Below are 54,756 nucleotides of genomic sequence, written 5' to 3'. Positions count from 1 at the left end.
GCCGTCCCCTCAAAATAACTCAACACACAGCCATTAATGTCTAAACCGCTGGCAACAAAAGTGAGTACACCCCTAAGTGAAAATGTCCAAATTGGGCCCAGTTAGCCATTTTCCCTCCCCGGTGTCATGTGACTTGTTAGTGTTACAAGGTCTCAGGTGTGAATGGGGAGCAGGTGTGTTAAATTTGGTGTCATCGCTCTCACACTCCCTCATACTGGTCGCTGGAAGTTCAACATGGCACCTCATAGCAAAGAACTCTGAGGATCTGAAAAAAAAAAAAAAAAAAAAAAGAACTGTTGCTCTATATAAAGATGGCCTAGGCTATAAGAAGATTGCCAAGACCCTGACACTGAGCTGCAGCACGGTGGCCAAGACCATACAGCGGTTTAACAGGACAGGTTCCACTCAGAACACGCCTCGCCATGGTCAACCAAAGAAGTTGAGTGCATATGCTCAGCGTCATATGCAGAGGCTGTCTTTGGGAAATAGACGTATGAGTGCTGCCAGCATTGCTGCAGAGGTTGAAGGGGTGGGGGGTCAGCCTGTCAGTGCTCAGACCATACGCCGCACACTGCATCAGATTGGTCTGCATGGCTGTTGTCCCAGAAGGAAGCCTCTACTAAAGATGATGCACTAGAAAGCCCACAAACAGTTTGCTGAAGACAAACAGATTGAGGACATGGATTACTGGAACCATGTCCTGTGGTCTGATGAGACCAAGATAAACTTATTTGGTTCAGATGGTGTCAAGCGTGTGTGGTGGCAACCAGGTGAGGAGTACAAGGACAAGTGTGTCTTGCCTACAGTCAAGCATGGTGGTGGGAGTGTCATGGTCAGGGGCTGCATGAGTGCTGCAGCACTGGGGAGATACAGTTCATTGAGGGAACCATGAATGCCAACATGTCCTGTGATGTACTGAAGCAGAGCATGATGAGTATGCAGTATTCCAGCAGGATAACGACCCCAAACACACCTCCAAGACGACCATTGCCTTGCTAAAGAAGCTGAGGGTGAAGGTGATGGACTGGCCAAGCATGTCTCCAAACCTAAACCCTATTGAGCATCTGTGGGGCATCCTCAAACGGAAGGTGGAGGAGCACAAGGTCTCTAACATCCACCAGCTCCGTGATGTCGTCATGGAGGAGTGGAAGAGGACTCCAGTGGCAATCTGTGAAGCTCTGGTGAACTCCATGCCCAAGAGGGTTAAGGCAGTGCTGGAAAATTATGGTGGCCACACAAAATATTGACACTTTGGGCCCAATTTGGACATTTTCACTTAGGGGTGTACTCACTTTTGTTGCCAGCGGTTTAGACATTAATGTCTGTGTGTTGAGTTATTTTGAGGGGACGGCAAATTTACACTGTTACACAAGCTGTACACTCACTACTTTACATTGTAGCACAGTGTCATTTCTTCAGTGTCGTCACATTAAAAGATATCATCAAATATTTACAAACGTGAGGGGTGTACTCACTTTTGTGAGATACTGTATATGCAGAGCTATAGTTCAAGTCAGTAGTTATATGCAGAGCTGGCCCACAAGACCAACGTCAATCACAGAGAGTGTTAATGCATCATGGGTAAAAAGAAACACACACAGAATGGTCATCCTGCAAAGCCTTGGTTTTTTTCCTGGGACTAACTATTGCTTTTTATTTCGCTAGTGTGGAGGTTCAGCTTAAGTAGACAAACTTCTGAAAATTCAAGTACAATACAAATTTCAGCGCCTCTGCTTCCGTCCAGATATAAAACTCCTCTCGTCTTTGTTCCGTGGGTCTTTTTTATTAATAATAATAATAATAATAATAATAATAATAATAATAAACAACTCCACCTGGAACAGCACCAGAGACATGGACCTACACCTGAGAAAGGGAGGGATCAGTTCATCCATCCGTCTGTTCTGTTCGTTCTCCGAGTCTACAGAGTTCATATTCCACTCAGAGTGTGTGTGTGTGTGTGTGTGTGTGTGTGTGCGCGCACATCCACATCCGCATACACACATTAACATTTTTCCCTCCCTGTCCACAGCAATTAAGGTCTGTGTGTGTAAACATTAGCAAAACAAGGAGAGAAAGCATCCAGGCCAGGGATGTTATTAATTATATTCAATTACCAAAAAAAATAACTATAAATCAAAAACAAACCCCCCAGAAAACGGGTAAAGAGCCGTTCGTTGTTATCGGTTAAACCTGCAGTCCGTGTGTCGACCGTAATTCAGTGCGACATCGCAGTCCGGCGGCGTCCGAGTGTCATCACAGCTTCCTCTTTAGATCCCCGCTCTGACTTTGATTGACATCTGAAAAAGGAAACAGCGATCAATCCCCAAAACACAATCGAGAGGAGAGAGAGAGGGGAAGAGGAAACAACGTTCAACACCAAACATGCAACCAACACCGGACCAACACATGACAGCCACCAGGCAAGCAGGGACCGGGTGAGAGAGAGAGAGAGAGAGAGAGAGAGAGAGAGAGAGAGAGAGAGAGAGAGAGAGAGTGTGAAAGAGTGTGTGTGTGTGTGTGTGAGAGAGAGAGAGAGAGAGAGAGAGAGAGAGAGAGAGAGAGAGAAGGTGGGGGGGGGATAGAGAGAGCAGAGAGGGAGAGCAAGGGAGTGAGAGCAAGAGAGAGAGCACGCGAGAGCGATTACCTGAGAAAGCGAGCTGCAAGTGCGGAGGCAGAGCAGCACCTGACATGAGACCCTTTAACAGATCTGAGGAGACAGATGGGGAGAGAGAGAGAGAGAGAGAGAGAGAGAGAGAGAGAGAGACAGACAGACAGACAGACACAGACAGATAGAGCAGGACGACAGGAAGCAGGTTTACAGAGCGTTTAAACAGGAAAAAAAGAGGACACAGAAGGGAAGAGACATTTCAGCAGGGAAAACATGGAACATGAACACAGAAGAGTGAAGGAAGGAAAATGTAAAGGAACACACACACACACACACACACACAGTACAGGGTTCAGTACGAGAGACAATCAGAGACAGGACACGGACAATCGCATCACGCTGTCTCACACAACGCGCCCCAGGTTTACGCTCACGTGTGGATTAGTGTAACTAAAAACAATCCTGTCCTCATTATTCAACTCCACACACACACACACACACACACACACAGCTGAATTCTGAAACGTTCTCTTTAAAACTGTAACCAGGACAACGGTCTTACCAGTCCCTGCTCATATCCGCTAACTAACTAGCGTAGCGTGCTCTACAGAACGCAGTTCTCAGTAACACAGGTGGAGTAAAGATCGGGGTAACTGACGGTGACTAGAGTGTTTAGCAGGCGTGTCACGTCACGTCCTAACGAACCCCCCGAACTCACGCACGCCGTTATTTTCAGTTACACTGCAGTGCTGGAATACTAATAATGAAATACAGGCACTTTTCCCCTCCAAACGTGTTCCTGTTCAACTTCCTGTTGAGTTCACACTACTCTGCAAAATTCATCTCTCTCGACAATACATCAAATACTTCTTATGCAAAATGAGCTCCACTGGGATTATTTTCCATCTTAAGATCATCGTGATCCGAGAGAGGGAAAAGCTCTATAGTTAATAACTCCTGATCTCCAGCGATCGTCTGATACTCGGAGCTCTGGAACTAGCTTGACCCTGACCTGTGTGACAAAGCCTGCTGTGTAGTGTGTGTGTGTGTGTGTGTGTGTGTGTGTGTGTGTGTGTGTGTGTGAGGCTCACTGGGCTGTAGGCTGTATCCTGAGCTGCTCTGGTTAGCAGTGTTAGCTCCAGCGCTAGTTCCTGTCACAGTGGGCAGGTTGAGCAGGCTGGGGAAGGCGAAGGGCAGCGAGACGGGAGTGATCCCTCCCAGCATTCCGAAGTTCAGCGGTAGGTTCGGAGCGCCGGGACCCAGCAGGCTGGCGCTGGACGAGGACACCTGGGCACAGAGAAACACGGCAACGCGATCAGGAACGGGAATAATAAAGCTACCAGGTGTAAACTCTCACATTACACAGCTTTCGCCTTAATTCACAACACACGGTACCTGTGCTAGCTGAGGGGCCGTCGCTGAGGAAACAGTCAACATTGGCTTTGTCACCTGATTAGTCACACCTGCCGGCCTCTGCCGCGGCCCGTGATTGGCCGAGCCGGCTGAGGTGGTGGTGTGCTTGGTGATGGGGGTGGAAGTGCTCGTTAGGCTGCTGCTGTTCACCTGAGAGGGAGTTTTCTGCTGCCCCACGGGAGTGCTGTAACCGGCGCCGACACCGGCGAACCCTGCGTGGAAGCCTGCGGTTTTAGGAGAGAACTGATGCATGTTGGGTAACGTGGGTGCCCTGGAGAGGGAGGGTGAGGGGGAGCTGACCGGCGTCACCCGCGGCGTAAGCTTGAGGATGGGCGAGTTGGAGCTGTGGGGCGATTTGGTGAGCGTGGCCTGCATGGGCGTGACGAACGTGGACTGCTGTTGGTGCTGATGCTGCTGCGGTTTGGGCTGTGACGGAGACGGAGATGGGGAGGAGGAGATTTTGGGCTGCGTTTTGGCGTTGAGGTGCGAAGAAGCAGAGGACGAGGAAGCGGATGAAGAAAACGAAGAGGAAGATATGGGCAGCGACGTCGAGTGAGACTGAGACGACGGCGTCGTCGTGCCACCCGCGCTGATTCGACTAATGGTACTGCTATTATTGCCGGGTTTATGGAGGCCTTGGGGCGTGGCCATAGGAGAATTTAAGCTCTTGTGCGGCGGGATAAGGGGCGAGGCAGTGGGCGGCGGCCTCGGTTTAGGTGGAGACGTTGCACTGGTCTTGTTGCTGTTGCCTGCAGCAGTCGTAGCGACGGGTCGCTGCAGCGCCGCCAGACCGTGTCTCTGCACCTGAGTCAAGCCGACCACTCCAACCTTGGCTCCTCCCATTCCGTCGCTCCGGATGGAGGGAGAAACGGACACGGACGGAGTGCGAGAGATAGCCGGAGAGGGAGAAGAGCTAGAGGATGAGGCAGAGGAGACGAAAACGGGGCCAGCGGTGGCCGGGGAAGCGGACGCAGTGGTATTGATGGTGCTCTTTCTAGGAAGCACAGGGGTAGAGGAGCTGATTGAGGAGGCGGGACCGAGTGTGGTGCCCGAGTTAACAGTCTTAACAGTCTCAGGGGAGGGCGGGCTGTTGGACTGGATTAACCCCTTGGCGGCGCTGCTGAGCAGAGCCAGCGCCTGCGAAATGGCGTCCAGAGACGGGGCTCCGCCCAAATCCTCATCCAGAGAGTCCGACAGACAGATGGGCTCAGAGGGGGAGGGGGGCCGCTGAGGGAGGGGCACCAGGCTAGAGGGTGTGGTAATGGGCGTAGTCGACTGCTGGAGCCAAACGCCATCCTGAGACTAGGGAGAGAAGGAGAAATAGGAGTTAATATAAAAGTTTTATAACTTTGCTAATACGAGGCTAATCACCTACCATGCTAGTGAATTTATAAACACCAATGATTACATTAGCTAGCACATTTAGCTACTTGCTTAATAATCAGTGGAGCTTTCAGGTCGAGAGATGTTGCTAAACTGTCATTAAAACCAGTGTTTCAGTCTAAACACTACAACCAGACCAAAACGTAAAAAAGTCAAGCTAGCAGTGCGGTCACAGCATCACTGATGTGTAGGGGCGCTTAGACCATTGCTCAAATATTAAACTTACTTTTGGTTTAGCTTTGGGAGTCTTCTTCACTCTGCAACACACACACACACACACACCATTTAGCAGACAAATACACATTTCTAATGTGTGAATCAGCAGCTCAATCTCTGTTTCAAATGATTAAAAATAAATAAATAAAACTTATTTAAGGAGGACACTATCATGAACAAGGAGGTCGTCAGGGAGGTGGTCCTCATTAAGGAGGCCGCTATCATGAATGAGGAGGTCGTCAGGGAGGGGGTCCTCAATAAGGAGGCCGCTATCATGAACGAGGAGGTCGTCAGGGAGGCGGTCCTCATTAAGGAGGCCGCTATCATGAATGAGGAGGTCATCAGGGAGGCGGTCCTCATTAAGGAGGACGTTATCATGAACGATGAGGTCGTCAGGGAAGTGTTCCTCATTAACGTGAATGAGGTTTTCTTTAATGAGAACATTACTATGGAGGAGATCCTCCTTAAGGAAAACGTTTATACATACACATCTCCCACTTTTAAAAATCAGCAGCTCAATCTCTGTTTCAAATGATTAAAAAAAATAAATAAATAAAAAATTATTTAAGGAGGACACTATCATGAACAAGGAGGTGGTCAGGGAGGTGGTCCTCATTAAGGAGGCCGCTATCATGAACGAGGAGGTCGTCAGGGAGGGGGTCCTCATTAAGGAGGACGCTATCATGAACGAGGAGGTCGTCAGGGAGGTGGTCCTCATTAAGGAGGCCGCTATCATGAACGAGGAGGTCGTCAGGGAGGTGGTCCTCATTAAGGAGGATGCTATCATGAACGAGGAGGTCGTCCTTTAGGGGGTCCTCATTAAGGAGGACGCTATCATGAACGAGGAGGTCGTCGGGGAGGCGGTCCTCATTAAGGAGGATGTTATCATGAACGAGGAGGTCGTCGGGGAGGCGGTCCTCATTAAGGAGGACGTTATCATGAACGAGGAGGTCGTCAGGGAGGGGGTCCTCATTAAGGAGGCCGCTATCATGAACGAGGAGGTCGTCAGGGAGGCGGTCCTCATTAAGGAGGCCGCTATCATGAACGAGGAGGTCGTCGGGGAAGCGGTCCTCATTAAGGAGGCCGCTATCATGAACGAGGAGGTCGTCGGGGAAGCGGTCCTCATTAAGGAGGACGTTATCATGAACGAGGAGGTTGTCAGGGAAGTGTTCCTCATTAAGGAGGACGTTAACATGAACGAGGTCTTCTTTAATGAGAACATTACTATGGAGGAGATCCTCCTTAAGGAAAACGTTTATACATACACATCTCCCACATTTAAAAGTTTAATCGAAGCTCCACAAAGTTCAGTGCTCCTCAAGAATGTTTCTGGAACATTAGTTAACGCTAGTTGTGTAAAAAGCTGGAGCTGAACTCTGCACACAAACTGCTCAGGTTTTTTTTTTGTTGATATTTTATAAACCACACTATCAGCACGTTTGAGGAAAATCTAAAAGAGTCGACTCACGTGTTTCCTGTGAGGTGGCCATGTGCCACGCGGCTCTCTTTAATCAACATCCTGTAAAACACCACACAACAGGAAGTGAGTGCGCTTCACTACACCTCACTCTCTCAGGCACAGCGGGGAGCTAAATATGCACAGATACCCCCAATCCGAGACTGGATCAGACTGTGGTGGAAGAGCTCTCTCACACACACACACACACACACACACACACACACACACACACAGACACACACTGACCTGGCCTGCATCCAGCCTTTGGGCCAGAGGGGTTTCACCTCAGTCTCCATAAAGGCTTTGAGGTAGTCTTCAGGAGAGGGAGAGGTCTGACCCTCAGCCTCGTAACAGCCCAGCTTCGCTCGGACCAGATTACACAGCAGAGTCCTAACGCGCACACACACACACATTAGAAAGAGAATAATAGACAGAGAGAACACGAATCAGTGAAAGCTGAGGTTTTACCTGAGTTTATCGTCCCACACAAATTTCTTGCGGGGTCCCATCACCCGTTTCCCCGGCCTCTCCTCGTCCTCCTCCTCCGAGCCATTCTTCTCGCCCTCCTCCGACTGCTGCCTGGAGTTCACACACACACAATGGTAAAAGAACATTTTCTTTACCTCAAATGTAGTGGATCAGAAGCTGGAGTGACGAGGCTATCAGGTATCATAAACTCATCTCGAAGTCAGACACCCACCACAGATATTTACAGAAAAGGTTTTGGGAAATCGCGCACACTTCGTTTCTCTCTTCAATACGTGCTTATAAAAAAACAAATAATAAAAAGTTTTTACATCCACTGTGACTTTGGGGCGTGCTTACTTTGCCACTTTGGCCAGACAGTCCATGTTGTAGCGGGCGATCTGCTCGGGCATGGCGCTGCAGACGGCCAGCTTGAGTTTGAGCAGCGGGTTCCTCAGCCTGTCGTCCTGCACGTTCAGGCTCAGCTTCTTCAGACGCTTCAGCAGGGCCTCCTTATTACACGGCACGAAGGCCTCCAGGTGAGAGTACACGGCCGTGCGCACGTCAGCCGGCTGCTCCTGCACCTGCAGCTCGATGCTGCGCATACACACACACACAGAAAATAACAAGGGGCGAGGAAATTTAAATATATAATAATGATAACTAGACCGTGCTAATATCACTTTCTTGTTCCTGATTGGCTGACCGGTGCAGATTATTTAACATCACTGTGTGAACCGTGACGATATGTAGATTATTTTATATTTGCCGTAACCTGTTAGCTTAGCTCGAACGCCCGTCCTAGCCTTAGCGCGAACGCCCGTCCTAGCCTTAACATTACACAAGTTTGTGCTGAACGGTATAGAAACCCATTCAGCCGCTCGTCAAATTCAGTGATCGAGTTATGGCGTTATGTTCGGGTCAGTGAGTTCACCGACTGTTGCAACGGCTCTTGTATTTGTGGCAATCTATTTGAAAAAAAAAAAAAAAAACCCTGTTAGAATCTTTTCAAATCTTTACAAAACAATCAGTTTTTCAAAATCTGATCCAAACAATCTCTTCAAACCTGTTAAAATGACCGGTGTGAACCTGTTCAACCCGTTACAAGAGAGTCCGTTCTAAATGACCTGTTCAAATCTCTGTTATAAAAAAAAACTTCCGAAACGAATCTGTTCAAATCCATTTGAATCGACTGAAAGAATCAGTTCAAACGAATCTCTTCACACCTGTTAAAATAACCTGTTCTAATCTGTTCAAACCTTTGAAATTATTTATTTAAACCTTTGAGTCTATTTGAAATAATCGGATTAAATAAATCTGTGATAAAATATGCTAAAATGAATCTCGTCAAATCCATTCAAAAGAATCGGTTCAAACCTTTACAAATGAATCTGTTGGAAATGACTCAGTTCGAATCCATTACATGAACCTGCTGGGACGAACGATGGGTCGGCGAGTCGGACATCACTAGCAGAACATGAACCGGTCGATCTGTGCACCTCTCTACGTGGTGGTGTTAGACGTGTAAGATCAGACCGTGCGTGTCTCAGGTGTATGAAATGAAGAGTGAGAGCTGCGTGAGAAAGAGATGGACAGGACGTGTGATGGGTGCAAGACACAGAACAGACACACACTCACTCAAGCAGGATGTTGTTCATGTCCAGTGTGAAAAACTTCTTCCTCCCCTCCATGTCAAACTGCCGAGACGCCTGTAACACACACACACACACACACACACACACACACACCCTTAAACTCTAGCACAGATGCACTTCTGGAGATCAGCTCTACTGAAACATACAGGATGTCTTAAATAATCCTGCCATTTCAATCAGCTGTGTGTGTGTGTGTGTGTATGACAGATGCTGCATCATACTTCACCCACCTCACCACACTTCTTCCTCTACTACACTCACACTCTCTCTCTCCCTTTCTGCCTCTCTCCTTTCCTCATCCTCCAGCTCTTTTCTCTGACTCCTCCTGCATCTCTCTCTACCTCCGCCACACTCGCCTCTCTACACTCCATACTTTATTTACTCTCGCCCTCACAGTCTCTCCGCCCTCCTCCCCTGGATGCACAGAACAGTTCACAGAGGAGTTGTTCTTCCACATTTCATCCTCACCCTGAATGCAGTCCATCACTCAGTAATCAGATCAGATAGATTAGACAGAGAACGTACTTTTACACAGTCACACGTATCTTCTCTAACGCTGCGCTTTGAACCTGGTTTAATTCTGACCTCGCTGTACACCGCTACTTTTACCGTTTACGTGCTTGAACACATCAGGAAATAAACAATACGTAAATATAAACAATAATAAACAAACAATATGAAACGATCTCAAATAGAAAACATTTCATACCAGTTACATTACAGGCGTGTGTGAATACACACACATAAAATAACATCCTTCCGCATATGTTAGATAATAAAAAAAATATATTGAAAAAATAAACAAACGTGAAAAAGGGTCAATATAGAGATGAATTATTTAATATATAGATTTATAAAAAGGATTTATAAAAGATAAATAAAAGGGAAAATACAAAAAAATTATTAAAACTGAAAATGCTGATAATGAATATAAATAAATAAATAAATAAATAGATAGATAAATAAATAAATAGATAGATAGATAAATAAATAAAAGACGTTGACACTTCAGAGACATGAATAAATGAAGTGTGTGTGTGTGTGTGCGCGCACACGCACCACTCGCAGGTCCTCGATGCGTTTGGCGAGGGGGGCGGGAAGGCCGCTGGGCAGTGGAGGAGGGGGGATGAGACCGGTCCTCTGGACGCGTCCTGTTGAGGCGGCTCCTGGTCCTCTCTGCACGGCGGCGTTACCGTTCTCGCCCTGACCCTCCAGGCCCGACAGCTCAGGAGCATCCAGCAGCGAGAAGTCCAGCTCGTCCATCAGGTCCTGCAGCATGTCGTCGTTAGCCGGACCCAGCAGCGGAATGACGGCCGGGTCGTTGGTGAGGTCGGCGAGGTCGTTGCCGGAGGCGACGGAGTGCGAATTGAGGACGGTGCGGTTGGCATTCGGGGGCTTGAGACCCGTGGCGGTGCCGGTGGCAACGGCAGCGGTGGAAGTGGCAACGGCGGCGGGAGCAGCAGCGGCAACAGGGTTCTTTTTCCTCATCTCCTCTTTCTCGCGTGAGAAGCCGCGGATCATGGCCGCCAGAGCGATAGAGTCCTTCATCAGCTTCTTCCTCTTCTTCTTCTCAGGTCGGTTCAGAGCAGACACGCTGAGGGACACAAACAAAATGGCAGAAAGTCCATATATGGAAAGGAGAAGGAGGGCAGGAGAATTAGGGACGTGGGTGTGGCTTTCAGACTCAAACCTCACCCCTGCTTCGACACTCGATTCTTTCTGGGTTTCTTCTCCTCCAAGGTACCGTCTTTTTTCTTTCTTCTCTTGATCGCTCGCTCCTCTCCATCCTTCAGCTTCTGGAGGCAAAAAAATTGGACACAAACACACCCTAAAACAACAACAAACCAAAAAATACCTCAAAACTACAAACACAGAATGTCTAAAACTTAAAAACAGACGGATTCTTAAAAAAAAAAAAAAAAAAAAAAAAAAAAAAAAAAAAAAAAACACGTGTCGTTCTTTAACGAATCGTTGACAGCAATCCGTCTGGAACACGGCGTCTGCGGTACTCGAGGCGGCGTGATCCGTACGAACCTTGAAGTGGTTTCCGCCCTTGCTCCCGTCCTCGTCCTCGCTCTCGGACGCAGGTCTGAACTGCAGCGTGCCCGTGTTGATGTAGAAGCCTCCCAGTTTGGTGGTGAGGGAGGCAGGAACCAGCTCGTCGTACTGAAACACACCAATCGCCATTTCAATATCACATATACCTAAACGTGTCCAAACAACGACTGTTTACAAGCAAAGCTCTATAAATAAACTCTAATATCAGAGCACTAGGACAGAGAGAGAGAGAGAGAGAGAGAGAGAGAGAGAGAGAGAGAGAGAGAGAAAGAGAGAGAGAGACTCTCACAGCCTCGGAGTTGTCGATGAACGGATCCGTCTCATCGTAGCCGTATCCGATGTCGATGAGGTCCTGCATCCGATCTTTCTTTTTCTTCTTCGCTGTGCCGCCCTGTCCGCGATACGACCAACGATTAGTCAGAGATTAGCATCAACACCCTCGCTCTTTCGCAGAGCCAAGCGCAAACCGTTTATTCGTTGTCGTGGTTACATTCCAAGAGGATTTAAAAATAAATACATGAAAAATTTTACAAAAAGACTAGAATTAAATTTCTGATATAGGAAACTAACACACTTGTCATCCAATTAGAAGGAAGTATTTCTGAGGCCTTATACGACAGGTGAGAAATACTGACGTATAATCATGTGCTTTAAAAATAAAAATTTTAAAAAATTGTACTTTCGTTTTCTTCCTCGAAGTAAAAGAGCGACTTACATATTTACTCTCAAACTTCCTGGCCAGGGCTTCGACCTCTCGTCTCTGTCGGTCCTGATCGGCAAACGGGTCGTTTGGGTCCAGAGCCGGCGCGAGTCCTTCGGGAGCTTTCCTCACCTGCGGAGATGAAAGAAAAGGGGGGAAAAAAAGGACGACTAAGAAGAGGATGGAGGGAAAGCTTTACACATCTACTGAAGTCCCAACAGCCCCTTTTGCTCTAGTTAGAGGCAGCTGAGGTAGTGCTACGAGCCGACGGAAGATAAAGTGGATCCTTGAACCCTTTCCTCTGATGAAGATGCCGGACCTTAACATCGTTCGGCGTGACCCGGAGATCAGAAAACAGTGACGATGTACCGCTTAGAGAGAACACGTTTAGAAAGGTAGAGAGGTAACATTTATTCTCTGTCCGCGAGCACGTGCGAAAGCTTTACTCCTCACTGTACGTGGGGTCACGCCTGCGTGTCGGTCACGTCATGTTAATAAACGTCAGCAAATCGGGATTGGTTTCGAGTCTGTCGTCCTACTATTGGTGGACTTAATTGGTGGAGTGCAGCAGCAGCGCCCGGGTCACGTTCTCTCCACTCACGTCCTTTTAAAGCGATTCTCTACATCAACACGATGCTTCGTTACCAAAATCTACCGAGAGATTGTAGAGCCAGTTTTAGACTCTCTAGCTCTTCTCCACCACCACCACCACGATGGAAGGAGTATCTTCTAGAAGAACGTCGTTCGTCGTCACTTCAGTACTGCTCCAGAGACGCACGCGTCCAATAGATTCCACGCTTTTCTGAAGCTTTACTAAGACTCTTCCACACCACCTTTAATTAGTCACCCATCTGTATCCTGAAACTCAGTCACGAAATTCCTTAAAACAACTGTTTAGTGGCGTCTCAGTGGGAACAACTCTGTACGTAATATGGCCAAAAGTATGTGCACACCGTCCATCACACCCACACATTCTTGTTGAACGTCCCGCTCCAGATTTATTCCCCTCTGTTATAATGCACTCCATTCTTCTTGGAAGTCTTTCCACTGGATTTTGGGGCATGGCTGTGGGGATTTTGGAGCTTGTCTGTGGGGATTTTGGGGCGTGTCTGTGGGGATTTTGGGGCGTGTCTGTGGGGATTTTGGGGCGTGTCTGTGGGGATTTTGGGGCGTGTCTGTGGGGATTTTGGGGCGTGTCTGTGGGGATTTGTGATCATTCAGCTGCAAGAGCATTAGTGAGGATGAGCTTAGGTGCTGATGTTTGGTGAGGAGACTCCAGTTCATCCCAAAGGTGTTCAGATCAGAGATCTGTGCAGGGCACTCGAGATCTTCCACCTTCACACACACGCACACACACACCACGTCTTCATGGAGCTCGCTTTGTGTGCAGGTGCATAGTCACGCTGGAACGGTGTTTGGGTTTCCTCTTCGTTCTGGTCATGCTACAGGTAAGAGTGTGGTGATGACGCTCATGCGGGTGCGATTCTCAGGTGTCCACATACTTTTGGCCACCGAGTGGACGAATTGTTCTTTTGAATTGAACGTGCACGGGGACTGGAAGATGGAGGGACGTGATGTCAGGAGACGAATGGTTATTACAGATCACCTGGATTCACTTACATACATCATCATGAGCCTTCATGAAGGTAAAGTACCAAGCAGGCCAGAGCACCACACACACACACACAGATCAGTGACATGATGTGAGCTGAAAGTGAGTGATGGAGTCCTGGGCCTCTGTGTGTGTGTGTGTGTGTAAGAGAGAGAGAGAGGGAGAGAGAGGGAGAGAGAGAGCGAGAGAGACACTTGCCTGATGGATCAGCTCGGTGTAGCTGAACTCCGTGGATCCTTTGTCACTGGGCTCGGACAGGCACAGACTGAGCCTCACGGTGGATTTGGACTCGGCGGGATCATCCCCGGAGCTCTTCCCGTTACTGAACGGCCCTCCGTCCCTCCCGTGGTGCTGGAGACCGCCCTCGCCCTCTTCCTCCCTCCGCCGCTTCTTGGACTCCGGCACCGGCGTCGAGGAGGTGTTATAGGAAGCCAGAGTCACGAAGGGCACTTTCCTCGGGTCGGCCATTTGAGGAAAGAGAAAGAGAAGGAGAAGAAGAAGAAGAAGAAGAAGAGGAAGAAGAAGAAGGGGGGAACTTGCCGAGAAGACTAGCTTTACGCTAGCTAAAGTAACTTAACCGCCGCACGAGCTAGCTAACATTTAGCAAAAGGGGGGGAAATGTTCAGAAAGAGCTAACGTTACGAGCTAGCCGGCCAAGTAAACATGTAGCTTAGCTTAGCTTAGCTGACACGCTAGTTCGTAAAACAAACTCCAACCGACTAAAGAAATATTCCAGTATTCCTCCTCTTCCTCCGGGGGCTCTCTTTATCCTTCTCTCTTTATCTCTCTCTCTCTCTCTGTCTCTCTCAGATATCTGTGCAGAACCCGGAGTTGGAGATGTAGCTAAGGCGCTGGAGCCGCTGCTGCTGGAGCTCGAGCCTCTGTGGTGGGGGCCATTTTAAAATATCACTAAATGGATTTTTACTCTGCAGGGTCAGTGAGCATGCGCAATGGAGCGAACCGGAAATGGAGTACAGGCGCGTGCCAATGGGAAGTCAGAGCGCTTCTTTTTTGAGGCCCCGCCCACACTTGCAAACTCCCGCGAAACCGAGGCGGTGCCGTATGTGTGTGTGTGTGTTTTCCTTTTTTTTCTTTTAAATGTACTTTATTGAGAATATTTCACAATATATATTACAGTTTATCAGCAGTAAATCCATCTGCATTCACACACACACACACACACACACACAAGTTTTATATAACATTAATAGGTCTTCATACACACACTGCCTGTCAAACATTTGTGGACACTCGACTGAAATGTTTCTCATGATCTTTAAAAAGCTTTTGATCTGCAGGTGTGATGATTAAAAGTTTGAAACCGGTGTTGTAGACAAAAATATAAACACTGCTCTAGAGTTCAAATAAACAACAGTTATTATAAAATAAAATAAAAAAATTCTAATGAAGTCATATATTAAAAGTTTCCAGTGAAAAAGGTGTGAAATACCTCCACCCGTTTTGTGAAGTGTTTTTGAAACTGTAGGAAGTAAAAGCAGTTGATGGTTGTTGTTGTTTTTTTTTTAAATTAGATGTTACTAAACAACAATAACAATAATAATATTGTTTATTCGGTATATTTCATTTTGATTACAGATCTCAAATGCTTTACATAAAAGATGTAAAAAAATGACATTATCAATAAAACAATGAACAATAAGTAGAAGAAAGAAATAAAATAAAAATTTAAAAGCGAAACAAAGAATCACATTGAAGGTGGTAAAACCGTCACAGAAATTCTAATGGTTTCCACTACAAATACCATTACAGACTATCAGCTGCTAGCCATTAAAACCATTTCCAAATGGTTTCCATTATGTAGTAGGGTGTATTAAGGACGTATGTCCTTAATGGTATCCACAAGACATGCCACCAATAGAAGGCAACAAATAACCAGTAGGTTTAATTGCTTTCCATTAAAACCAATACAATTCCTATTATAAGCATTAAAACCATTACTATGGTTATAATTCTATGAGGGCTTCTATTGGGTTTTTTTTCAGCAGGTATGTTAATTACAACAGTTAACAAATGACAACATTAAAAATACCAACACAAATGTAATATCATTGTCACAGACACAAATGGTATCTTTAATAAAGGGAAATATAAATAAACCAGGAAGATTTCAAAAGCATTTTCAGAACCTGAGTTCCTGATATCCTCTGGAACACACTCCGGAGTGATATAATACACACACACACACACACACACACACACACACACACACACACACACATATATATCCAGCACTGGATGAGCCAAGACCACCCTCACCTGAATGAAATGGGAGAAGATCAGTAAGAATAAAAAAAATGAAATGAAAGTAGACAAAGATAATGGCAAAGATTGTCTAGGACGATTAAGTCTTATTGGTTGGAAATAAAGCTCCAATCACTGCCTACTTTTTCTAGAAACCATATTGTATTTGGAATTTTGTTGGATGACAAAAAAGGCTGAATTTTTCATTAATGTAATGTTGGTTCTGGTTAAACCCTTTATCCATAAATGTAAGTACATGAAGACAAAAACTTATTTCTCTGCATTTAAAAAGGATTTTGCTTGTCGCTATCTTCCATCATTCAAATGTATGGGGGGACTTTGGTTTGCGGGTGAATGAAAAGACCCCTCTTTTTTGTATATATATTTACTGTACTGCTTTATTTATTTGAATTCATGAATGCCATAATAAACGTATATTTTGTATTATGTTCAATAAAAATAAATAAATCAAAATAAATAAACTAACTGCAAAAATACCCATACTCCAGTCCTATAGGTGGCAGTAACACGTCAAAGCCTCGACTCAAATAAACTAATGAAAGCGGACACAACTAGCAGACATATTCCAATACTCCAGTCCTATAGGTGGCAGTAACACATCAGTCTCCAATCAAATAAACTAATAAAAGTAGACAAAACTAATGGGCCAGTGCGAATACGCCAGGCCTGCAGGTGGCAGTAACACATTAAAGCCGCGGATCAAATACGAAGAAGAAGAAAACCGGAAATAATTGAAGTGAGGCTTCTTGGTTTTGAATGTTATGAAATATTGAATTTTAATTCATTAATTCAACTGATATTGTTGTAAAATATCAGTAATTATTTGAAACCTCAATCTCATTGCTTTTATCGCGATTTATCCACGAACAAACACAGTAACACTCCGTGTGGTTGTTGTTGTTGTTTACACACGGACAGGAACATGGACATTCGCTTCACCAAAGGGAAGTCTTTAGTGCTGGAGCGCTCTCTGTCCCGGCCCAGGACGGAAGTGAGTCTGAGCGCCTTCGCGCTGCTCTTCTCGGAGATAGTGCAGTACTGCCAGAGCCGCGTGTACTCCGTGTCCGAGCTGCAGGGCCGCCTGGCGGACATGGGCCGGGCAGTGGGAGCGTCCCTGCTCGACCTGCTGGTGCTGCGGGAGAAGAACGGCAAGAGGGAGACCAAAGTGCTGAACATCCTCCTCTTCATCAAGGCACAGCTTCTTTAAAAAAAAATTATCACGCACTACATCACTGCCTGCATCTCAAAAAAATTAATATCGAGGAAAAATATATTTTTAATAAATGAACATACTTTTCACAAAGTCGACATTTCTGTATTATTAATTCTTTATTGTAATATTTTGAGATACTGGATTTTGATTTCCGTGAGCTGTAAGCCGTAATCATCGAGATTATAACGCAAAAATGCTTGAAATATTTCACTTTATGTGTAATGAATGTAGAATATATAAAAAGTCCACTTTTTGCATTCAATTACGATATTGGCATTTTTTTGAGATGCACCTGTATACCTCTCCAGGTATAACTTCTGTACTAAAGAGGCATTATTTCACACCCAGTGTAGAGCACCTGTTTAAGGCGGTGCTTCTAAAAACACCCAGGGATCCATGAAACGTTCCTTTATTTATTTTTGATTTTGTTCCAGTGGTGGAAATCGCAAGCCACGTTATCGAAGTGATTATATTTAGGGGTCCAAGCACCAATGTCAACTCGGACCTTTGTTCAGTCGGCTGAAATTCGAAAGAGAAAAAGCCACGTGGCTCCGACAGATATTATTTGAAGAATATAAATAATATTCGCAAAATAAATCCGTACCAAGACTACGTCCACGTTAATTCGGATAGGATCTGAAAACTGCACTTTCGAAACGTTTTCCAAAAACTGCTCGTCCACGCTGAAACGTCTCGCATCCCTATACCGCGTCTGCGTAAAACAACGTAACAAGCTTTGACCTGCGTCATTTCCGTCAGCCATTTATTGACTTTGTACAAAGTGATATTAATCTATAGCAACGCCATCGGACTGGATAACAGGTGTGCTTTCAGATTTACCCAGATTCACGTGGACTTGAGGGGGTCCGTGGAAGTTCCTTTACAGTTAAAATGGCTCCTTGGATAGAAAACGTTTGAGAACCACTGATCTAGGGAATCATTTTATAATTACAGTTACATTTATATAGCGCTTTTATAGACACTCAAAGCTCTTTCCATAGTATGGGGGGAGAATCTCCTCAACCACCACCGGTGTGTAGCATCCACTTCTCTATTAGGGAAACATTTAAGACTGGCTTTGCTAGTCATGGATTATACTCATGTAATTGAGCGATATCACACGAGCTGGAGCGCTGTTGCGCTGAATATCAGCTCGGCCGTAGTCACAGGGCCGCAGGAAATCACAGCCGTGCTGATGTTCAGTGTGGGCACATGAGTCCCAGCGTGATCTAGCTTTTATACAACTGTTCTATAAACAACAAATCAATATCTATGAGTAGCTGACATTCCAGAGTTGACAGACTTGCAGTAGATTAAAAAAAAAAAAATTAAAAGTTGTAAAAAGCTATAGCAATACTTATAAAACCTTTAAAAAAGTGACTTTTTGTAACCAATATTGGTGTTCTATATGATACGAGATATATATTGTACGTAAAGTGCACTACACAGGGTGCGAAGGCCGTGACATAACCTGTTAAATATGAAGTGTTGGATTTGTGTGTTGTTTGTAGGTGTCCGTGTGGAAGTCTCTGTTCGGTAAGGAAGCAGACAAGCTGGAGCAGGCCAACGACGACGACAAGACGTACTACATCATCGAGAAGGAGCCGCTGGTGAACGCGTTCATATCCGTGCCTAAAGAGAACAGCACGCTGAACTGCGCCGCCTTCACCGCCGGCATGGTGGAGGCCTTCCTCACTCACAGCGGCTTCCCCGCCAAAGTCACAGCGCACTGGCACAAGGGCACCACGCTCATGATCAAATTCGACGAAGCCGTCATCGCCCGGGACAAGCAGCTGGACGGGAGGTAGAGCGGCGGAGCCCGAGAGCAGCGTGCGCTGTCTGTACACGAAGTCCACTCCTACGAGAAGTGGAGAAGGTGCAAAATTTACGTTTACGCAGGTTCCTTTGCCCGAATGATAAGAAAACGCAACTTGTTTCGTCTGCTCAGAGAGCGAGTGTACACTCTGATTGATTATATAACTCATAATGCTGACCTGAATGAAAAACCTGACACCAGAGAAACCCTGTTTCCGCTTCTTGTGGTTGATTTAAAACCACGAACAGGAACTGACCCATGACGAAAGTCTTATTTATTGCTTCACTTTTCTACAGCATGAGCACTTGGAGAACAGGATATGTGTGTGTGAACGATTATTAAGTGTCGGGTCAGTTATCAGTGGATGTCTGAGTGTGTTCAGTCTTTCCTCAGCTCTGATTATGGGATTCAGTTTACTGTTCATTATTTATCCTGAGTACAGCTTCCTCCTGGCCCCGATGTGACTTCCTTTTTCTGTGTTGTAAAGAGAAATGACTTCTTCTTTGACAATAAATGCACATTGTGTACAGCAGAAAGTGTGTATTACATGGTGATGTATGTTTATAATGTATTGATAATATTATTAATGATGTATAGTTTCCATGCACATTTAAACGGCACACATACAGTATATAGTTATAAGTGTATATAATATAATATATATTAGCTCAGCGGATTTTAAAGTAGTGTTGGAGAATCCCCAGGGCTCTGTGATTTTTAGTGTTTTGTTACAGTAGTGGAAATCACAAGCCGTACATATCTACCCTTTCATCCAATCCATCCATCTTCTGTACCGCTTATACTTCAGGGTCGCAGGGAACCTGGAGCCTATCCCAGGGAGCATCGAGCACAAGGTGCAGGGTATACCCTGGACAGGGCATCACAGGGCATACTTACTTTGGACATGCCAAGGAAGTGGGAGGAAACAGGATTACCCCTGGGAAACCCCCACAGCACAGGGAGAATGTCTCCCACACACACAGGGCTGCGGCGGGAATTGAACCCTCAACCCTGCCGGTGTGAGGCGAACGTGCTGACCACTAAGCCACCGTCCAATATTAATGCCCTTTAATTATTCACCTGTAGAGAAAAAAAGAATTAATAAAAAATGAGTGTAAATAAAAAAAAGTAAATGAATAATAAATGCAAAATCATGTATATGTAGTTTAAATCCCATTAGTCCCTGAAGTTAGAGGGAAAAAATCAGGTATAGAAACCTTTATGAATCTTATTTATTTATTTATTATTTGACCAACGTAAATGATGTTCATTACAAGTCTGTGGAATTTATTTTGCAGTTAAAGGGGTCCAAAAAGCTTCCGAACCACTGTATTCGCTAACAAGACTGCCACACACACACAGAGAGAGAGAGAGAGAGAGAGAGAGAGAGAGAGAGAGAGAGAGAGAGAGAGAGAGAGAGAGAGAGAGAGAGAGAGAGAGAGAGAGAGAGAGAGAGAGAGAAAAACAGAAACAGATGTGATGATTATTTAAGAGACTTCAGTGAACTTTTCTGTGTTCTTCATCTTACAAAGGGTTTTTAGGGGAAATGAGATTTGAGTGCAATCTTACTTACCTTTATATTTATTTATTTATTATTATTTTAAATATTGCTCTGAAGGATATTCAATGACGGAATGTCTCTGCACTTAGAAATGTAAACACTAACTATAAGGAATGTCTATGTGATGCCGTGTGTGTATATATATGTATATATCATCCTATTCTTGTGACAGCTTATATCGATAGAGTGATGGTGACGTAGTGCGCGGTCACGTGACTAACCCGGAAGTGCTATTGGATATTTCGCTCTGTTGACATCTCTGTTATTATGGCAGTTCAGGTTGGACGCGTCTGATATTCGCGTGCTTTCTTCATTTCTGCAGTTCTGACGGTTGTTTTGTTGAGGATTTTTGTTTATCTCTTAATTGTTTTGAGGTTTTTAATCAGCATAAAATTCCCAGCGTGTGTGCATGGCAACCTCTCTCTCACAACCACAGCATCCGGCACGAGAGGAGGACGCGGGTTTGTTGACAAAAGCATTTCCTCTTTCTTTTCTCTTCTTCTTCTTTAATCATTTCGCAATAGCCGAGGAAATTCAGCATCTCTGACCGCGTTCATATTATTCATCTAATTGGAATTGTAGGAACTCTGCATATTTTTATTTCTCTCTTATTTCTAATATCTGCTACAGAGAAGGAGAAACTGCTGACCTCTGTGACCTTTGACCCCAGTCCCGTTGACCTCAGCGATGGAGGTCACGGAATCCGGCCCTCTCTGGACCTCCAGGGGTCGTCTCTGCAGAAAGAGGCGCAGGAGGAAGACTTGGCGGAGGAAGAGGCGCTGCGCAGGAAGCTGAAGTACTTCTTCATGAGCCCGTGCGATAAATACCACGCCAAGGGCCGCAAACCCTACAAGCTGGTGCTGCAGCTGCTGAAGATCATCATCGTCACCGTGCAGGTCTCAGCGCGCGCCTTGCTCTGACACACACCTGAGCTGTTGTCAAAATGAGCGCACACGTACTGCGTTTGGTTTCCTCGTAATAAGTGGACTAGCCTCCGCCACCATGACTAGCGTTAAATGATAGACGCTGTGGTTACGACTTGGATGGTGTTCTATCACCGCGTCACTTTTATTTAAAACACACATTGTACAAAACAAATCTTCACCTTCATAAAGCCCTTCTCAACTAGTTATATTTTAAATTCCATTTAAATCGTTTTAGTGGCTAGTGATTCAAATATATATATATATATATATATATATATATATATATATATATATATATATATATATATATATATATATATATATATATATATATATATATGCTGCTGATTCACAGATTATAAGGTGGTGTTCCATGGATGTGCTCGGCCTTGTTTTTTTTTTGTTTTGTTTTTTTTAAAGATGTTTTTTTTAGATCGTGGTGGGGTGTGCTCATGGTACTGTTTAGCTCCTTACAATTAACATTGCACCTAGTGGACAAAAACAGGAACTGCAACACTCGCTAATAGAGGCCGATTTGGGCAGGGATCAGTCTGCCCCGCGCTCACGCCGTGACCAGGTTCAGTGGAGTAAAAGAGCAGCGGACAGGACGGTTCAAGTCCCAGTGAAAAGCCTTAAAACACGCAGCGTTATTCGGTGTGTTGATGTAATTTCCACTGAAGCAGGAAGTCAGGGCGGGACATATCGTGTGGCTCCTCCCCACTTTTAAATAGCCAACAGCGTTTAGGCAAGGTGATTTGTTTAACGTCGTTGGCGGGACACTTCAGATTCTAGAGAGCGTTTGATAGGACAGAAAATCTGAGGAGAAGCTGAAGTGTCGGACGACGTCATCAGAATTGTTGATCCGTATCGGTGGTAGAGAGAGAGAGCGAGAGTACATTCTGAACACGTATATCTTCTAAATGTGAATGTTGTCATTGTTTTGGAGCAACACTGAGTTTAACAGAATTCAGTGTTTATTAAGATCTTTTTTTATAGTAATTAATCAAAATGAAACTGAAAAAAATGGTGAAATGTAATTTAGAATGATGTAGTGGGTAATCAGAAACGCGTGCACACTGCTGTGATCTTTTTAGAAATGCCGAGGGAAAGAAGAAAAATGTGGGGTTTTTCCCAGTGCCCAAATCTTTTGGGGTGGTTTCAGGTCTTTTGTGTGGTTTTTGAGATCTAGCTGGATATTTAGCTGAAACCTGGCAACCCTTTTTACTGACATCAGGTCTTCTGCGTTCGTCTCACACACTGCGATGAGAAGCTGTATGGACCACAGTTCAACAACGTCTCAAACACCTCAAAGCGAGCTGCTAGACTGTACGCCGGATGACCGTGTGATGTTGGCTCTCGACTGCCGGTTATGAGTTTACTGTAAACATTCTCTAGATCTTTCTTTAGCCTACATACATCAACTGTGATCTCCTCTCGACTTCCGTTTAGTTTGAGGCTCTGTCGTTATTAACGTTCTCCTGCTCCACAAACATCTATAGAAACCAACTGCAAATAGTTTCTTCTGAAAACATGTGAAATGCAAAATATCCCTGAGACACACACTCACTCTCTCTCTATCTCTCTCTCTCTCTCTCTCTCTCTATCTCTCTCTCTCTCTCTCTCTCTCTCCCTCTCCCCCCCTTTTCCCTGTAGTTGGTGCTGTTTGGTTTGAGTAATCAGATGGTGGTGATGTTTAAGGATGAGAACACAGACTCGTTTAGGCATCTCTTCCTGCAGGACTATCAGGACGACACAGACGGGTTCGCCGTACACACACAGAGCGACGTCCATCAGCATATCAACTACGCCATAGAGCAGGTACACGCACTCATACACACACTCACATACACAGAGCGACGTCCATCAGCACATCAACTACGCCATAGAGCAGGTACACACACTCGTACATATATGGGGCAGTGGTGGCTTAGCAGTTAAGACTCTGGGTTACTGATCGGAATTGTCGGGGGTTCAAGCCCCAGCACTGCCAGGCTGCCACTGTTGGGCCCTTGAGCAAGGCCCTTAACCCTCTCTGCTCCAGGGGGCGCTGTATCACGACTAACCCTGCGCTCTGACCCCAACTTCATGACAGGCTGGGGTATGTGAAGAGAACAATTTCACTGTGCTCTACTGTATATGTGACCAATAAAGACTCATTATCATTATTATATACACACACACACACACACACACACACACAGGCAGCAGATTTTGTCTCGTGTCTTTTTTTCCTTTTAGTGTTTTTAGCGTTATTCCATTTTAGTTAGAAATCATTTAGAAGAAGCGTGTCCAGGCAGAAACGTTAAAGACGTGAATAGAGATGACGTCATCTTGAGGAACATCTCCATCTCAGTAATTATTTCACCAGTCTGAAGGACTCTAGTATTTGGCATGGAAAGGTCTGGCAGTTACGTGCTCAGGCCTGTAGATGGCGCAGTATGCACTGCATGAAAGCTGGGAAGACGTCTTTTCTTCTGCTGTTCTCTCCTCAGGCGTGGAGCATCTGCTGAATGTGACAGTGACGCATGAGTTAGAGTGTAACACACTATCAGTCACGGGATACGGAGAAATTCTGATGAGAATGATTTAATAAACACATGTGTAGCTCTGCGGATTAAAGACACACTACGCGCTGTTTATACACTGTACAAATACAAAGTAACTTAATAAACATAATAAAATTATATTGTGTGATCTGAGAGTCTCAGACTGAGTGCTGCGGAATATACAAGGGACGTGAATATAATTACATACAACACAATGTTTCCTTTCCAGTTCTATTCAATGAGCCTCTCTGTCTTTCTCTCTCTTTCTCTATCTCTCTCTGTCCATCTCTCTGTCTGTCTCTCTGTCTCTCTCTCTATCTCTGTCTCTCTATCGCTCTCTCTGTCTCTCTATCTTTCTGTCTCTCTGTCTCTGTCTATCTCTGTCTCTCTATCTCTCTGTCTCTCTCTCTCTGTCCATCTCTCTGTCATCTCTCTATCTCTCTGTCTCTCTATCGCTCTCTCTGTCTCTCTATCTTTCTGTCTCTCTGTCTCTCTATCTCTCTGTCTCTCTGTCTCTGTCCATCTCTCTGTCTATATCTTGGTCTGTCTCTTTATTGCTCTGTCTATCTTTCTCTCGGTCTGTCTCTATCGCTCTGTCTATCTCTGTCTATCTTTCTCTCTGTCTCTCTATCTCTCTGTCCATCTCTCTGTCTGTCTGTCTGTCTGTCTGTCTGTCTCTCTCTATCTTGTGCTCTACCCCCCCCAGTATCTGACTCTTCCTCAGAACGCAGTGGGCCGCTACGCCTACGTGTTGGGTTTGGGAGTGAACGACAGCGCCCTCTCTCTGTGTCAGCACTACTATAAGAAGGGCAGCATTGACCCAGTGAACGACACCTTCATTATCGACCCTCACGTCATCAGGGGTAAACCTCCTTCCTCTCGTTTCCTCTGCTTGTGTGTGTGTGTGTGTGTGTACGCCGAGTCGAGCGAACCTACCGGTCTTATATACAGCATACATTTTTATTTATTAATTAATTTATTAAGATACAGAGCTCTCTCTCTCTCTCTCTCTCTCTCTCTCTCCCTCTCTCTCTCTCTATTTCTCTCTTTCTCTCTCTCATGCTCTTTGTCTCTCTCTCTCTGTCTCTCTCTCTCTCTCTCTCTTTCTCTTTCCCAGACTGTATAGGTGTGGATCCTCCCACAGACCCTTCAGCTCCTCTCCCAGAACACTACAAGAACTTCACCCTCCAATTCCACAAGTAGGACTCGGTGAAAATCATTGTGATTTTAAATAAAGTATAAAACACTCGTCATGCTGTCACGGGAAAACAATCAAGGACGGAGTGGTGTGAAGAAGCGGCGTTACCCCCCTTACCCCCCTGAAGTTGATTACTTTCTTATAACAGCACGTCCTGAAGCGTTTCCTCCTCTCACACCACAGTCATTTCCCAGCAGTTCCAATTTCATATTAGATGGTGACGTGTTGTACTTTTTATCCGTTTATAGACACGTTTAATGTTTGCGGAACGTCCCTGAAACGAGTTAGTTCCTGTTTGCGCTTGCATTACAGCAGCGATAAACAGTCGCTCCTTCACCGCTTCGCCTCTCTTCTTTTCTCTTCAAGTTAATAAGGAAACAAAAACAACAACAACAGTGCAGCCGAGAAACCGCAAAGAAGAGTAAAGCGCTGACTCCGGAGATTCCTTCCGTTAACGTTAATATACGCGTCCTTCCAGAAAACGCCACCACGTCAGCGATTCATCACGTTTTAACGTCTGTTTATGTGGAGCGATTACCGTACAAGTCCTTGTGTGTGAGCTGTTACTATAATCCGAACGTACAGGATTTCGCCGAGGTTTGTTTTCCAGCTTTTATCGGAATTTGTTGACTTGTTTTCGTGCTTTATTTGCAGGAAAATATTTCGGGGAAATTGCAACCGCACGAAATACTTCCGTGCGCTCTTTCACAGTGATGTTTGTTGGTAAACGAGACCTTTTAGCTGCACTCGTGTTCAACGCACGAAGAGGGCTCTGGCTGAACGCGCGTTGTGTGGGAAATCTGCGGAAATTCTGAAAAATTGCACGCCCCTCCGAATATCGCTGCGTTTCTTTGATTTTTGCTTCCGTTTCTGCGCTTCCAAAATGGCCGAATCCTGGAGGGACTGAATAGAAAGCATGTTGGAACGAGTGCATTAATATAAACCTGTACTACTGTCAGAGCTGCTGCTTATAGAAAAAATGAACTAACACCTTCTGACCAATCAGAATCGAGTATTAATCAGCGCTGTGATTAAATATCAATAATACATTTCCACTTACTGTATATGAGTGAATGCACAACATTCTCTCTCTCTCTCCTTTCCTCTTCCTGTAGGCTGATCAATGTGACCATCGAGTTCAAACTAAAGGCCATAAATATCCAGACGATCATCAACAATGAGCTTCCCGACTGCTACACCTTCTCTGTAACAGTAAGCCCCGTCGTTATCAGTACACACACACACACACACACGCACACGCCCATACGAAGGAACTCGGCCAAACCACTTTAAAGCGCTGGAAGGTGTGCAGTCACTAATTTAAGAGGAACTTATGAAGTGATGTAAAGCGTGAAGTACAATTAAAGCTTATTTGGTGATACACTTTTCTCTTTGTTGTTGTTATTATTGTTGTTTGTACAGTTATAAATAACTCTTTAATATCTATTATGATGCCTAATTCTTTAATCTCTTCTTGTGCGTTTGTTTTATATTATTGTTTGTGAGTCCAGAGTCTGAACACAACCTGGATTCCAGCTAAAAGTAGTGAAATTGTGGAAGTGATCTAAATCAAGTGTATCAGGGTTTTCCATCACATGTACACCTGTGTGTGTGTGTGTGTGTGTGTGTGTGTGTGTGTGTGTGTGTGTGTGTGTGTGTGTGTTTTCTCTCAGATCCTCTTTGATAACAGAGCCCACAGCGGGAAAGTGAAGATCAGTCTGCATAACCAGGCCGTGATCAGAGTGTGCAGGGATCCCAGTGTGTCTGGACACAGTAAGATCACACATTAACACACTCTCGCATTGATTTGGTGTAAAACCACATGCAGATTTGGTTTTTAAAAAAAACAAAGCAAAAGCAAACTCTGGTGTTCAGGATGTAATGAATTTGTGAAGTCGGCCATTTTGAAATGCAACAAAAGCTTTTTACAGATTTTGTCCAGTCGTCATGAAATTTGGATCACAGCATCCTGATCAGTCTGAACAAGTGTTGTTTTTCAGATTTTTAAGCTAATGGTCTCTGTGATTTGCGGTCTTCCTTCAATGCTAAAGAGTTGGGCAAAAAAAAAGTGCTTGGCTCCCTTAATCACTGCTTGTACCAGAGCTCGTAGCTCAAATTCCTTTTATCCTTGAAACTCTTTGATATCTGAACTTGTATTTGTATATTTGTAGTTGTTCATCCATCTCTCTCTCTCTCTCTCTCTCTCTCTGTCCATCTGTTAGAGGAGAACCACATGCGGGTGGCATTTGACGTGTTGGTGGCGGTAGTTTGTGGCCTCTCGCTGGCGCTGTGTGGACGATCCATACTCCGAGGAATCATACTGCAAAATGTATGTGGGGGGAGGAGGAAGGGAGGGATGGAGGGAAAGGGTGGAGTGACGGCGAGATGGATAAAAGTGAATGGAGGGATGATTAGATTTATAGATGTACTATATAGAGATTAGTGAAGGGATGGATTAAGGCATGGATGAAGCAAAAGACTTATAGCATTATGGATGGACGGATAAAATAGGGAATGAATAGAGATAGATGGAGTAGTGGGTGAGGATGCTGTTAGGGATCAGTGGAGATGGATGGGGTGATTTTCTGGGGACTAAATGAAGGGAGGAATGGAATGAAGCATGGAATGGATTTTTGGTTGGAGAGAAGGACAAAGGAGTGGATGAATGGATGGATGAAGTGTAAAGATGTTATTTGTGGTGTGTGTGTGTGTGTGGGTGTGTGTGTAGGAGTTTGTGCGCTACTTCAGGCAGTCTCTGAGCCGGAGTGTGTGTTGGGGAGACCGACTGGAGTTCATTAACGGCTGGTATTTACTCCTCATCATCAGCGACGTTCTCACCATCATCGCCTCCTTCATCAAGATCGGCATTGAGACCAAGGTTTACACACACACACACACACACAACAGCATTCTCATTAATATTTTGAAGAAGCGGATGGGAGCTGATCTGAAGTACAGTGTCACCCAGTGTTCATACCAGGAACTGCATGATAAAATTTTTCTTTCTTTCTTTCTTTTTGAAGGTTGCAGTGTCGTATTAGTCGTTACACATTATACAAAGTAAAAGTGTGTGTGTGTGTGTGTGTGCATGGTACTGTAGAACCTGGCGTCCTATGACGTGTGTGGGATCCTGATGGGCACGTCGACGCTGCTGGTGTGGGTGGGAGTGATCCGCTACCTCAGCTTCTTCCAGAAATACAATGTAAGTTTCTACAAATGTACACGGAACAGATAGTCTCAGGTATTAACACACAGTGCGTGTGTGCATGCGTGTGTGAGAGTGTGTGTGTGTGTGTGTGTGAATAATGTGCGTGACTGGTTATCAGCACTGTACAATAGATAGTTGTGTAGCACGGTGTTTTCTCACTCTGCGTGTGTGTGTGTATGTGTGTGTGTGTGTGTGTGTGTGTGTGTGTGTAGATCCTGATCGTGACCCTGAGAGCTGCGTTTCCAAACGTCATCCGCTTCTGCTGCTGCGCTGCTGCCATCTATATGGGCTACTGCTTCTGTGGCTGGATCGTCCTGGGACCCTACCACGCTAAAGTAACACACACACACTGTAACACACATGCACTCTATCTCACACTAAAGTAACACACACACACTGTAACACACATGCACTCTATCTCACGCTAAAGTAACACACATACACACTATACCATTGCTGAAGTAACACAAATACCCACACGAGCACACACACACACACACACATAATGTAACACACACAAACATGAATAAACAATTTCGGAGTGATTTCTAGCACAATACGCTGTGTATGAATCTAGTGTAAGATGTCACACTGATTTCACACTCATTTCCTCTCCGTGTGTGTGTGTGTGTGTGTGTGTGTGTGTGTGTGTGTGTGTGTCAGTTCCGTTCCCTGTCCACAGTGTCGGAGTGTCTGTTCTCGCTGATAAACGGAGACGACATGTTCGCGACGTTCTCGGAGGTGGAGCGCAGCAGCACGCTGGTGTGGGTCTTCAGTCAGCTTTACCTCTACACCTTCATCTCGCTCTTCATCTACATGGTGCTGTCGCTCTTCATCGCCCTCATCACCGGCGCCTACGACACCATCACCGTGAGTCAGAGGAGGCGGGGGGTCAGGGGCAGAGAGAGAAACGTCCTTTACATTTTATTATTATTATTAATGATGATAGTAATATCAATTAACTCATGATATTCTAGTAATTATTATATAATTGGGAAATATTAATATTAATTACTTAACATTATAATTTCATGCAACTGCATTTATGTCTTATTCTGTACAAAAAATTACACTACAAAAGATATGGAGCAAGGAAGGAAGTGAGGCAGGCATTGAATAAGTGAAGGAGTGAGGCAGTGAATGAGGGACTGAGCGAGGGAGTGAGGCAGGTAGTGAGAGAGTAAGTGAGGCAATGAATGAAGCAGGCAGTGAGACAGAGTGAGGTAGGCACTGAGTGAGGGAGAAATTGAAGCTGTGCGTGAGGCATTGAATGAATTAGGCACTGAGGGAGTGCGGCAAGTGGTGACTTAGTGAGTGAGGCAATAAGTCAGGCAGGCAGTGAACGAGGCAGTGAGTGAGGCAGTGACTGAAGGAGGGAATGAGGCAGTGAATAATTTAGTGAGGCAGGCAATGAGTCAGGGAGGCAGTGGACGAGGCAGCGAGTGAGGCAGTGACTGAAGGAGGGAATGAGGCAGTGAATAATTTAGTGAGGCAGGCAATGAGTGAGGCTGAGAGCGACTGAGGCAGTGAGTGATCGAGTGAGGCAGGCAGTGAGTGAGGCTGGTATTGAGTGAGGGAGGGAATGAAGCAGTGAGGTGAGGCAATGAGTCAGGCAGGCAGTGAACAAGGCAGTGAGTGAGGCAGTGACTGAAGGAGGGAATGAGGCGTGAGTGATCGAGTGGGGGAGGGAATGAAGCAGTGAGTGAGGCAGTGACTGAAGGAGGGAATGAGGCAGTGAGTGATCGAGTGAGGCAGGCAGTGAGTGAGGCTGGTATTGAGTGAGGGAGGGAATGAAGCAGTGAGTGAGGCAGTGACTGAAGGAGGGAATGAGACAGTGAGTGATCGAGTGAGGCAGGCAGTGAGTGAGGCTGGTATTGAGTGAGGGAGGGAATGAAGCAGTGAGTGAGGCAGTGACCGAAGGAGGGAATGAGGCAGTGAGTGATCGAGTGAGGCAGGCAGTGAGTGAGGCTGGTATTGAGTGAGGGAGGGAATGAAGCAGTGAGTGAGTGAGCGAGGCATGGAGTGAGCGAGGCAGGAAGTGAGGCAGAGAGAGAATGAGGCAGGGGATCGCACTCGTTAGTTGTGACATCACCATCTGTGCACTGATGGTTATACATGCACAGATTAATGAAAGCATGTGTTGTGTTTTTGTATGTGTGTGTTTCCATAGCAACAAGCTCACGAGGCTCCTCATGTGTCAGACCTGCACATGTTCATCGCTCAGTGCATGGACACGCCCACCTCGGGAAAGTTCCAGAGCCCAGACCCCCCAGAGTCCTGCTCACTGTTCTGCTGCTTTAACTAGACAGGGAAGAGTGTGTGTGTGTGTGTGTGTGTGTGTGTGTGTGTGTGTGGTGTTTTATTTCCTGTTTGTAAATATTTGGCTGCCGTTCTTATAGAAGTGTATTCACAGCTACTGTTTGGCATGTCCGGTCTCTGGGTCGACGTGGGTGGAGCTTAAATTCATCAGCCAATCACAGACCTGATCATATAACATGAGCACAATAGTCGACCTCACATCAGCTAGCTTATTTGTTTGTGAATATTCAGCCGTCCTTCTTATAAAACGTAACCCCCGGTTACTGATTAGCGTGCTAGCCGCCCTGTTCACGCAGTAAATATTAGCTAGGGCTGGAGAGATAACCTTAACCTAAGCTAAGCTAGATTAGTGTTGTGTTTAGACAGCTGGCTAGTTTAGCTAACGATGCCTGACTGTTATATTGTGACATGAATATCGGAGTTTTATGCTAAGCAGCACAGATCAAACACCTCGCTCCATGGTCTGTGGTGTTTGTGAATCTGGAACACAGCTGTCTGTGGTAGTTGTGAGGCCGGTGACGTTCCTCAGTATGGTGGGGACGTCTAGACGTTTGGTCGGCAGTTGACGCTAAACAGTTAAACATTTTAGCCATGCGGAGTTTTTTTCCTCTCAGTAATTCACCGAGGAAAATGTTGACTTTTATTCTGACTTTTATTCTGAATGCTGACACGTATTCTGTTTTCCGTGTCACTCCGATGACCGAAGCTAAATCGCAGTCTTACAGCTGGCTCGTGTTCAGTGTCCCAGTTCTATTTACCCACTTCCCAGCTGCCTAGAAAGTTCTATTTGAAAATGCTAATTAAGCTCCACCCCCTTTTGACTCCGAGACTATAGTCACTATATAAAAATCGTGTTCTGTGGCACAACGTTATCGCCCGTACACACTTCACACCCAAACTCGTACCTTTTAGCAACATGTCGTGATGTTCATTTTGTCTTCTTTTTTTTTTTTTTTTTACATTTCATTCGTGTTAATTTATTTACGGTAATTGTGCTGAGCACTAATCGCTCAACGGTTTCATTCATGATGTTTTATTGCGTTTAATTTATTTATTGAGCCGTACGTGTTCCAGGCACGTAACTGGATACGAACACGTTATTCAGAATGTGGTTTTAATCGGATACGAACGCGGATGTAAATAGGCGGAGCGTTCGAGGTGTGCGTCGGGGTTGGGATCCTGCGTGAGGATACGTCCTTTCTTCATCCTTAGTAACCGCCTGGTCAGAGTCCCTGTGGTTGAAGTTGTTTATATTTTGGGAACTAAAATGCGCAAAAAAATAATAATAATTTCACAAGTTGGTGCAAAGAAAACTTTGTAGGTGGGATTAAAAACCAAAAAACAAACCAAAACAGCCCCGCCCACATCTCTGTTTGAGACCGATTATGAACTGGAGTGAGGTAGCTGAGGATGAGGAACTGTCAGAGCCAGAACTCACACACCATGCTGACATTTATACATCCAGGTTTCACAGTGAATTAAATAAATTTTTTTTTTTTTTAAACAGATTTAGGCCACGCCCACTTCAGGTTTCAGTCTGGATACGGATACACATAGTGGCATTGTATTATATTTAATGGTCTGTGGGCAGCACATTTTTCTTCACACACACATATCCAATTCTGACCATCACACAGAAATCTCCAGTAGCCTTATTCACAGCTGGCTCACCTCTCTGTTCATTCCTGTCTTTCATTTCATCCCTGTGGTGTGTGTGTGTGTGTGTGTGTGTGTGTGTGTGTGTGTGTGTGAGAGAGAGAGAGAGAGAGAGAGGGGGGAAAAAAGAGCGTAGCCCGCAGCTTCACCAAGGCATCAATATTTATATGCGAGAACCGAGAGTGTGTTTAATGGAGCCGCAGTTGGAGTCTGGCTCCGCTGGCCTTTTCATCCACGCCGTCCCTGCCGAGAGGGAGAAAGAGAGAGAAAGACAGGGAGTGACTCTGACCAGGGGAGGTTATTATCCACGGGGCCATTCTCTCCCCCTTCTTTCTTACTTTCTTTCTTTCTCATTTCTGCTCTCTCTCTCTCTCTCTCTCGCGCATCCAAGTCCAAGTGCGCCTGAGCTTCTCTTTTGCTGCAGAGAGTGGACTCGGAGGTTCAAGATTTCGAGTGCGTCAGCTTGGCGTAATGTACTGGATTCAATTCAAAAAGCACATTAAGGGAGATTAATGAAAAGGACGTGTTGTGTGAAGGTTCAGCTCGCCCCGTGCAGGGTTTAGACGTTTCTCCTCGCCCGAATACGTCCCACTCGACTCGTCAGCTAACGATCCGATGCTTCGGATCAGTAAACAAGCGACCTTTTCAAACGAGACCAAGCTAAAAGGTGTATGGTGTTCCTCATAAGTGTGTGTCTTTTTTTTTTTTTTTATATATATATATATATATATATAAAGTTTTGCAACACATAAGGAACGATGATCGCCACTGCACGTCTAAATCACGTTTCAGTAACCGCGACAACTGCAGGAAACGGAGGACTGCGTCTGTATTAAACATACGAATCAACTTTATCGTCTGTTGAATCAGTTCTTTAAGCCTTTAACTTCAGGCCACGCCCCTTACCTGAATCTGATCCTATGCTGCTGTGACTGTGTGATTTGTTTGTCTTTGTTTCGCTTTTTACGCTCTGTGGTGTCCTTTTCTTCATGTTTATCGACTGCACCCTGACGTACGATGACTCGGGTGTTTAGCGTTTTAGACGTCCAGTTTGTACGACGCGGAACTGCCCGCTTTCGGCTTTATTTCTCAGCTATTTCTCTCGTGAGCCCTGAGTAGTTTCAGATGTACGCCAGTTATAGTGAAGCCATTTTTATTTCAAGTCATACAGTAAGTAAATAGATTCCTGCTGTCAAGCGGGTTACTCCACAAACATGGCCGCCACCTGCCAGTCATTTCGCAGCACACGCTTGACCGTGTTTGCACCGAGCTCCTGAGCGGTGCCTGAAATTAAATGGATGTACATTCATGCTCAATGTTTATGTTCTATGTTACTTGGCAACAACTAGCCGCTAGGTGTGGGATCTGCAAGTGGTGCTTGGCCCCCGCAGATCGCCTCTTGTGGCTGTATTAACATATGGCACAATTTTGTCAAATTGCAAGCTTTTAGATTATATAAAAAAAAAAAACATTCATTCAGATGTGTCCAAACTAGTGGGGAGTGGGGGGGAGTTGGGGGGGATTAAATAACATTAACTGTAGTTGAAGTTAACCGTTTCCCTCTCGCATTGTGTGATCAGAGATACTGTGTAGCGAGCGTCATAACACTGCAGATACGTCTTCATCTCGCAGATCTCCAGCCCCGCTTTATTTCCCCTCTGTTTTGAAGTGTAAATTCCAGGCGCAGGTACAACAGGGGTTTTTTTTGTTGTTTTTTTTCCTGAGGGATGACGAGCCATGAGGGGCTCTCGAGGCGAGCACACGTCTGTATCTGCACGCGGAGGAACGGAGATGAAAGGAGGAAGGGAAAGTCGGAAAAAAACAAAAGCTAGCATGGAGGGCGACGTGATACCCAAACCACACTATCAGGTCTTCTAGCTGATATTCCGCAGGCGGATCTGTTTCAGAAAAGGTTTTCCAGTTAGGTCCCTTGTTTTTATCCCTGTTCCTGAAACCGAAATGAATTGCGTAGCCCGTGTGGGAGTTATGGAGACACTCTTAAAAAGGGATCTTCTCCTCTCTTTAGAATGGAATTCTCGCTGATTTGTTTCATGTCATTTATTTGGGTTTATGTTTAAGTGTATTGAATTATTTCCCCCCTTCTGTGTGCTTTCATTCCTTTCCACATTTTATGATGAGGAGTTTGAAAAGAACGCTAAATCGGTTTGAGGTGTTCACGCTAAACCGATGCTCGGATCCGTTACGTCGACTCTTGTGTTCTATGTCTTTTAAAAATAAAATAAAAAAATGTAAAAAATAAATAAATAAATAAACCTCGTGTCTTCTTTGTGCTGTGAAGGAGAGCGGACCAGACACACTGCAGAGTCAGAGTAATTCACAGTAGCAGAGGACGGGTGTTTAGCGTCGGATTAATTCTTTTGTTTTGTCCTTGTTTTTTGTTTTTTGTTTTTTATTTAAAAAAAGAGAGATAATCCCTACGCAAGTGGGCGATTAAACACAACACAGCTGCACAGGAAGTCGTTCAGACGGAAGTGTTAATTGCCAACGCGCTGCTTTGTGTCTCTGGCTGCTCTGAAAGCCACCAATTTGGACGGGTCCTGATGTTTGGACGAGGAGTGTATAGGAGCAGACGCAGTGCGTTAGAGGGAGCACTGAATCCCGGATAATCGATAGAGCGCCTGAAGAGGAAAGGGCTGGAGGAAATGGATCTAATAAAAAAACTAAATGTATGTCTGCTGGGTAAACAATGCCAACCGTATTCGTTTATACGCCGTGACGAGTTCGTTAAGTGCATGAATATGGTATTTATAATATGTTTTTAATTGATTTTTTTTTTAAACATTTTTATTTTACTGATGACATTCAGTGTCATGAATTATACAGTGCAGTCCAAAAGTCTGAGACCGCTAAGACGTCTCTTTCACATTCTCTCCTAATTACAAATAATAATAAAAAAATTCTTAGCAAGGGATATACTAAGATAACTCCATCAATCCTGCGATTCGGTGACATCATCAGATTTTTGCGTTTTTCTTTTGTGTTGCATTTATTGCAGCCTCTTACATTCATACATTCTAAATTGTTGTAAGTGCTTGTGCAATGCCTCTGATCGATTTCCCCCTCTTTGCTCAGCTTCAGAATGGCTCGCTTATCTCCTATAGTCAGCTCTCTGGTCTTCATGTTGGTTTATCCTTTTTCAAAAAAACGCAGTCTTCACAGGTGAAACCTAGGTTGGTTTTAGTCAGACCAAGAGTAGAGCTGTTAATTCTTTAAATAATTAGTTTGACAGGGCACACCTGGGCAGCAAGAAACATCTGCCAGTCACATGTTCCAATATTTTTGATCACTTGAAGAAGAAGAAGAAGAAAACGGGGGGGGGGGGGGGGGGGGTGTTCAAACAAAACATGCTGCATTCTAAGTTGTTTAATACGTCTAAATGTAAACATGAAGAAATGAAAGCTGAATTTCTGATCTGTCGTCTCATGTTCGCCTTTTGATCTGAAAACCGAATATCTTCAGTGTTTAGTGAAAATGTTAGAATTGGCCTTGCTGTTCCAATACTTACGGAAGGGATTGTAATGATGCTATCGTAGGTCTGAGTTGATAATGATTAGATACTGAAGTCCTGACACTAACCGAGGAATCTGCAATTATATATAATATTCGTGTTCAATTCTTCCATTAAACATTACAACAATAAGATATGCATTATATACTTTTTTAAAAATAGATTTAAAATGTAAATGTGCTATCATTTTCTAATTAGTTCTGCCAAAAAAAATCAATAAAATGACCTTTAAAATGTTAAAAATGTTAGAGAATAACTTTAAACGCTGCACACTGCAGCAGTATCACATCACTTTTTAATATCACTGATTTCTGACAGACAGAAAGAACTATATTCTCATCGTACAGTACAGTTACTCAGCAATCAAATGCAGTTTAGCATCTACCAGAAGTGAAGTAGTAGCGTTGTGCAAATGAACAAATGCAGGTCGAATATGTAAATATACTATGTATACTGTAAATGAATAAATAAGAAGGCAGTAGATGGCCAGTGAATATGTAAATGGTGCACTTATATAGCGCTTTTATCCAAAGCGCTTTACACTGTGTCTCATTCACACACACACTCACACACCAATGGTAGCAGGAGCTGCCATGCAAGGCGCTAACTTACCATCGGGAGCAACTTGGGGTTTAGTGTCTTGCCCAAGGACACTTCGACATGTGGAGTCACCCGGGCCAGGAATCAAACCACCAACCTTACGATTAGTGGACAACCCGCTCTACCACCTGATCCACAGGCATTATATATGTGTGTACATATATACACCGTGTGTGTGTGTATGTATATATATATATATATATATATATATATATATATATATATATATATATATATATATATATATATATATATACACACACACACACACATATATAATATAATATACACTGTGTGTGTGTATATGTATATATATATATATATATATATACACACACACAGTGTATATTATATTATATATGTGTGTGTGTGTGTGTATATGTATATATACATATATATATATATATATATATATATATATATATATATATATATATATATATACACACACACATATATATATACATATATAATATAATATACACTGTGTGTGTGTATATATATATATATATATATATATATATATATATATATATATATATATATATATATTATGCAAGTATTATGCATGCATAAAAGTGAGAGATCTGTACATTGAATATACAACAGTAACCCGATTATCCATGGGTTATATACAATGGATATACAGATAATATACAAATATATAGATATAAATGTATCCTAGGATATATACATATATATCACCAATAATTTACACGTGAATGTGCATGTGAAGATGAATAGATGAGCTAGGTGTTTCAATACTTGAACACTTTTAGTACGAGATACAGGGAAGTGGGCTTTTTTGTGTTGGGGGTGAGGGGTCACTGGAAAAAAAAAAAAAAAAGAAGAAGGAAAGAATGAGGGACACAGCTGACGATGCCAGTCAGAAAATTGACTATAGTGACAGGACAGCGGTGTGTCCCATACCCTCGACTCTGTCATATATTATTCACTCAACAATAGAGCCAGGACACAGGAAGCACTTACCATATCACCCCAGAGAAAGAGAGAGAGTGAGAGTGTGTGTGTGTGTGTGTGTGTGTGTGTGTGTGTGTGTATGTGTATCAGGTCTGTTGAGAGTCTGGCCCCAGGGGAGAAGCGAACCCCACGAGCACTGGAGCGTCAGGAAGCCTGTCTCCGTGTTGTGCTTTTAAAAGCGCCTCATCACCTGTCAGTCTGTCGTCCCCGAGCCTGCATGTTTAATCCAAAGTGGCCTTTTTGCACTAATCCACCACTCTGTACTCATGAAAGAGCGATCTTACTGAATCACATAAAAGCCTTAAGAGGAGCTGTTATCTCCGCCGCTGTGTGGAAAACTGGACTCTTTTGGCTTGATGAAAGGAAAAGAAGCTTTGTCTCTGTCAGGGTTTATTTATTTATTTATTTATTTATTTTAAAAGAAAGGAGCTCTATTAAAGCTGATGGCCCGGGAACATTAGCATCTAGAAGACTGTCTTGACCAGACCGAAATTCCAGCTGTGAAAATCATTCACTGTACAGAACGAAATACTTTGAATAAATCCAGTGGAAGATCGATATCGGCGTGTCCGGCATGTCCACAGAAAACACACCATGTCACTACACACTGTGTGTTATTCTCCTACTTACTGATGACGCCTCTGAAGTAGATCCGGCCCGGCTTTAAATCAGTGCTCCTCGTGCTGGTACGGAGCAGCGCTCATGAACTAGGTCTATACTGTACTATCCTTTATATGAAATAAAAACAAGTGAAAAATGAATGACATGAAAATTTTTATAAGCAGCAGGGCTTGGAAATGTCAAAAGGGCCAAGATCGGGAGTGGTAACGAAGCCATGGTAACGACAACCACCTCAGTATAGAGTATGGGAGGATTTTAATAAAATGTAACGCATGTAAACGTCATCATTGATAGTCTAACGTTGTCCTTCAGACGCGTCGTTCATCCTAAAGGAACCTCCGTCTGTACATACCGCTTATCCTACACAGGGTCGTGGGGCGCCGGAGCCTATCGTAGGGGACGTTCTGGATGAGGTGCCAACCCGTCACAGGGAACAATCACACACTAAAGCGCATGTCTTTGGATGGGTGGGAGGAAACTGGAGTACCAGGAGGAACCCCCCCCCGAAGCACATGCAAGCTCTTCACACACGCAGGTCGGAGGTGGGACTCAAACCCCCAAACCCAGAGGTGCGACACAAACATGTGCTCTTAGGAGCCCTAAACATGTTGAAATCCTCACAGTACTGTACAGTGTAGAACTGCTTTCTGAATTTCAACCAAATTATGTGAAGTTAAAAATATACTGAATAAATTCAATATAGTTAAATTGATGTAATATTTCCCATTCTGAGATGATCGTGTTTATATTGAGATAAACGGTTAAAATAAGCTAAATTGTCTACTGATTGATAATTTCAGACTTGAAAAATAGACAGTATATAATATTAAAAATATAGATAGGATTAAAATACATTAATAATAATAATAATAATAATAATAATAATAATAATAACAACAACACCAATAGTAATAAACTTTACTTTGTAGAGCGCCTTTAAAAGCAGCTTCTCAAGGTGCTGTACACAAAATAAGCAGTACACAGGAATTTTTTAAAAATAAATAAATAAATAAATAATAATAATCATGAAAAAATAAAAGTAAACATCAGCAAGCAAATGCTAGTTTAAAATAGTATGTCTTGAGTTGAGCTTTAAATTTGTCAAAGGTCTGCTCTTCCCTAAGTTCGACAATAATAACAAGAGTAATAAAAATAAATAATAGTTTGCCTATATTTAAGATTTTTTCACTTGCTAAGATCTCATTATTCGCATTGAAGAGACGCTGAGAGCTGATCCTGCAAAAGTCTGCAGAACTTTCCAGAGAATCATGGGAACCAAGATTCTCTACTCGACTGAAAGCACTATGATATTTATTTTGACCGTGTCTCTCTGGCAGTGGCTGGGATTTGAATCATAACCTCATGACCTTTCGCTCGTTATGATACTGCTAAACCCGAACCTAGCTCAGAGAGCTGATATTCACTGTCTTGGACCTCTTCTCGCTGTTAGCGTGGATTAGCCTGTAGCTCTCTGCTTGCACCTCTGTAATTTTCCTAATGTGAAATATGCTAATCAGGTGCTGTTCTGGCACGTTCTGGTCTCCGGGGAAACCACGCTCCCTCGGAGGCAACCCGGTTAGCACGAGCACTAACCTGCAAGGCGTATGCTTTCTTTTCACATCATCGCCCACAGTTTGCATCTGCTCCGGCTCGAACCGCGTCCATTATTTATGTGCAGGCCTGAAATCCAGTGGTTTATGAACTGCGCTGGGTGTGCCTGCATACTTCCATCTAATCACACACACACACACACACACACACACACACACACACACACACACACACACACACACACAGTTCCTTTGTGCATTTGTACTGACAAGTGGAATCGAGTATGTGCAGCGCGCATGTGTGTGTGTGTGTGTTGAGCGTGAGTTGTAGGACTTGCAGTTGCAAGAGTGTGTCTTGTGCAGGTGTTCTTTGAGATACCTGAGATGCTTCTGTGTTTGACACAGTGTGTGTGTGTGTGTGTGTGTGTGAGTGTGTGAGTTCTTCCTCAGGAGCAGTCTGAGTGCCAAGGCTGGGCTTGACAGTGTATTTGTGTGTGTATTGATAGAGCCTGTACTGTTGTGCGGCTGTGCTGTTGTCTGTCAGCGTTTGACCATGTGCCAGCTCCTTTGTGTGGTGTTGCCCAGCTGCAGAGTCGGGCGCGACTCCTCGATCACACACAAACACGCCGACTCTAATAGCGAAGGGAAGGGAAGGGAAGGGAAGGGAAGTGAGTGGCGGCTCGGCTGCCCTGCCCCTTCCTGCGTCTCCTGTATGCCGCTCCTCTGCTACCGGTACACTTCCTCCCTTTGTGTGGGCGGCTGAGCAGAGCCAACACCTCCGTCTCGGCGGCCTCTGAAATGCCAGCCTTGGCTTGCACTCGGTCTGTTTGTCCTGTTGATGGGGTGAGATCATGGCCACTGCTGTGGTGGAGAAAATGGACGAGAGTATGAGGAGGAGGAGGAGGAAGGGAGCAACAGGACTCGGAGCGAGTAGAATGTTCTGGTTCTTTGAGGAGTGATTAAGGGCGTGTCCCGAATGCTAGTGTCAAGCAGCATTGCCAACTCCTTTCAGGGGAAAGTCGCGAATGTGTGCTCAAAAGGATGCTAGAAATCTCAATACGATGTCACAGAGCAATTTGCATGCTCATTGAACAGTCACAGTCATTTGCACATCAAAACATTAGAAGGAAGATTTTCTAAAGGAAAACCGTTTTGGATGGAGTAACTCACTTTTATCACTGTAAATAGACAGTCTAAAAGGAAGAGTGCACAAGTGGAATAAACAATAATGATTGGTGAGTGGTCGTTAGGAGAAATGGTGATCAGGGATTAGTTGTTGAGAACAATGGTGATCAGTTATCGATTGTTGAGAACAATGGTGATCAGTGATTGGTCTTTGAGAACAATGGTGATTAGTTATTGGTTGTTGAGAACAGTGGTGATTGGTCTTTGAGAAAAAGGTGATCAACGATTGGTTGTTGAGAACAGTGGGGATCAGTGATTGGGAACAAAGGTGATCAGTGATTGGTTGTTGAGAACAATGGGGATCAGTGATTGGGAACAAAGGTGATCAGTGATTGGTTGTTGAGAACAATGGGGATCAGTGATTGGGAACAAAGGTGATCAGTGATTGGTTGTTGAGAACAATGGGGATCAGTGATTGGGAACAAAGGTGATCAGTGATTGGGAACAAAGGTGATCAGTGATTGGGAACAAAGGTGATCAGTGTTTGGGAACAAAGGTGATCAGTGATTGGTTGTTGAGAACAATGGGGATCAGTGATTGGGAACAAAGGTGATCAGTGATTGGGAACAAAGGTTATCAGTGATTGGTTGTTGAGAACAATGGGGATCAGTGATTGGGAACAAAGGTGATCAGTGATTGGGAACAAAGGTGATCAGTGATTGGTTGTTGAGAACAATGGGGATCAGGGATTGGGAACAAAGCTGAACCAGATGAAAAACTTCTAATTATTTAAAACATCATTTGCTGATTTTGTCCTAAATGCATTATAAGAATTTTCGGTTTTCATTAGTGGGGTCAGTTTTGCTTACAATTCCAGACAGAATTCCAGACAGTAGTCCATTAGCCCTGTTGCTAATGATAACTGTAATGCTAACTATACAGTATATTTCTAGACACTTTAAATGGGTTTCAATTGTTCGTTACACTACTTACAATCATGCCTTAAATAAATGTTGCCTAAAAGCTTACTAAGACGTGCTGTGACCTCCTCCTCCTAACCTCCGAACATTGTGGAGTAATAGTTTTTGCCCCACTCGTTGTTCTAATCTAGAGCGTGTGTGGGCTGAGGGCGTGTGCAAGTGTGTCAGACCAGTGTGTAGAGAACAGAAGTGTGTTTTGCGTATAGTAACAATGCATCAGCATCGCAATATGCGTCTGAATTAGACGGTAATGATATCAGACCGAGAGGAACGTTGGACAGGTGGTGAGCTTGAGAGAACCTATTTTGCGTGAGACCGAAGAGGACAAATCTAAGCCAGCACAAAAGACTGGCTCCTCCAGACAGGCGAGCAGACACAGGGAGGGAAAGAGGGAGGGGATAATGAGAGAGAGAGAGAGAGAGAGAGAGAAAGAGAGAGAGAGAGAGAGAGAGAGAGAGACATATGCCAAAACCCACCCTGACTTCTGCCTCTAAAGTGCCAGTCAGACAGAGAGAGAAAGAGAGAAAGAGATGTTAGATAAAAAGAGACGAAAAAAAAAGCACACCAGAAGACAAAAGGCTCACATGTAACACGGCTACGGATCAGCAGAGTCAGAGTGCTCCGTTTTAACATTTCATTTAAAACACACGCTCGTTATTAAGTTTTTAAATACACAGAGAAGGGGATTTTAGGGCTACGTACTATATTGGTTCAACTCTTTTGAACAATGAACAGTATATGTCCAACACTTTAATAAATAAAACACTTTAAATCATTTTTCCTTTCATACCACAGCGATAGAGTGCTGCAGGAATGAGTTAGCATGTTAGCACTCCCGAACTCAATGGGGGTTTTGAATGGGTTTTTGGTTTAATGCCTGAAATAAGCTCTGTGGTGAACACAAGCTCAAGATATGTTCACGTTTTATTCTACGACGTGAAATACATCAGTAATACCCCCCCACTCACTCGCGATTTTGTTAAGCTTTTACGCGTCTTACAGGATATGAAGGTAATATCTGAAAAAGCATAATAGGGGCACTTTAATTTGGAATGTTATGGATGGGTTTTATGTGTATGGTGTGTGTGTGTGTGTGTGTGTGTGTGTGCACTTACAGTTCATCGGTACGTATGAACGCTGATGTAAATGCGTTTTCCCACTCAAGTGCTACATCTGGTTGGAGCCATTTTAAGGTGTTAGCGGCCATTCATTAGTCATGATAACTAGAACAGCTGAAAATGAATGCACTGAAGTTAACGATGATAAAACACGAGCCCGCTCACCACGTGTCCTCTCCTATGGCGAGGAGATGATGTTGCAGCTGTCGGCCTGGTGGCCTCGCCCTCGCGAGTGGACACTCTTGAAATAAACCTTACCACCCCAACTTGGACCTCAGATTCCATCTATGAGAGGCTTATTTCAACTAGACAATTAATGCACACTTAGGGTAGTTCCTCTAAATCAACATTATAATGTAATAATTTCAGTATTCGCTATATAGTTCATATTCACTTCAGGATTATACACTATAAAGCCAAAAGTATATGGACACCTGACTGTCACACCCATATGTGGTTCTTCCCCAAACTGTTGCCACAAAAATTGGGAGCACAAAATGGCCGTCTTTCTCCATCACCTCCATTCACATTCACACCTTCACTGGGGCACAATGGATCCAATCACTGGCTGCAAACAAACAAACAAACAAACAAACAAACAAACAAACAAAACAACCCAATTCATCCATCTGTTTTCTTTGTGCATCTTTTATTGGTTTCATATATGTATATAAAAAACTGTTCAGAAATTCAGTCTAACAAAGTAAATCCCCCATGAGTCAACTGAAAACTAAAGACAGACAGACAGACAGACAGACAGAAAGAAAAAGTGAAAAGGGCGGGAACTGGGCATGGCGCGTGGAAAGACTTGGAACTTTCGAACGTGGGAGGGGCGTTAAAAAAAACCTCGCGCGCGGAGGAGGAGAGGGCGGGGCCGTCCTGCGTACCCTCGCCTGGCATGTGTAATGACATCATCGGTCATTTGAATACAAATTTCCAGCGCGCTGATTGGCTGGATAATAAAACATACTACATGTACTTCATACTAGATACTAGATAGATAAATCCATCCATCCATCCATCTTCAACCGCTTACTCCTTTTCAGGGTAGAGAGATAAATAGTATGTCTAATATGATCAGAATTTCAACATATACATATATAATACCTACTAAACAGTATATAATCATATCTACTATTGTTAGCGCATTCTATTCAGTATGTAGTATACTTTTTTCTTTTAGCTTAGTCGTAAAAATTTAAAAATTATATTATTATTACTATTATTATTATTATTTCTAGTATATATCCGACGTTACTGGTATATACAGTACATCATGCCAAGCCTGAGCAGGTTCTGTTTCTGACACAAGTCCACTGGTTTGTTCCACACCACCCTTACACCGTGTAGTTCTGACTGAACTACTATATAGTACCGCAGGAGGTATGCACGCGCGCGCCTCAGGGCGTAGCAATGGCGACAGGTTTAACTCGAGTTTCTTTTCACACGTATACTGATCAGTGTGTGTGTGTGGGGGGTATTTTGGGGGGAAAGTGACCGTTAGTGAGTTTGATTTGCCGTACTGCTTAGTGCGGAAGTATGAGCGTTAGGGCGTAGTCATGGCGACAGGGTTAAAGGAAACCGGTCCTGAGGCTCTTGTTCTGGAGTACTGGTTAGTAGGGTAGTATGCAGTGTGTGTGGTGATGGTTGAGATGAGATGGGGTTTTGTGTGTGTGTGTGTGTGTGTGTGTGTGTGTGTGTGTGTGTGTGTGTGAGCGAGAGAGAGAGAGTAAGAGAGAGTGAGTGTGTGTGTGTGAGAGAGAGAGGCGACTGCTAAAGAGCCTTTCCATTCTTAATGTAGCATCTCTCTCTCTCTCTCTCTCTCTCTCTCTCTCTCTCCCCTCTCTCTCTCTCCCTCTCTCTCCCTCTCCCCCTCTCTCTCTTTCAGCCGGTCACACACTGAACCCAGGCTCCCAGAAGAAAATCCTCGGAGCTGCACTCCACTTTAACTCTTCCAGTGAGCGCCTTTCTCCTTCTTTTTTTCTGCTCGTGGTTTTTTTTTTTTTGTCCTTTATTTATTTCTTTTTCTCTGTGTGGAAGAACAGGGACACACGCGCGCTCACACTTTGGGCGTAGCTGTGAGAGGAAGCAGCGGTCTGATCCTCGGTAAGGGTGTCGATTCATTTTCTCCTGTTTTAGGGAGCTAGCAGGCTAATAACTTCATTTCTGTCTGTAATGTTGACCTTTTCATCCCGGTCTCGGTCCAGATGAGGACGGAAACCGCGCACCGAGGGGTAAAAATGTCGCGTGTGAAACATATATAAAACGAATCGAGTGAGTGAATTCGATGAGATTAGATTTAGATTAGACCCGAGGAGGTTTTCTTTTTGTCTCAGCGAATGCCTTTTCACATGCAAATCCGTTTGTACCGACCGTTGTAGTGCTAACAGCTAACCAGACGACTGTTATCCGATCTAGAGATCCAATCTAGGCGTGTTTGGTGAACCTGTTGGCCTTGTACGGTATATTCAGATGTCTAAATTCCGACGAAATCAAAGGGAACTTGTTGCGTATTGGACGCATTATAAATTCGTAACGTGTGTTCTGATTAATCATTTATTTTTTGTACTATTATTTGCACCCACCCCACCCCACCCCCCTAGTCTAACACCTATCCAATCACTCCCTGTTATAGTTATAACACAGACATAACCACATGGAACAAAATGAATAATTCGTTCTCTCATGTTGCTACCAAACATGTCGTATTTTATTGTATTGATAGATATCAGTTCTTCAGGCTGCTTAAAGTTATTTGCCCCCAACACCCACCCACCCCCACCCTCACCCCCTATATATCTCCCCTCCCCATGTCTCTATCCATCACTTTGGGTTTCTATTGTTCTGTAGCGGGGACGTCTGGATGAGACCGGTCCTCCTCCTTCTCCTCCTCCTCCTCCTCCTCCTCTCTTCTCTTTCTCTTTCAACCACTCGAAAAATCAAGCAATTTTCAAGCCCTCGAGGATCCGTGGTTTGTTTGCAGGTTGAAAAACTGATGCTTTACAACGCGTCGCTGATGTGGATTTCTGATGATGGATGAAAATGAAAACGGAGAACGCAGACACTGTGGTCAATATTGTCTCCTTCCTACATCGGCACAATAGCAAAGAAAGAAAGAAAGACGTGGGATCCGTGCTTCAGATGTCCTCCTCTTTATAATTACGATCATCCCACCATATCTGCCGAGATGGTATCCCACGCCTCGTCGGATAAATCATCCTACAGCGCTATGATCTGAGCAGAAAGAAGCTCCACGATCTTATTCAGGGTGAACGCATGTTGAGCGCGACGCTTACGACAGCGAACGCCTCGATCCCTTTCGCAATCGTAAGTCAAGTGAGGAGAGCAAACAGGTTACAGTCTGGTTGGTTCGCCAAATTCTGACTGTCCCTGATGTAGGTGATGATGATGATGGTGAGTGAGTCACGTTAGTTTATAACCAGATTCATTCGATTCCACGTAAGTCTCGAGGCCGGAATCGGTTCTGATCTCGATGTCAGAGCCTACATTTACTCGTCTGCGACTCAGCAAACAAAAGACCCAAGATGGCCGTCATCTTCTTTCAGAGCCGTCTGTCGCTCTTTAAACGGTACACGAGGGAAAGATATTATCGCTCGAGCCAAGGATGTCATGAACGTATAAATAAGGTGCATTTGTAGATTGAATGCATTTGATCCCGGAGAAGCAGTTACACGTTTATAGAACTCGCGTGATTGATCATAACGGCCTGGCATTTTTTTTACGACTTTAGGATGTCGTAACGTCTGGTTTGACCTGCCCGGTGGACTAGTGGCTAGCGTGCGGCACTCTCGCCCAGGTTCGATTCCCGGTCAGGGAACCGACCCCCTGCCGCTGGACGGTCGCAGGAGCTAGCGCTCTCTCGGTGCCAGTCTCTCGGTGCCAGTCCCAAGCCCAGAAAACTCGTGCCGGTTTCAATATGCGGTCCGCTGTGCGGACCCCAAAACGGGAGCAGCCGAAAGAGGGAGGGGGGGAAAGAAACCCGCCCACACTGCACTGATACTAAAGCTCGTCTTTCCCAGCTGATACCAAATGAGACGTTGGGTCCAGACACCGTCGCGTTGGTCTCGTTGCAGTAGTCATCCACATCTTGATGTTTAGAAGATATTATTGTGTTTCTCTGGACACATTTGTGTAAAGGACCTTACTGTTACCTTACTGTTAACAAACACATTGTGTCATGTACGCCCCTTTTTAAAGAACGCAGTCCCATAATCCTCCTCACCGAACGTCAGTTTCATGAAAGCGACACGGCAGATAGAGCGCTCACTTGGGAACGTGGTTATAAAGCGTATATTAATATGATGTATAATATATCATTAAAAACAAGTATATCATTTATTATAAGATATTGTATATGTCAACGTAGTATATCTTACATACACACCATGGGTCAAACGTTTGTGGAAACCCGACTGAACCATGTCTCATGGTGTGTGATTAAACGTGTGAAATCGGCGTCGTAGACAGAAATATAATCGTGCCGACATTCTCTTTTCCTTCCTTAGAAAACTAACATTTTATTTACAAATTAAATCTTTATTTAAAAGGATGACTCGGAGGGAAATATTCCGAAAAGCAGGCGATAAGAGTCCGGCGTCGGTGTGAACTCCTTTAATACCGTTTAAAAATCATCTCGGGGAAATTCCTCAAGACATCGCTCGAGAAAACGCCAAGAATACATTTCTGGAAATTCTGGAAGATGATAAAATATGAAATTATTTTGATTTAATTTGGATTTTTTTTTCATCACAACATAATTCCCATAGTTCTATTTATGTTACTCCAGAGTTTTGATGACTTTATTAGTATTATTATAAAATCTGGAGAAAATTATATGATATGATTGACATTTATGTATATATATAATAGCGACGTCTATATACAGTCATTGGTCAAGGCTTCACAGCTCGAGCATTGTGCCATGCCGTTGTTTGTTCCCCTCGTTCACACTGAAAGCCTGATATTCCGGTAGACAACAATAACTCATGTATCATGTCATGATGAATAGCCGCCATTGCAGCCCGGGGATGGTGCGCATGACTCAGCCGTCTTCTCTCTCTCTCTCTCTCTCTCACTCTCTCTCTCCGTGCTCTGATTGGCCATCTGGCTCCCTTATTCCCAGAATAATTACGGGAAAGAACCGAATGACCCCACGAATGTCACAACCACCTCCATTAATAATCGTGGTAGCTGGCACTCGTGTCTACAGCGGAGCGATTATCTGAACCGCAGCAACCAATCGATACTCTCCAGGGTGACCGCTGCGTGGCTTTTCCCAAGATCGCCGTGCCAAAACAGCGGAGCTGTGGTTTTCCTGTATTTGCTTGTGCTCGTCCCAGATTACGTTACCCTGCTGCTGCAGTACAGATAAAAGGCTCCACTGGCGAGGTGCAGTTGTCACGCAGGACAGTTGGCCGTGGGGTTTTTCGGGGCAGCGTCGTGCTCGTTTCCACTGTCACTGCGTGCTCTAGATTGTTTTAACGGGAGGTGACCTTTGGCGGAGGTCAATTTTCCTCTAAAACCGCTACATGCTGGGATTTACAGACTGTAGAACTGGAGTCGGATTCATACTGTAACGTCTGGAAGCTTACTGTGGAAAAATATGCTCTATATGTATAACTGCAACTGAATTTATTATTATTTTACATAAATCGGATCACTTAATAATCAGATACGAGGGCTGTTTGCATACAAAGCCACCACAAGAGCCATGTTCTTTGTTAAATGTTATCAGCGAGCCTGAGGTTAGGAGTCTGGACTGGGATGGGATTTGCATATCTTTCTCGTTTTATTATGAGTATCTGTTTCAGTCCTGTTCCCCACAATGAGTAATGAAGTAGGGAAGATAAGATGTAATGCACTGTAGTACAGATGGCAGGATACCACCGTCACTGCAACCCTGAGTATCAGCCCATACCAATACCCATCGTAAGTGTAAAGTCTCTACAGAATATCTAATCATTTCCAGTTAAAACCGAATTCCAGTCTTTTCTGGATTGACTCAAATACCTTCTTTTTCTTCCTCCCATGTCGGATCAACCTTTTTTTTCTCTCAGGTTTTCCCTGAAAGGTCACATGACCAGATCTATCCATTCACTGGTGCTGAGTCACTTTAAACATTATTAAATATGATCCAGAGTTGCTCTGAAGCAGGATTTGCCTCTCGTCACAGAGAATAAATAAATTAAGAGACTCTTCTGTCACCGGTGCGAGAGTGCTGTTGGTTCATCTTTATTTATTTTATCCGTGCAAACGCTTTATTAATAGGGCGTATAGCGCAGTGCGTGGAGCGCACGTGACCCTCTGAATACTGTGAATACTCACTGAGTGAAAACAAGCGCTCCATGGAAACCTGTTTACAGTCAGAGGGGGAAAAATGAATAAAATGGGTATTGTTGTTACGCTGTTGCGGCGATGAAGCGCTCTTTGGCGTACGACTCGGTGTCCCGTGAATGGCTCTATAGCGAATGCTGCACTGTATTAAAGGGTGCCGTCAACTTTTTGTTTGCTGTAGAGAGTCCGGAGCGCTTCAGTTGACTCAGCTGTTCGTTATTGTGCATTCGTTCACAGTAGGTTGAGTGTGTGTGTTCCATCTGTGCCGTGCCTGGCGGAAAGGATAGGTAATCCTCTTATAGGTAGAGTACTGTGTGTGTGTGTGTGTGTGTGTGTGCGCCTTTCCCTTCCATAACTAGGCAGGCAAATTGGCTGCCTGCCACAGATGTTATCTCCACCCATCATGGTGCATGTGTGTGTAAGAGAAGACCATGTGCACACATGGACACACACAGTCCAGCGATATTGATTGAACCCCACCAGCTGCTCCTGATCACTACTTATCTAATTTGCCCCCCCCTGGCAGAGGCTCTCGCTGTGAGCAGGATAATGGATAATGGGTTTTGGTCTTCAGGTTACAAATATCTCTTGAGATCACCTAAACGCCTTCCTACTTCCTCCTACACTGACAAGTCACGGGCAGAACATTGATATCTGTGGCGTTTTCGTCCACGCAGAGTGAGTGCTTATATGCGTAGTCATTTCCCCCTCTGCTCCGGTCTCAAGCCACAACGCTGCCTTTGTAACCGCCCCTGCTGGCCCTTTAGTTCGCCAAGACTAAAGCTCATCAAAATGAGAACGTTTGTGGCGTTGACTGGTGTGGTTTGTGTGGTTTATTTGTTTGCTGCCGTACACTAGCTCTCTGTTTCTCTTTTGCTCTTTGATTTCTTGCCCCATAGGCCGGAGGATGGTCAGGCAGATCAAGCAGGATTAGCATCAGGCTTTTGTACAGGGTTAACGAGCCATGGCGTGTTTTAATCTTTCTGCCCCAAGGGATCAACCCCCTCCAGAGCCTGCGGCCATGATGACTCGTGCCCGTTCGGCCCGCATGTACGGCCTAAGCCTTTATCAGAACTGGTGGGATGACGGGGCATGTGTAGCCCCAAGGGCAGAATAATAGACCATCCATGGATGGAGTGTACAAATGATTCCCAGTTAATTACACCAAGTCGAAGTTTTCCCTTCCTGATATACTAGGATGCTCGGTGAACTAAAATGGCGTTCACTGATGCCGCGTGGCCTCCCGGATCCGCAAACAAAAAACTTGCCTAAATCCTATTTACAGTACAAGGAATACTTATGCTACAATTGGACAGAGCCCAGGTGCCTGCCACACATAAGCTCTTGGCCTACCAGCCAAGTTACGACAACAAAAAAACGACAACATCCTTACTCACTACCAAGTCCCACTCTCTTTCTAAAGCCCTTGGCATTCCCCCAGTGATTCGGTTTTGTTTTCCCACTTCCCCCACAAGCCAATGGCCTCAAAAAGGCATTTGTTATTGTCTGACATCACCACCTGTACAGGCATCCCAGCTCCTTCCTCTCGGCCCCCTCCTCTGCATGTATTCTGGGAAGAATCTGCTGGAGTCCAGTGAGCTTTGTTTCACAGCAGTTTGTTTGTGCACCGAGCCAAGGTGGCTTCCTGACCTTCTGGCCAAGGGGTGTACTGAGAATGTCCTCAGATTTTGTAAACATGAACATAGAGAGAATCATGCGCACCGGTCCTTCCCTCTAGCAGTGATGATCCAACGCTTCCTTCCGGAGTCTCATGATGGGTAGGATGACATAATAAAGGTGTCAGTTCAGCCTGCTAATGGTATCGGTCTCGGCAGCAGCAGTGTCTCGTTGGCGTTATGGACACAAACAGCCTGTGGGGTATTTCTGCGGTTATGAAAGACACCGCTTGTTTAACTAAAGGCAGCTCTGTTCCATGACCTTCTCACGGGCTGAACATTCATGTAATTTCTACACCAGAACCCTTAGTACTTAGACATGAATTCAGTTTGGAAAGTATCATGAATAAAATGATCCCAGTTGAAAAGCCTGAAGGGGAAAGGTGAGCCAATAGAAAACAAATGGGTGGGGCTGTGTTTGGTAGGAAAATAGAGGAGCTACTTATAATTAAGTAGTGCTTATATCAGACTTTTACCTCGCTGTTTTCTTACTGCTGCTTGGCCCACATCTGAAGAACAAATTTGTAAAAACTCGTCATCTAATCTAAAGAGCTGATTTGATTTTCTCGTCAAAGGCACCTCTGTATGTCTTTTTCAGGATAGGGGTGACCAAACTCTCAAAATGAACACCATGAAGATCTTTGTAACTCGTCCAGTCCTTGTTGTTCAGTTTCTTGACTGCATTCCTACCATCTGTTGGTCTGTTGTTTCAGGGTCAAGAAGGTTCATGTGGAAGGTGCATGACTGCTTGGTCGGCTAATCCAACCAATTCAGACCACAAATGTAGGAGCGGTCTCTGGTACGTTTCATTAGTAAATGGATGAAATAACCCAGGGGTTCTGTGTTCCTGCGCATTTAGGATCGGGGACATGGGCGAGGGTCCATTACCGCCTCTGGTGGACACGGATAGTGTGGAGATCCTGGACAGAGACGCTGCATTGTCTCAGTCTGGCACTCAGGGATTGGCTGTGGTTAGCTCAGGCACCACGGTGCATTAGCGAGACCAGCTTGGTCTCAGCAAAATGCCAAACGGTGATAAATTGCTGATGATTACTGGGTCAAAAAGCTTTAGCAGCACCCATTTAAAGCGCCAAACCAGAGCCTTGGAGAAGTGAACAGCTGATGAAAGCTTCTTTCCCAGAAACAGTCATATAAAGCGGAGGATTTCTGCGTCATCTTTTGCTGCATGCAAACCCCCCTCCCCTTCCCCCCTGCAGTTCCTCCACTGATGGCTATTTAAAGAAAAGCCACAGTGTCTTACAGGCCAAAAAAAACCCCCACACACTATGGACTGCTATAGCGAGCTATTCATCAGCGCTATTAGCACTGGCTGGGATGTTTAGTTGCTAGCAGTTTGTGTCGGATTGTTAGACGCTGGGAGCAAGCCACCAGCACAGTACGTCCAGAGCTGGATGGCATTAGCTTGCTAGTTCCTGCTGGGCCTCATTCCTCATTGATTTTGCTCTTGCTTTCCCACTCTGGCAACATCTGAAGGCACATTCAGAAATGCATCTATTCATAAATGCATACAACCCTGTGTTGCGCATGACCTCATATCACAAGAGCACTGTGCAAATTGCCCTTAAAATGTGCTGATGACCTGATTAGACAGTGGCAGCACTCGGAGGACCTCGTCTTCTCATCTGGGAGGAAAGGATTGGACGGATACGCTTTGTTGGAGGACAGCCAAAAAAGGAAAACGATGTAGGATGTTCTCCAACCGGAGGGGGTTTTTTTTCAATTGGTGTTTAGCTGGGTAATGAATGGGTGTTTTTTTATTTTATTTTATTTTTTTATTTGACCTTTTTATTCATTCCGGAGGAGGTGTTGGATATGTGTATGCGTTGCCGAGAACGAGGTTAACGATTTGTTAACCGCTAGACTAGTAAAGAAATGGGTCTGGGTAATGGGTCAAGAAAGAAGCCTGGACTTACAGCCAGTTTCACCAATCAGAGCACAGATCATTAAAATGTCTGATTTTCTGGTGATTTATCTTTGTGATCAGTGTTTGCGTTTGTGAGATTTGGGCTTAACCTTTACACTCCTACACCACTGTAAACAAAAATAAATAAATATCGCATCCCCAGTCCATGACATTAAGATACAGGACATCCAGGCGGTTTTCTTGGTAATCATCCAGCCATGGATTTACAAAAAAAAAAAAAAACAGACTGCTCGTGTCTGGACAGCGAGTGTGTGATTTATCGCTCTGACGCAGAAGAAAAGACCTCACCCGGGCCAGCACTCTTTAACCAGAAGGAAGAAAACGGGACAGCGAGGGCGCCGCAGATGAAATATTTGACACATCCCGTGGTCTCGGTGTGCAGCCGACTCTCCTGATGGAGAGGAGGACCAGTAACGTCTGGGGAAGGAGTTGTGTTTTGCTAGGCGGATGTGTGGCTGTTAACAGGTTTTTGAATGTGGGTGGAGGGTGATGTAAGAGACTATGAGGCATGTTGGTGTTTACAAAAAACCACAAAAAACGAGTCATCTCGGACAAAAGGCGTAGCTTCTGGCGTAGCTTCGCGTTCTTGTGGAGGGGATTGCCACTCCTGTCATCATTTTTTGAGTTTGAGACATATTTTTTGACTGGGAAGGCCGAGACTCCCCCCCCCCCCCCCCCCCTCTCTCTCTCTCTCTCTCTCTCTGCTAACATTCAGAGACGAAGGCAAAGTGAGCCAGATCTGTCTGGAAGTGTGTATAGCTACAGGGATCCTCTCCCTCTAGACTTCTCCTTCTCTTCCACTCTCCCCCTCTTTTCCCTCTCTCTCTCTCTCTCTCTCTCTCTCTCTCTCTCTGGGTTTCATCAGCTGTTAAGGCCATCTGTCCAAACACTCCTAAGAGCACTAGCGCAGATCTTTTTGCTGGACAGAAGGAGGGAGGAGGGGTGACCGAGAGCAGCGTGGGGATGCGCATATAGCACTTAAAGACCTTCTGAGAAAGGAAGTGGCCGTGAGATCAGGGGGGGGTTGGGGGATTGTAAGGGGCAGCTTAGGCTGACCAGGATGATGTAATGACTGTGGGTGTGAGAGAAAGTCATATTCAGTGCGGATGTCAGAACATCGAGTGTCTTCCTCCTCGGGTCCAGCGGGACCTCAAGCTTCTTTTTTCTTTTCCCATACACCCCCCTCCCCCCGAGGGCCAAGTCACAGCCTCTCTCTGGCTGCGCCGATGCATTCGTGTCGCTCTTAAATCCTACATGAAACATCTGCAACAACAAAGGCATCATGGGTAACAAGGGTTTGCAGCCAAGGCTCAAGCACTCACAGTGGTATTGCGACTCTAATACAAACCACTTAATTTTCTCGCTCTTTGAAACCGAGCCCTTTAGAGAACCGAGACACTGTTACAGTCGGGCCAGAGGTTATTACCACGCTATTTCGACTGTGAAACTCTGAAATAATGGCTCGATCCGTACATGTCTGTGCACTGTGTCGATAATTAACATCATGCTGAAAGCCTAGAGATGAGTCGTTAAGGTACAGTTGTTCCCAGTAGCGCTCAGCTTCTTCTGTTTCTTTCCAGTTGGAAGTCTGAATACATTTCACCTTCATTTTCCTTCTTGGGCTGCTTCTAATACTGATCCGGACTCTCTCATGTCGATTCTGTTTCCCTGACTCTGATTCTCAGAGGGCAGACCTAATTAATGACCTGATCATTCCCAAGCTGTCTTGATTCTCACACCGTTTTCCTGTGTTTTTGTAGGTTGTTCACTGTACCCGATAGTGGTTCGAGTTAGCTGTTTCCCAAGATGAAACCAGACGGGGTCGACTCGGGAGCGGCAGAGCCGATGGTAGCACTAGAGGCGGATCCTGTGATCCAGGGGCAGCCATTGGGGGAAGGCCAGGAGCAGGCTCCGCCCGCTTCCCAAACGGAAGAGATGGGGCAAGGGGAAGCGCAGACAATCGAGACGTCCGCGGCCGC

General features: G+C 44.7%; 4 protein-coding genes across 12 annotated transcripts in view; 3 read left to right on the top strand and 1 right to left on the bottom strand.

The window, feature by feature from the left end:
- Positions 1-1,792: 1,792 nt before the first annotated feature.
- Positions 1,793-14,471, bottom strand: ubn2b (ubinuclein 2b). 3 transcript variants are annotated; one of them, XM_017481578.3, is made up of 16 exons: positions 13,771-14,471; positions 11,976-12,092; positions 11,550-11,651; positions 11,237-11,368; positions 10,898-10,998; positions 10,262-10,796; positions 9,186-9,256; positions 7,908-8,144; positions 7,551-7,661; positions 7,329-7,472; positions 7,092-7,142; positions 5,634-5,664; positions 4,007-5,326; positions 3,703-3,898; positions 2,648-2,710; positions 1,793-2,300 (listed from the first exon to the last, which is right to left on the bottom strand). In XM_017481578.3, exons 1-16 carry the CDS (start codon positions 14,038-14,040, stop codon positions 2,257-2,259), a joined length of 3,525 nt encoding a protein of 1,174 aa, XP_017337067.1. In that variant the 5' UTR covers positions 14,041-14,471; the 3' UTR covers positions 1,793-2,256. The 3 variants fall into 3 exon arrangements, with proteins under 3 accessions (XP_017337067.1, XP_017337068.1, XP_017337069.1); XM_017481579.3 differs by having other exon boundaries at positions 10,898-10,995; XM_017481580.3 differs by lacking the exon at positions 2,648-2,710.
- Positions 14,472-16,497: 2,026 nt separating this feature from the next.
- Positions 16,498-19,420, top strand: LOC108272849 (trafficking protein particle complex subunit 5). Its single transcript, XM_017481655.3, has 3 exons — positions 16,498-16,591; positions 16,774-17,047; positions 18,580-19,420. Exons 2-3 carry the CDS (start codon positions 16,778-16,780, stop codon positions 18,874-18,876), a joined length of 567 nt encoding a protein of 188 aa, XP_017337144.1. The 5' UTR covers positions 16,498-16,591; positions 16,774-16,777; the 3' UTR covers positions 18,877-19,420.
- A 1,002-nt stretch (positions 19,421-20,422) lies between these two features.
- On the top strand, positions 20,423-32,142 carry mcoln1b (mucolipin TRP cation channel 1b). Its single transcript, XM_017481609.3, has 13 exons — positions 20,423-20,906; positions 21,076-21,341; positions 23,025-23,189; positions 24,624-24,780; positions 25,035-25,116; positions 26,231-26,327; positions 26,789-26,888; positions 27,338-27,444; positions 27,844-27,993; positions 28,216-28,317; positions 28,536-28,658; positions 28,987-29,193; positions 30,494-32,142. Exons 1-13 carry the CDS (start codon positions 20,855-20,857, stop codon positions 30,626-30,628), a joined length of 1,743 nt encoding a protein of 580 aa, XP_017337098.1. The 5' UTR covers positions 20,423-20,854; the 3' UTR covers positions 30,629-32,142.
- A 12,156-nt stretch (positions 32,143-44,298) lies between these two features.
- prr36b (proline rich 36b) overlaps positions 44,299-54,756 on the top strand; it is a 26,681-nt gene continuing 16,223 nt past the window's right edge. The window contains exons 1-4 of one of the 7 annotated variants that reach the window (XM_053684739.1): positions 44,300-44,414; positions 44,691-44,759; positions 44,848-44,908; positions 54,538-54,756. The exon at positions 54,538-54,756 is cut by the window's right edge and continues 362 nt beyond it. In XM_053684739.1, coding sequence (XP_053540714.1) covers positions 54,584-54,756 — 173 coding nt within the window. In that variant the 5' untranslated portion in view covers positions 44,300-44,414; positions 44,691-44,759; positions 44,848-44,908; positions 54,538-54,583. Of the gene's footprint in view, positions 44,415-44,496; positions 44,760-44,842; positions 44,909-45,768; positions 46,130-54,537 lie in introns of those variants that run through there. The other 6 variants (XM_053684737.1, XM_053684742.1, XM_053684738.1 and 3 more) reach the window with 6 other exon arrangements.

Source organism: Ictalurus punctatus, chromosome 12, assembly GCF_001660625.3.
Source record: "Ictalurus punctatus breed USDA103 chromosome 12, Coco_2.0, whole genome shotgun sequence".
Lineage (NCBI taxonomy): Eukaryota > Metazoa > Chordata > Actinopteri > Siluriformes > Ictaluridae > Ictalurus > Ictalurus punctatus.
Note: the sequence above shows the minus strand (reverse complement) of the source record. Positions and strands in the feature narration are given on the sequence as shown.

Coding starts and splice junctions, on each gene's coding strand:
- ubn2b (XM_017481578.3), bottom strand. CDS start 14,040: ATGGCCGACCCGAGGAAAGTGCCCTTCGTGACTCTGGCTTCCTATAAC. Junction 2,711..3,702: donor AGGATACAGCCTACAGCCCA/GTGAGCCTCACA, acceptor CTGTCTCCTCAG/ATCTGTTAAAGGGTCTCATG. Junction 2,301..2,647: donor CTTGCAGCTCGCTTTCTCAG/GTAATCGCTCTC, acceptor TTCCTTTTTCAG/ATGTCAATCAAAGTCAGAGC.
- LOC108272849 (XM_017481655.3), top strand. CDS start 16,778: ATGGACATTCGCTTCACCAAAGGGAAGTCTTTAGTGCTGGAGCGCTCT. Junction 17,048..18,579: donor ACATCCTCCTCTTCATCAAG/GCACAGCTTCTT, acceptor TGTTGTTTGTAG/GTGTCCGTGTGGAAGTCTCT.
- mcoln1b (XM_017481609.3), top strand. CDS start 20,855: ATGGCAACCTCTCTCTCACAACCACAGCATCCGGCACGAGAGGAGGAC. Junction 20,907..21,075: donor GGCACGAGAGGAGGACGCGG/GTTTGTTGACAA, acceptor TATCTGCTACAG/AGAAGGAGAAACTGCTGACC. Junction 21,342..23,024: donor TCATCATCGTCACCGTGCAG/GTCTCAGCGCGC, acceptor TTTTCCCTGTAG/TTGGTGCTGTTTGGTTTGAG.